General features: G+C 47.8%; 1 protein-coding gene and 2 long non-coding RNA genes across 4 annotated transcripts; 1 reads left to right on the forward strand and 2 right to left on the reverse strand.

Annotated features, from left to right (window-relative positions):
* Positions 1-12176: 12176 nt before the first annotated feature.
* Positions 12177-30401, reverse strand: LOC149357714 (uncharacterized). The gene is made up of 3 exons (XR_016291868.1): positions 30266-30401; positions 14215-14335; positions 12177-13663 (listed from the first exon to the last, which is right to left on the reverse strand). It is a non-coding gene; the product is annotated as an uncharacterized LOC149357714 (long non-coding RNA).
* Positions 30402-35787: 5386 nt separating this feature from the next.
* LOC149357715 (uncharacterized) lies at positions 35788-43594 on the reverse strand. Its single transcript, XR_016291869.1, has 3 exons — positions 43181-43594; positions 36905-37020; positions 35788-36061 (listed from the first exon to the last, which is right to left on the reverse strand). It is a non-coding gene; the product is annotated as an uncharacterized LOC149357715 (long non-coding RNA).
* Positions 43595-43921: 327 nt separating this feature from the next.
* Positions 43922-55505, forward strand: LOC149357716 (uncharacterized). Of its 2 annotated transcripts, none has more exons than XM_089584868.1 (4): positions 43922-44090; positions 44188-44331; positions 44415-44538; positions 54959-55505. In XM_089584868.1, exons 2-4 carry the CDS (start codon positions 44242-44244, stop codon positions 55228-55230), a joined length of 486 nt encoding a protein of 161 aa, XP_089440994.1. In that variant the 5' UTR covers positions 43922-44090; positions 44188-44241; the 3' UTR covers positions 55231-55505. The 2 variants fall into 2 exon arrangements, with proteins under 2 accessions (XP_089440994.1, XP_089440995.1); XM_089584869.1 differs by having other exon boundaries at positions 44445-44538.
* Positions 55506-71427: the final 15922 nt, after the last annotated feature.

Consider the following 71427-nt stretch of genomic DNA (forward strand, 5'->3'; position numbering starts at 1 on the left):
TGCCCTGATACAGCATTCTTTAATGAATATTCTAGGTAAGCACCACTTTTGTGCTTAATATGATAATATTTTGACAGATATCATAATGGATTGCAGCTGGATGTGTCCTTCATTTTCACTACATTCTTTAATGACAGAACTTTGATGTGGGGTGGACTAATATTTTGAATTTCAAGTGCGTATACAATGTGTCTGTTGCATGGTTGAAAATCATTTGGATGAATTTATATTTGAGAACTTCCATTTTTTCGTATTCCATATTCATATTTCCTTCTCCATATTTCCATCTAGAGTGCTTTCGTCGCGTGGGTGCTTGGACTGGACATCTTCGTGTCGTTGACACAGGAAGTTCTCCAGGTGAGGTCGCAAGTTCATTTCCAGAGAAGCACCAGAAATGCTCATTCATTTTATTTCATCATGAAACTTCACAGGAAACACCAGCAAACAACTGTTGGGTCAATAGCAAAAGCATGCGTTGGCACATAAGGTATGCATGCATAAGTGCAGAAGCTTCTAAAACCGGATTGTACAATGGTGTAATCAGTTGGAATGATGGAAAACATAGTTCAATGCAGGAATGATATAATTTGATTACAAAGCATCGGCTCCATGTAGGCACCTTAACTTATTTAACAGTCCTTTGAAAGATTGAACCTTTTTATGAAGAACATCATGTTGAAAGCAGACCTCTATCTGCAGGGTTTCCCTTATTTCGAACCGTGATACTGAAACAGTCATTGGCCATACGTGTTTCCGTTAAGTATTAAATGAACTTTTTTTGTGTCATTTTTAATGTTATGGGTAGGAATCACAAGCATTCCTAACCTGTGGGGACGCACTCGTTTGTCCCCTGTGGTTCGCTGTCCTGCAATGCACTCCAACTGTATGTAGCTCCTCCAAAATGCACTCTTCTCAGTTTGGTTACTTTAACTAACAGGGGGTTACTTTAACTAATTGCCACCTATGTATCCAATATCCTTTCAGTGGCAACTGCTTTTAATCACCTCAGCACTTGAAAATTGCACTTTATAAATTGCTATGACATTTGTATTTTCATTGTTGCCAAATGAGACTACCATCTCATGCAGAAGTGTTCCCACATAAGTAAGTTCTATTTTCAAATGTTCTACCGCACTTCTTGGGACCACACCTGGCTAAACAGTAATTTGAGTAAAGAGCTATCGGTTGCCGCAGGGAAAATATGGCCGATAAAATTCAGTAGACTGACCCTTTAATGCTGTCGCGTTGAAAAGACAACATGCACTTGTGTGAAAAAATTCAACTGCTTATTTCACTACTATGGACTAACTCGTGAGCTCGGGTGTTGCAGTGAGCAGTCATTCAGACCCAAATGTCTAAACTGCAGGGCTTCGCTGGGCTAGTTAGACTGTTTTGCGGTATTCTTTTTTCAGTTGCTTTTGAAAATGTATAGGCGCCGGAACAAGGCAACAGAGGCTGAGGTGAGATACTTCCTCCGCCAGCTTCTCCTTGCCTGCCGATATCTGGGACAGCGTGTCATCCACAGAGACCTCAAGTTCGGAACCTTCTTGACGTCCGCATCAACTTTGAGGGCGAGCGAAAGAAGACCCTCTGCGGAACACCAAACTACATCGCCCCGGAGGTCCTGTCGATAAAGGAGCACTACTTCGAGGTTGACGTCTGGTCAGTCGGATGCATCCTGTAAGTTTCTGCATAACCAGGCCTCCCCACTACTTCGTAATACTGCACAGTACTTTCAGAGAAAAATTTCGAACTAGATTCATTTCCATAGGTAATTTTTAATTGTCCGTTTGCGCAAGTTTGATTGCATTGTAGAAGCCTCAGCGCGTCTTACGTACTTTCACACTGTGTCGGGCATGGAGAGAGTTGGAGCATTATCATTAGATATTTTTGAACAGTTCTTCTGGGTTGTCAAAGGCACTATCACACGAAATTTCGGGAGCATACTTAACCATTCGGCAAAAGTTTCTCACAATATTCTTTCACATTTTCAGCACGTTCACAAAGAAACAGCGCTACTTTAGCCGAAGTAATGCTAATGAGTACACAAGGCTCTATTAAAGCTTACATGTGATCCTGAAACAAGGAGCTTTACTAAACTGGATATCTTGCGAAGAATGTAAACATCTCACAGATAGGTAAACTGTAGCGTCTACGAAATGAAAAAAATTTAGGACGGACTTCGTAGGATAATGAACGGTGATAGAGTGTGTTGCTCACATAGCTCGGATTTTAAAGCCAAAGCAAGCTGAATGCAAAGCTAGTTTGTTGTATACTTGCGCACTCACACCAGTGAAGGGAAGGCGAAGTTAATGAGTGCAAATGTGTTAATTACGCTTGTCGCGGTGGCTTAGTGGTTACAGCGCTCGGTTGCTAGACCGAAAGAGGCGAGTTCGATCCCAGCCGCTGCGGCTGAATTTCGATGGAACCGAAATTCTAGAGGACTGTGTACTGTGCAATGTCAGTGCATGTTAAAGAACCCCCAGGTGGTCGAAATTTCCAGAGCCCTTCACTACGGCGTCCCTCATAGCCTGAGTTGCTTTGGGACGTTAAACCCCAATAACCCAAACCAAATGTGTTAATTAAATGGAAACCTGCATTAGAAACACTGCACTAATCTCCACATCTCAGCACAAGATATACCTCTGCAACTCAATGCGAAAGTAGACCAGTGGAGCCTAGCGGCCAAATAACGACTGTATGTGTTTGCAGCGGAGCTAAGACAACTATGGCCTCTCACGGGCCGCACGGCCAGCCTAAGCTTTGAGTCACGTGGCACAGCCCCAAGGAAGATGAGGATGGCGTGGAGCAGATACGGATGACTCAGACTGCATGCTGACAGCTCTTCGCGCGTTTTCCGCGCAATTGCCGACGGGAACAGAACTAACAATATCAGGCCCTTTCCGCCTCTAAAAGTGTCAGCTCCTTGCGCATGCGAGTGACAGAGCTCCGTTCAGGCTGCGACTGGAGAAAACATTCAATTCGCACTCGGATGAGTGGCAGTCTTAGGCATTATTTTTTGCTAGCGGCCTCGTGCCGAAGTATCTCACTAGGAGTGGTGTAACGGAGATGCAAAGCCGGAACGGGAAGACTGGACGGTAGGGTGATTGAAAGCGGTCTCTAAAGAGATTTACTTCGCAGGGGATGAGCAGAGCAACTGCCTCATTCTGCTGACAGATATTCTACTGGGTGTCTTTGCACAGTAAAAAAAACAATGGCCACGCGCCTAGGGTCGCTCGCGAGACACAATCTTCATATTTCTAACGTCATAAGTTCTTTTTTTTTATACACTGCATTTTGCACGTATAATGCTTGCGTTGAGTGTTTATATTTACTTGTTTTCCTGGCTATCACAGATGTGCTTGCCCCCAAAGAATGACGTGCAGTGTACATGGGCATTGCAAATGAAAGGGAGGGCCGTCACTGGTCACTGCAGTACTTTCCTCTGCAGGTACACATTGCTTGTGGGACACCCTCTTTTCGCGGGTTCCACTGTGGAGGAAACATATTCCCCCATCAAGGGAAAGAGATACAGCGCACCCCCCGAGGATGAGATCCAAAGCACATGCCCTCATCAGGAGCATCCTTCGAACAGAGCCAAAAAGTTACCTAGCATCGAGGCCTCCCTGGAGGATGGTTCTTTTGCATCCAGTACGTATTTCAATGTGCATGCTCATTGCAGGGATAGTTTACGCTAGATTGAGTCACTGCTTCCGTAAAAGTAGAAGTACTAAATATTAGTGTGCTTTAGTGCTTAACAGAGGGTAGGTACATTCTGGAGCCCTGTTTCCAAGATTAACTCAAGCAACAATTATTTCTTGAAGGGTTATAGAGAACTTTCACTGCCAGAGGAAAAAAGCAATGTCAGTGCAGGAGGTGTATGCGGAGCAGCATAGAAATATATTAAAACTCGTGGATTAAATATTTGACTCATCGTATGAGAAACAATATAGAGCAAACTATAACGAATGAGAAGAAAAAGTCAATGTTGAATAAATACAAACACGGGATCACTCCTGTAGGCTATTCCAGGCTACGGCATGAGCATCTTGGAGCTTCGATGATCATGTTGCAGTCTGGCCTCGACGCACCCACTCCCACTATAGCACCTGAGTGGAAATTGGAAGGCGACTTAGTGCTCTACCTTCATGCAATGTATTAATTTATGGCTTCATTTCCTTGAAAGATATTCTAATATGAAGCTGTATGGATTCAAGTGAAAAGAATACATACAGCAGCTCATAATCTCGCTAGTACTACGTGCTATCACGTACGAGCCAGGCTGACACACGTAGAGAAAAAAAAAATTCCGAAAACTCAGCAACCTGAGTCTAGCGAAAATAAGGGTGGATCACCCATCACAATTGAATGGCTCGATATTGTGGCCATTACTATTCGAACAGTGAAAGTAGAAAAACAATGTGCGCGTAACCGGGAAAACAAGGCAGTGCAAAAACGAGCAGCGTCTTGTTGTTGTCCGATAGAGAAGATAGATGGTGGCAATAGCTATGCAATATCTGCACACATGCAATTTCGGCGGGAGACACTCTTTGTTTTATTGTTAGCGAAGGCAGAGTCATAGTCCTGCACCAAAACCTGAATTTTGACGATCGCAGTAGGAATACTGAGCTGTTCGTTGCATTGTTCTTATTCTTACAGGGCTCCTGCCTTCCCAACTTCCAACATCCTGCCTGGTGATACTACCATTGTTGATGCTTTTTATACTACCAGGAGCACTGACGGCTGTCGCTGTTTTTCTTGTTCTTCTGTGTTTTCCTTTGCTCCTTTGATTTTACTTTTGCATTGTATCGCAACTGCTGGCTTGCTGTGTTAATAAATAAATAAATCCATTTAGTTCAGATCTTCCGAAGATCGTTTCATATCCTTCGCAGTCGATGACAAGGCAGCCGTGGGGTAACTGACAGAAGGCTCTCACATGCAGATTTCGCTTTTTGTTATCCCTACTTGAGGAATATCTGGCTCATTCTTGTAGTGACACGAGCTCCCATCGCTACCGTGTTAAAACACAAAGAAGCAGCTAGATAGTTTATGGAACCCTATGCACTCGGGGATCTATGTCGACACTATAATGCGAGGGTACACGTTCCGGAGGACAACAAAGGCTGCGGGAGCTTTCGAGACACTAGACACGTGTCAGGAGGTCATAAACTTGCGGAAGCTGAAACGCAGAGTTTACGCACCCCCCACTCAAACTCAAGCCGATAGCAAGCCACTAGATTTAGGTGCTTACAAACCTATACATACCCAAACACAGCGCTATGCAGCAAGATACAACCCTCACAATGCAATAACAGATGTGCCCTGGGCGGAGCCACAGCTTACCTGTACCACTCAAACTGGGGCCTTTCGTTAGCACCTATCATTCTCAGCCATTTTTTAGAGCAGTGGTAGGTCCTCTGAACGAGCTCAGACCTGCTAGAACAACTTCATCTGGTTGCCGCGAGTAGCTCGAGCACCTTTGATTTGCGACGAGTTGGTTATGCAGTCCAGAGGGTTTTCTCTTTGAAAGACAAACTACTGCCTGAGGGTGCGACAGAGGAAAGAAACTCCTAATGCAGTGGGACGCTGCTGTGGTCGATTAGGGGGACTGACCGGAGGCCATGGAAGTAACGAGCGCTCTCGTGTGAACCAATGCCACAACACTGAGTCCTCGGGTCCGAGCATGGGGAGTCTACACTGCCTCGGCTGGGAACCATCGGATCAGTGAGGGCTTCTGGTGGGTACCAGTGCCGCAACGCTAACTCTGACGGCCCACGGCAAACTAGAGAAAGAGAGGGGTAGGGCCTATGCTTCCTTGTAGCTCGGGGACTACTGGCGGGGGTCTATAGGCAAGATACTTCGATCTGAACTGTGGCGCCAGGTTCGTTTTTATCACGACTGGCTACACGTCGTGTTCCGCAGTGAGTTTCCAGAGTGGCTTGGAGAGAAGAACTACTCTTTCTTCAAGCCGCCCAGCTGACAGATGCCAAGTGGAGGGAGGTTCTAAAAGGTCTGCTTGGTGATGCTGACAAGAAAAAGGGTAACAGGACGAGCAGTGTGGTGGTGTTAGAGAAGGCAAATGACCCCGACAGTTTGTTAGATGTGCTTGAGAGAGGACCAAAGCACGGCATTCAACCGGTTGAGCGTGGCCATGAACTGCTCGCCACGAACAGGAACATTGCTGCGAAAGTAAAAAAAGAAAACGAAGAACTATGTTTGTTTGAAGGAGTGGACGGCCTCAGAAAATCTATGACTGCTGTAACTAGTCAACTGAAATGTGATGTCAGTAGTGTTACCTCTTTTTTTTTAATAGGAATGAGCTGTGTCTCCTTCAGTCCGACAAAGATGGCAGGTTTCTGGTTATGAAAAGAGGCCTCTACAATGAAAAAGCATTGCAAGTGGTAGACAAGAATTTTATTGCCAATAAAAAGGCAGCCGTGAGAGTTAAAACTAAGTTCCGTAACTTTGTAGGGACTGGCATCTCCCGAAGCTGGCTTGTGATATAGCCAAAAGCAAACAGAACTGTCTTTCATTATTTTTTACTGCTAAAACCCACAAACCTGACATACTGTTCCGGACTATAGTGAGCAAAAATGGTTTCTGGCAGCATAATGTTAGCTGGTTCTTGCCAAGCAAGCGTAAGTTTCTTAAATCCAGAAATTAGATTGCTTTTTTTGTAAACATAGAGGATTTGTTTTATTCTGTTCCGCATGCTGAGCTGCTGGCATCTGTTTTTTCGTGCGTGAAGGTACAGGGGAAATTGCGTACCGGGATGCTGCCGGTATGTCTGGAAAATTTTTTGAATTTATTGGAGCAATATCTTAATGTCACTTTTATCATTTTTAATGCGCAACACTACTTACGGAGAAAAGGTACATGTATAGGTTCCTCTGTGACCTGTACTTTATGTGAAATTTTTTTAGCTGCTTTGGACAAGGAACTTGCACAATTGTTTGTAGGAGGACCTGTTTTTAAAATTTTTAGATATGTTGGCGCTTTTTTTATCCTTTTATCCACTGGTTTTGATAATTGTTTTGAAGCTAATGTGTCCAAAATTTTAAGTGTTTTTAACTTCAAAGGGTGTGGCCTAGTTTTTAGACATGAGCTCACAAGGGAGAGGAAACTACAAATGTAGACCTAAGCTTAGCGTTCCGGGAGGACCATTTACGTTGGGGTTATTTTCCTCGTACTAGCAAGGAACTGCTGCCCTTCAATGCGGCGTATCCAAAATTGTGAAGCGCGCCATCACATCTTTATGCATTGAGTCCTCGTTTTCAAAGTCCTGTCTGAACCAAATGCACGATTGCTTAAGAAATCAGATCAGTGCTGACTGCTGTCGCTGAAACCCTCCTCCAGAAAAAACACTACACCATTCCAAAGAATCCTCAAAAAAAAGGGGCCCTGCAGTAAAACCTGAAGTTATGTCTTATGTGCACAAGATGTCGCACAATTTGAAGAACGTGGCTAACTGGCACAACGTGCCACTCGTTTTTTCAGCCCCAAACAAGTTGAACAAACTTATACCCCGGATTTGTGGAGCGTCCTGGGTGCAGTATAAAACATCAGCGTACCTTCATACGCTGTATGAAAGAAGTGGTGTACAAGATACCCCTGACCTGTGGAATGTCCTGTATAGGGAAAACGAGGAGGTGCATGAACAAACACCTTGGGCCATTGCGGCATAGCGGAAAATGAACGTGCTGATGCTGAGGCTTGGCTGGCACATGATGATGGTGCTTTCATTGAAATAGCCTTTTCCAGATCTGACATTGGAGCCTTGCTGCCGCATTTAATCCAAGCCACAATGCAGTTGCACTGGAACGTTTCGAGCCATCAACGCGACCGCGTCTCTATGCTTGACGCCGGCTCATGATTTCATCTGTCATCTAGGGTAATGCGACATCATGGGACTTTATTCCATCCGTTACGGCTTGGCGTTGCCTACACCAAACACTACCTTCACAAGATCGAACTCGAAACAAACTCAAATGGCGTACAGCGCCACACTCCAGAGACTATCGGACACCTTCTTTGCGAGTGCCCGAACTGTACTGATGAGAGGAGAACATTGGAAGCGACCGTGAGACAACTGGACTCTCGCCCTCTCTATGAAGAAATTCTTTTAGGCGCCAGGGCCAAACGCTCTGATAGGTGGTGCTCAAGTTTTTGTGTGAAACAAGCCTGGATACCCCTCTGTCTCCGCCTGTGCACTACCTACACGGTTTGCAGTTTTCATATGTGTTTTCATGGAGCCGGCCTGCTCCAGTAAGTGCCAATGACATGTCGGTGTGTGTGTTCCAGACACGAGTTTCACATGCGTCTACTCACCGCGATGCGAGTGCCAGCCAATGTGTGTGCGTGTGTGTGGACATCACCCATGAAACTGATTGCATTATGCCTTCATCAACCTTAATTCGCACTTTCCCTTTCCTCCCCTTCCCTTTCCCCTGTGTGGCGTAGCAGGCCACGGCCATGTTACCACTGGCCGGCCTCTCCACCTTTTCCTCTCATTAAAATTCCTTTCTCTCTCTCTATGTATAGGTTCAATCACATAGTAGGAACACGGCTCCGCGTGGCCACGTAGCTGCGGAGTGCCATTGCATCTAACCCGTTCATAAATCAATGCAGAGTGGCGCACGAGAAGACGGACCTCGACGTGGTGCTTCCTGTCATCTGCCCCGTTGCACGGGTTTACTACCGACTTGGTCGCAATAGTGCTCCGCGTCTGTGCAGCCATGCGGAGCCGTGTTCCCTCTAAATGTGATTGACCCTGTTCATAATCGCGTATTTCTCGGACTGCGAGCGCTAGGCGCGACTGCATGTATGTATTTGGCTGCTGTCGTCTGCTGGAGCGCAACCGGCGTGTCGTCTGCTACGGAAATAACGTGTGTAAAGAGCGAGCCAGTGAACAGTGGCCTGGCTGGGTTTGCGCTGAAAAATAAACGCTATGTCCTAAGTACCTAGATTCCGTTACAACTTCCAGCGCCGCGGTGGCTCAGTGGTTACGGCACGTAGCTGCTGACTCGAAACACGCGGGATCGATCATGGCTGCGCCGGCCGAATATCGATGGAGGCGAAATTCTACAGAGCCATGTACTGTGCGATGTCAGTGCACGCTAAGGAACCTCAGGTGGTTGAAATTTCCGGAGCCCTTCACTACGGTGTCCCTCATAGCCTGAGTTGCTTTGGGATGTTAAACCCTAATAAACCAAACCAAAGCCTCCCTACTTATCGTCAACGTAATACATCGTAAACAGGTACGACGCTGAATTTCGAAGTAGTAAAATTTATGAATAAAACAAAAAAGTCATCACTAATATAACAGCAGAAGAACTGCAAAATGCGTAAATTTTAGGCCCCTTGAAAATCTACTTTTTTTACTCCCGTGCAGGCAATTTTATTTTCAAACTCAACCAAAACTAGCAAAGCAACACAGGTGACAAATAGGCATTTTTCTTTTCACTGTCAGAAAAACAAAAAAAATGTGATACTGGCAGCTAATATGAGCACTGTAGGGAATATGATGGCAACTCTGCTAGTGTTTAGAAGTGACTGGGCCAGATCTGCAACCAGAGAATAAAGGTATGGAAACCCTGCGCACATCAGTCATTACACACCTTCAGCATACTGCGCACCATTACCGGGAGCCCGCCCACTGGTAATTAGCACGCACTGATTGGTCCCGACGCGCCAGGCGTCGATGCAGCGGCCGGGTACCTGGCACCCATAAGGTGACGTGCACATGTGCATTGACGGCGCCTGAGCTCCAAGTACTCCAGTAATAGTAGTGTGCACGCTATGCTAAAGGTGTCTATCAAGACTTTTTTTGGAACAAAACAAGTTGCTGCACCTAAGAGGTGTGAGGTGTGGTTTACATCCATAGCCAAAAGTTTATCAAAGGCAGTATTGGTGAAATAATTTAATTTAATCAGTGTTCTTCATGCATCCCGAAACAAATATATGCAATCGAACTGTAATTAATTCATTAGCTAGTGACACAGTCATTGACCAAGATTCCTCCTGTACAAAGACGAATTTTTTCCGACAGAGCCACCATTAATAAACGTTTGAGTGGCGTACAAGCATATTATTATTGCCTTGTTTGTAAAGAGGAGTAGCCAACAGTCAGCTTTGCAAAAACTAAAAAATGGCAGCATGTTGTCTGGGATTTTCCTCAAAATCACTGAACAGCATACCCAACTTCCATGAACTAACGTGCAAATGGCTGAGTCAATGAAAGTGGTATTCAACACAGTGCCACTAGGTGGACAGGTGTGCAGTACCTTCCACTGCATGCATACAAAGTTGAAAGCCCAGGTGAAAAAAAAGATCCCATTTCATATTCCATTATAGAGCTGGAAATCATCCAGCTGGAAACAGTTCAGTTCCAGCTGCAAAATGCAGTTTACAGCTTGATTGTTTAAACAAACTGCATCCAGCTGGATGTTTTATAATTTCAGTTACCTACAGCTGAATTAATGTCTAAATGAATGAATTTGCAAGTCTTTTTTCGGGGTACCCATTTCAGCTGAAAAAGTTGGGAATGTGTACCCTTGTGGTTACTATGCCCAGGCCTTGCATTTTCATCTCAGAGATAATGACTTTGAAACAACTGCCTGACTTTTCCTTCAGGAAAAAATGATAGCGGCATAACTATATTAAGCAGTGAAGCAGTAGTCAAAAACAAGCACACAGAGGCAACCAAACACCAATAAGGCAAAGCTACCTTCATTCTGTGGGCACACGTGAAAAAGCATGCTGCATACCTCATATCGCACAAACAGTGCCACACAAGGTGGGCTGCACCCTGAAGAACAGATGTGGTAAATGACTGCAGACACATCGACCATGTCCTTTGTACACTGAGCTTCTTTCACACGTTAAAAAAAAATCTGCCTCTCCCGTAACCGAGAGTAGAGTAAGCATGAAATGTTTACGGGCATAATGCGAAGCGCGCGCGGACACGACGAGACGCAGGCCTGACAAGAATGTATATGCAGCGCGTTCGAAACTGTCCGAAGTGCGTAGAGGCGAAAGCGTTTTCAGCACCACTTTGCGTATGTGACACTGGTGATGTTACCACTGGATTACGTCACACATAATTCATGACGAAGTAATGACAAATTACTGATTAGTGAGTAATGACTGATTAATGACTAAATACTAATAAACTGCTAATTAATGACGCTTAAGCTTCGCCTTTAGGAGTGGAACGCGACAGCATGTTGTAGCGCTGCCAGGCAGTCCGCGGAACGCCACCACCCGTTCGGCGTGATGCCTCGTCCTTTGAACGCGACGCTTTTTGAGGAAAGGAAATTACGCAGTAATTCTCTGCCATCTCGGTGGACACCCGAGCCACACCTTACAGGAAGGTAGGAACGCCACCACCCATTCGGCGCGATGCCTTGCCCTTTGAACGCAACGTTTTTTGAGGACAGGAAATGGAGCAGTAATTCTCTGTCATCGCGGTGGACACCCGAACCGCACCGTAAAGCATTTCATGCTTAAATATTGTGGCATGTATGTGCTTTTTGCACGCGTTATTAGAAATCGTAAATTATAATTCCGTGCATTATCAAACGACAGCTCGACTGATATCTTGATAAACATTGAGAAGCCACTGGCAGCAGTTATTTTTTGTGACTCGTTTGGAGACCAACCGGCGCTTGCATGCCGGTCGCGTAGGAGGGCTTAGAGAGTCTCGTTAAATCTCGTTAAGTCTCGTACGGTGCCCGGATGTTCTCGTTTCAGAGCCCGGATGAGTGGATCTCGGTCTCGGCGTGACGTCACCACACTGCCGACAACGGGAGCTAAAAGCATTTCATGCTTAAAAACTGCTTGCTCTCCACAAGCACCAAAGCGAACAGAGAAGCACAGGGAAGCACATGTGCAATCAGCACTCCAGTGGTAGAAGTAAAACATTTTGGGGCCATCCTGTCTTACGCTGCACTGAGGCAGGAAATAAAATGTGCATTGTGTACAAGCAGAACATGTAGGTTGGAAGAACTTTTGGGCCTGTTGGTGCATGGCTATTGCTAAGAACGAGTTGTGCATGCATGAAAGACGAACACAGGAAATACGTTGAAGACGAAAAGAGTGCAAACCGCGCTCTTTCCGTCTTCATCATGTATGTGCAACTCGTTCTTAACAAGCAGAACACATTTGGAAGCACCACGTCAAGGAAATGCATTTTATTTTATTTATACTGCATCCTGCAGCGCCAAAGCATTACAGCAGGGCAGTGGGCTTCACAATGCAACAGATAACACCAGGCTATACAATACTAACAAATAAAAACAATACAAATGCAAATAGGTCTTATGGGCAGAAAGAAAAGAAAAGATGAACAGCGGAATTACATCTAGATCAGTAACGAAACAAAAGTACTGCTGCTGGAACATGCCACATGCACTGGAAGCACATTCCATTCAGTGATTACCATTTAGTTAATTTTCACAGCTTATCATAGGATGAAAGCACTAGGGACAGACATTTCCTGTCTCAAGAAAAACTGCAGAACCAGAAAAAAATGAACTCCTTTGTCATGCACACTTCTAATAAATTTAAAGCCAAAAATAACGTTAAACAGCAGCAAAATTATTAACACTTAACAGCTTCCTTGTAGTATACTATGAAGCATGAAGCAAGGAAAATATACATAAATTGCTTCTGGCATGGCTACACATTCCCACATGCAGCTCGTCACACACTTCGTCTCTGCCAAGTATAAACTGAATGGTGCTGTGTCCTCCTCTTTGTTGTAGACGTTGGTACTCCTGCCAAAATCACCATTTGCCGGTGGTGTCACAATCCTCCAGTTGAATGTGGATGCATGTGTTGTGTTGTACAATGCAAGCTGTGCTTATTTTTGAAGGGAACCCTTGACAATGCCATACAGCACTCGACACCTTTACAGACACCTCACACAATTGTTGAGGAGCCTGCTGTGGCCACCCAGCCTGCTTACAAGTCGACCTGAGAGGTGAGCGAAGATGAATCTGGCAGCCGGGTTCCCCAGCACATGAGGCCCCATGGTGAGAGTAGTGCACCACTTCTGCACAAGATGCACACCATCATCTGTAAGTTAATCAAGGCTGCGCACTGAAATCTTCGAACAAGCTAGACATTGGGCTTCTGTGGTGGTTCGCCGCGTCTGTCAAAGAAGACACCAAAGGGCTCGTTAGCTATGACACCTTTATATGTTGCTGCGCATCAACACCAAAACCGCGAGGAGTGTACACAGAGGCAGGCGGTGCTCATACGGAACACGACGGCGTTCAAGTCAATGGCCCAAAGCCTGCGCGGCCACAAATGTCCAGTGCTACTCACGATTTGAGGACACGGCAGAGTCGCTAGTCCGGGCGCTGGTCTGCCCGGTGACACTGGTCAGTGGTCGCCCAAGCGAGGCGGTGGTCACGAAGGCGGCGAACCGATGTCGACGCGTCACTGAAGGATGGCCCAGGAGAGATGGCGGCCCGAAGCCGTCACATCACTGCAGCACAGCCTACTCGCACACACGGGTCTTCAGAGCCAACCCAGCCACAACCGCGGCGTTCGAACACACTCACGCGCACTCCACACTCCTCGCCGTCGTCATCTTCACCGCGCCGGCCACTGCAGCAGCGCCACCACCACAGCTTCCAAATATGTGAAATCGTTGAAGCTGCAAGTTCAACAACAGTCTAGTCTTTACATACGAATGTAGAACACACTCACTGCAAAAGCAATCATCAGTAGCAAAATGAACTGTTTCCATAATAGCTATAGGTATATGATGGCAGATTACCCAAACTGATGGGCCCAAATAATTATTAGATTCTTTTTGTACTGTAGTAAAGAAAACAACTACAAGATACATGGCAAGGGAGGGCACAAGGTTAATAATTTATAGCTACCTTGAGTCTCTTAAAGAATATGCATGCTTTTGCATTTTGCACTGATCCAAATGAGGCTGCCACGACACTGGTTAGCAAAAGAAAACCACAGCCACTGAACAACACTGCGTGTCACCCACACATATATCTGCTGTCATCTGAAAACTGCTGACATGTTTAATTTGCACTATTTTGATATGCCGGTTCTATTTACACTGTCATTTCTTGCTCAATAAAGTACAAATAAATGCAATCAGACTTCACTAGGCATATGCAATCTGACTCCATGTAAACACGTTATCCCTTCATGCCTGCCACAGCACACCTAGCACGTACTCACCAGTTTGACAATTTTCATGTGGACCGTAGAGGAGAATGAAGAGGGATTCCACACAAATGGGTCATGGATGGATCCCACACAGATTTCTCGTATGCCGGAATCTTCACTGGCAGGAACAGACCTGTAAAAAAAAATATCACCATCAGCCTGACTACACCCACTGAAGGGCAAAGGCCTCTCTCATGTCTCTCCTATTAACGCTGTCCTTTGCCAGCTGCAGCCATTGTATCCGCACAATAATCTCATCTGCCCCATGCTACGCTTGTCTTCTCTTGGAATCCACTCAATTACCTTTAAGAGGGCTCACCAGCTACAAGGCAACTCAGATTTGAACTTTTTCTGTTGATAGATGGCAGCACCTGAGTACCCCAAAAAGGAAGTAAGTTCTATTCCCCCTCCAGGTGTGTAAACTACACCGCAACACGAAAGTATTCGTTCTTCCACATAAAAAAAGTAGAGCCCAGAACTTTCTGTAGGCATGCGGCCAAAGTTCCAGGGACCGAAGCGCAAAAAAGTTTACCCCTCTCAAGCCATTGAGCAAAGAAGGATGTGGGGGTCAGACAATGAACCATTCCCAGTAACCCACCAATTTAGCGTTTCCGATTTGGGTTGCCTAAGCTCCCCTCCGTTTTTTCTGCGAAAATTCTTTTACAATGGTAGGGTGGGGTTACTGGTTTCACCTGAGCAGACAGGTGTGGTCGGTTCAATTGGCGGAAGAGAGGCTTGTTGCATTCGCAGGAGATAACCCGGAAAAGGTTCCATTGTGTTGAACACCTATGTAGTCAGTCTCCAAATAAAAGGAAAGAAAGGAGCTCCTAGCACAAGGCCTTATGACTGGTTTTCTTCCCTTTCCCATGTAGCCTTCCTTACATAGCTACAGAAGCATGTCCTCGATTGTAGTGACAGCCTTTGCCTAGTCTCGTACGAGCCTTCCCAGCACTGAACACCCATCTTCCGCTTCTCAGCACCAACCAAGCAAATCAAAGTTGGATGAAACTTAAAAAGGACGAGAAGTGTGGTTTGCAAAAGCACCGAGAGCGTCCTGTAGCTATGCATGGTGACTGAACGCAAACATTGGCATTGCATAAGCGAGTCCTTGCTTAGCTCTGTTTACATGAACCAATAACGTCAGGTTGAGTCGGGCGTCGGGCTGAGCGAAGTCAACCCAACTCGACCAACACGTGTTTACATGAACTCGATTTTAGCTAGTCGAGACCAGTTCATCAGCAGCGACATCAAGCACCGAGCACCGCATTGTGAGCGAGCAGTGGTAGCATCCAAGATTGAGGCACACCACCGCTGCTTCGGAGGTGCAACGGCGCAAGTGAAAAACAAGTTTGCATTTATCCTCTCCCTTCTGTTTTTTCGGCTCGACAGCGTTTACAAGCATATCGGGGCAGGGAGGAGTTGAGTCAGCCTACCCCTTGTGGCGGAGTTTACTGGTCCTGACCCCTTGACTCCGAACAAGACTAAGCGCGTTTCCATGCACCCAGTAACCGGTTTTTGACCGGATAACTCGACTCACGTGCATTTTGGTGCGAACAATGCCTGTGTGTGCTGCGGGGGGGGGGGGGGGGGGAGGGGTGAGGTGCTTTTGGGTGTGGCCTTGCATCCCGCTTCCGTTTCGCACCACAAGCTCGAGAAAAAAAGAAAAGCAGAAATCCTTTTGAAATACAGACAAAGCAAGAAAAAAAGGAAAGAAATGAGGTTCGTCCAGGTTCTAAGGAAAAAGTGTGCACACAAACACAGACAAGCAAGAAGTTGGTGGTAGAGTGCAGTAGCAACAAAATATTTTGTCGCCAGGAGGAGCCACGTCGCACTAGTAAAATTTTAACGTGAAATTCAAATCCCCGCAGAAAATACATACACAACTTTCAGAGCCTGTAAAACCCAAACACTAGGTTCGATATGGATAAAAATTGCGGCTTAACAATCAAGAAAGAAAAAGCGAGGAAATGTTGCAGACGAAATTTTGATATTTGGCTTAGTTTTTTCCTGAGATGACATGAAAGTTCGACATATCTAAAAGCACCATTTTTCTGGAACTTTGCATCTAATTGGTAAAAAAATGAAACTGAAACAATAAAATCTGCTGGCAACATTTCCTCTATTCACAAAACAATAAAATGCTGCTACAAACCTCATGAAAATCGAGCCATGTTTAGACACGGTATAGCTTCTGAAAGTTCCCATGTATTTCCTATGGACACTGCCACTGGTGAACCCTGTTAAGGACCAGCGGTTGTCTTGCCTTTGGATTACATGCCCTGCCCAAGCCCATTTATTCCTCTTGGTTTCGACTAGGATGTCATTATCCTGCATTTGTTCTCTCACCCACTCTGCCCTCTTCCAATTTCTTAACGTTACGCCTACCATTTTTCTTTCCACAGCTCGCTGCATTGTCCTGAACTTAAGCTGAACCCTCTTCACTACCCTCCTCGTTTCTGACCCATAGGTAGGTACCGGTAAGATACAGCTGTTGTACACTTTTCTCTTGAGAGATACTGGTAAACTACCACGCACTATCTGAGAAAACCTGCCAGATAAGCTCCACCCCATCCATATTCTTCAAGTTTATTTCTCTCTCATGATCTGGATCAGCAGCGTTTCAGCCGAAGAACGCAGCTTGCTGCAAGCAAAGAAAGCATTTTGCCATTAAGCCCCCCTGCACCGCAGGAATGCAGCTGAGAATGTCATGCGTGAATGCTCAGTGAAGAGAAGAAAATGAGAGAGAAATGTGCCCCACTGAGGATGCTGCCTCTCTGGTGGCTGCCCAAGAGTTTCACAGAATACTGTAAATGTGTGTGCTGTGATGTTCAATGCATGCACGTGTGTGTGCATGCATATGTGTGTCGCGTTTGTGTGCTGGCAAAGTGGCGATATTTTTGCAGCCCATGGTGTTGATGTTTGTGATATATTGGTGTTTGTCGCTGCTCTGAGTGGCATGTTCATGTTGTTGCTTTCAACTGTTTCCATAGCGCAAGCTACGAAAGAGCGGATTTTAGTTCTCAGCCTCGGTGGCTACACTGGCGCTCGCAAATTTTTTTATGTATGTGTTCAGATTGCATTTAGCACCGCGATTTTCCTACACTGCAACGAGATGAATGCTGCAAATGACATACAGAGGGCCAAGCAGCTAATTGGGAACTGGCTCTCAGCAAAACGCTGCAAGAGAGATGTAGACGCTGTTTGCAAGGTTTTAGGAGATGCAGGTGTAGCATTTTATTGTACTCTGTTATTGTGATCGTGCGAGCGACAATGCAACTACTTACATTTTTTCTTGGTTTTGCTGATGCAAGTAGCTTCCTTGTAAACGCAGTGGGGAAGCACTGAAGCTTGCCACACCGTGGAATTTTGTGTCCTCTCCCTCCACTCTTTATAGTCTTACAAAACAATTAGCATTCGGTGGTATGGTGCATAGCAGTGCAGAAAACAACGTACGCTGATCAGTAACAATGAGCCTTTTTTCAAGAGCTATGATGCTTGATCTCCAGGAAGTACCATGGCTGCTTGGTTGTCACGGCTGTTTGTGCAACACAGGTATTCAAGAAGGAAGACAAACATTATCATGACTGGTTTGGTTTATGGGGTTTAACATCCCAAAGCGACTCAGGCTATGAGAGATGCTGTAGAGAAGGGCTCCGGAAATTTCGACCACCTGGGGTTTTTTAACATGCACTGACATCGCACAGTACATGAGCCTCTAGAATTTCTCCTCCAAAGAAATTCAACCGCTGCGGCCGGGATCGTACCCGCGTCTTTCGGGTCAGCAGCCAAGCACCATAACCACTGAGCCACCGCGGCGGCTTATCATGGTTGATTGAAATTGATAGCCTCATCGAGTACCACTGCTGTGTATTTCTCAACATGCTCCAGAAGATGTCGCACCTACGTGATAATCATTTGTGGACTTGCACACCTGTGTATTCAACATTTGTGCCTTTGAATGACACAGTTTAAGGGAGGTCGCTCTTTATGACTAGTATGTGCTGGTGTGTGGGGACTTAATGAGAAGAAGTACTTGCATCTGGGCTTGTTGGTGCGTATTCATGAAAGACATGAGAGTGCAAAATGGCAACATGGACGAGTAAGGGAACAGAACGAGCGAACAGAACAGAACATGAGGTGCAAAGCTGGCATGCATGGCATTTCCTTAGAGCGGATGCTAAGCACTGGGAAGCGATACCCTCTTAACAGTCATAAAATGGTTCAAATGAAAAGGCAACAAATCTTTCTCTGCACATGGACAGTATTGCCAGCAAACATGTGAAGGCTGAAAGGTTAGGGTGAGATCTAAAAACTGTAATTGGTTATTACTGCTATGCAGTTTGTGAGTGAAGGTGAGGCCCATGTTGTTCCGACCAAACGTACCTAAAACATCAGCTACTGCTTCGTCAAAACTAAAATTGCTATCTGCCAAAAGGACCAGGTAATCGTCTACGTATCTAAAAATGTGGACTATACAACCCATGTCAAGTGCTTCACTCAAGGAGCGGTCAATTACAGATAAAACATATTACAAAGTACCGGGGCGACAGATGAGCCAATACAAATGCCCTTTTTTTGTAGATACGTTTGGTGATTAAAGTCAATAAATGTGGCCTTGAGATAAAACTCAAGTAATGACATGGAGGTGTCCACATACAAACCGGTAGCGTTATGAAAAGCCGTGGCTCCACTTCTATCTATGCATTTATGCACTGCAGAAAAGAGAAGTTTTGGAACCAAGTAGAAAAGATCTACATCAATTGAAAAACCAGACCTTATGTACCTATTAGTCTGAAGGAAGGCTATCACATCATCAGAGTTCATAGTTGCAAAGGGGTCCTCTACTTACAGAGTTTTCAGGTGCTTGAGCAAAAATTGACTGATCTGCCATTGCCAAGTTCCCTTTTCGCTTACTATAGTCCGGAAAGGTAATTCCCGCTTGTGTGTTTTCGCGGCAAAAAAAGCGTAAGGCTGTTCTTGTGAGAGAGAGCAAGACAGAAATGAACGGAAAGGCAGGGAGGTTAACCAGGCGATGCCCAGTAGGCTACCCTACACTTGGGGAGGGGAACAAAGGGAAAAAAAAGAAAAAGAGCGGCAATGAAATCAGTTTTCCAAGTGTCCAGCAACCACTATGTCACGGGGATAGAGGGCGCACACTGAAAACTTAAAGATTGTAGACGGGAATACAACCTCGAGTTCCTTAAGAATCTCAGGAGCGCTTTCACCGCTTTCCTTTGTGAGGAAGGTTGTGTCCAAGGCCTCAGAACATTGAGCTCTATTAGAGGACGTGAGTCCAAGTGTCTTGTCAGATTTATTGATGGCCCTGGCTAGTTGATGCAGTTGCAGTTCCTCACAAAATGACACTGCATCTTTTTTCATTTGCGCAGTTTTCACTTTCACGGACCTGAAATTCTTCTTCACTGCTTCTATTGCCTTTTTGATGTAATAACCAGACGGTATTACTATAACGCCGCCTTCTTTGTCTGCCTGCACGAGCTGCAGATCATTCGCTCTAAAAACACTGCCGACGATTCCATTACTTCCTAATGTGAAATTTGAGTGCAGCTCATCAGCTGTTCCAGCTTTTCAACAGATTGAGGCAAAGAATTTGAGCAAGACATGAATGTACAATTGCAGACAACTTATTTTTCCCACATATTCCTTCTGCAAGAAACACTTCACTAACAGTTCTTGATTGTCACAAAGGAAGCTTTGTGGACGGAGAAATAGATGGATATATGCTCGACTTACTGCACCAATGCCTGGTTCTCAAAGATGAAGTCTGCGCAAGTATTTTGCGAGGTTGTCACAGCTGTGGGAGCCGTTACGAGCAAGAGAGGAACGGGATGTTCTCCCGCATAAGTGTTAAGAAATTACCGCTTGTCTTTATATCTATATTAAAGTCGCCACCCACCCTGGCAGGTGGCAGCATTTCTGGCACAACGTTGTCAATGCCAAAGCATGCAGCACATGTCACTACCACCATGTAGCTTAAAGCACGATTGAGGTGTCCACTGTTCCATGAGGGCAGTTATGCGCCTTCCCTCTGATTCAGGTGTCCACTGAGATGAGTGAGACAGATACTGCTCATTTCCTTTCCTCAAAAACCAATTTACAAATTTTACCCTCTGCTTTCCAAGCCCTCGCTCTATTGGTTTCACAGCTGTGGGAGACAGATACTGTGCATTTCTTTTTCTCAAAATTTGTTCACTGAAGCTTAAACGGCGGTTCGGGTGGTCATTGCCCTTCTTATATAGACTCGCTCCACGTCTGTCTGTTCTTCGAGCAAAGGCAGGCGTGCACATATGCACAGTGTCGGCTGTGCAGTCTCCTTCTGCGTGGCAGCGCGTGTTCATTGGTCAGAGGTCAGGAGTGGCTTCGAGGAGCATCTGAAACTTTCTGTCGTGGTGCTGCCACTTGCGCGCGAGTGAAGAGGTGGAGGGCATCTCTTAGCGCACGCAAAGCTACGCCCTCTCCGTCAACACCAGGCAGAAACGACTCAGACAGTCTAGAACAATCGATGGCAACACCCACGCGCACTGCGTTGGCGAGCGGTGAGAGAAGGGGCAGCCACACATGCAAGGCTAGTCACTCTTCAGGAGTTCCTTCTCTCCCGTTTTACAACGCACGCCGGTGAGAGCCGTCCACGCGGCGCTGTTTTTTTTTTCTTTCTTGCTAAGGAGGGGAGGATCTTGTGCTTTTACCCTCTCCTGGTTACAAAGGACAACGGCGATGCCGCGAAATGCAGAAATGGGTGCCTAAGAGCTGCGCTCTAAAACGAAACAACCTTCGCCATGGGATCAGCTCGATAGCTGGGAGGGTTTGGATCCCTGACTGACCTGGACACTGACTGAACAGGTCTGTCAGGGATCCAAAACCTCCCAGCTATCGAGCTGATCCCACGGCAAAGGTCGTTTCGTTTTTTAGAGCGAATGATCTGCAGCTCGTCCAGGCAGACAAAGAAGGCAGTTTTGTTATAATACCGTCCAGTTATTACATCGAAAAGGCAATAGAGGCAGTGAAGAAGAATTCCAGGTGCATGAAAGTGAAAAGGAACTGCAACTGCATCAACTAGCCAGGGCCATCAACAAATCTGAAAGGAACAGCCTTTCGTTTTTTTTCGCCGCGAAAACACACAAGCGGGAAATACTTTTCCGGACTACAGTAAGCGAAAAGGAAACATGGCAACGGCAAATCAGACAATTCTTGCTCAAGCACCTGAAGACTCTCGAAGTAGAGGACCCCTTCACAACTAAGAACTCTGATGACGTGATGGCCTTCCTTCAGACCAATAGGAACATAAGGTCTGGTTATTCAATTGATGCAGATCTTTTCTACTCTGTTCCACATCGACATCTCTTTTCTGCAGTGTATAACTGCATAGATAGAAGTGGGCCCACGCCTTTTCAAAACGCTACCAGTTTGAATGTGGATACCTTCATGTCATTACATGTGTTTTATCTCAAGGTCACTTTTAATGATTTTAATGACCAAACGTATCTACAAAAAAAGGGCATTTGTATTGGCTCATGTGTCGCCCCGGTACTTTGTAATATAGTATGTTTTATCTGTAATTGACCGCTCCTTGAGTGAAGCACTTGACATGGGTTGTATAGTCCACTTTTTTAGATATGTAGACGATTACCTGGTCCTTTTGGCAGATAGCAATTTTAGTTTAGACGAAGCAGTAGCTGATGCTTTAGGTACGTTTGGTCGGAACAACATGGGCCTCACCTTCACTCACAAACTGCCCAGCAGTAATAACCAATTACAGTTTTTAGATCTCACCCTAACCTTTCACCCTCTACACGTTTGCTGGCAATACTGTCTATGTGCAAAGAAAGATTTTCTTTCGAACCATTCTAAGACTGTTAAGAGGGCTATCGCTTCCCAGTGCTTAGCATCTGCACTAAAAAAGTCTTTCCACCATGCCATGCATGCCTGCTTTGCGTCTCAGGTGTCCAGGCTGCAGAAAGCACGCTTCCCGGCTTCCCTGGTTCTCTCCGTGACGCAGTCCTTGCTGAAAAAGCTGAATGGCAGCAAGGAAAAGAATCGACCTCAAGAAAAAAAAAGCTGGCAAGGCCGGAAGTTGTACCTTACGTACTAACCACACCTCTCATAACCTCAAGAAGGTGGCCAATAAGTACGGCATCAATGCGGTATTTTCACTGCCGCGAAAACTTGCCGGAATGTGTTCACGCATTGGGAGAAAAAGTGCAAGAGTACACCACCAGACACCGAACGCCATATGTTGGCTACAAGAAAGGAGTAGTATACGAGTTCCCGCTTACATGCGGCAAGGTGTACGTTGGACAGACCGGACGGTGTCTTAATGAGCGCCTGCTTGAACACAAGAATCCATTAAACAATAAAGACCATCTTCCAGACCACTGCCAAGCCTGCTCGAAAGAGAAGTGTATATAGCCTGCAAGCTTCGACTATCGGATTGTAAAGTGCTATTGAAAAGCCGTGATAGGACAGAGCATGAGCTCGTGAAAGCCTTCTATATAAAAAAGGAAAGTGATAATTGCATCAGTGACACGTCAGTAGTTCTTCGCCAGAGCGAAATGCTGTTTCTTGATGCATATCTGTGAATGTTTGTTAACTGCGATTAAGAACATGGATAAGGGCAGAGGCTATATAAACGTTCTTCTTTGAATAAATCCTGTTGAAAGTACAGCGCTCGCCCTGTTCCCTTACTCGTCTGTGTGGCAATTTTGCACTCTCATGTCCTAATGGGAAAGTTGTGGAACATTACACAGTGTTTTTCATAATTTGTGTTCTAAGAGTTCGATGCCTTTGTCCCTTGGATTGCTGAGACGAGGACATAGAAAGTTTTCACACGGCCTCCTTGTTTTCTTGCTGAAATGTGTGCATAGAGTTCTGGACAGCTTGTTTCAGAGTGCATGTTGTAATGTTGCCTGATTTTCTAGTGGACTTTGTCTTTTTGTTGACTGCATGCATAGGTACGGATAGAGAGAGAAGCTTTTTCATGAGAGGCACAGAATTTAGTCAGCATAGAAACACTGTTGGCAGACTACTCTGCTTTGGGGAGCAGTGTTTTGAGAGTCAGTTACAAAAAGAAGGGTGCAGAAAATGTGAAAACAAAATTTAAAGCTAATAAAATACTGCAGTCATTGCATAACATGTGCAAGAAAGGATCATGAGTAATATAATTTACAGTTAATCAACCAGTACAATGTCCTACAGATGGGCAGAGATAAAGCGAATACTTATCAAGAGGTATGCCAAAATGTTTCACATTGTCATTTTGAGCACTGTCCTACAAGTAAGTAAACAAAATTTCAAAGGTGTGATGCTGCTACGCAGAGCAGGCAGTTCATTGTAAGCAATACTTGTACAAGAGTCTCCATATCATGCTTGTAATACAGAATCGTCTGCATAAGCTGAAATGTTGCACACTTTCAAACGAACTACAGTTGTTGAAGAATGGGCTGATTGACCAAGGACTATTGAAAGCGGTTTGAAAATTGGTTGGATTGATATTAATCGAAATACCTGCAGTCGCATCATCCTTGAGGGGACTGGCTGGTTGTCACAGATATATTATTCTGCTTGCTATTTCATGTTCATACCTTCTATGCTGAAAGCTGTGCAGTGTTGTCTTTATGCTGCTGGTTAATATACAGCAAAGATCATCATCATCATCAACCTCACTACTCCCACTGCAGGGCAAAGGCCTCTCCCATGTCTCTCCAATTAACCCTGTCCTTCGCAAGTTGCGGCCACCGTATCCCCACAAACTTCTTAATCTCATCCGCCCACCTAACTTTCTACCACCCCCTGCTACGTTTGCCTTCTCTTGGAATCCACTCCGTTACCATTAACCCTTTGAAGGTTTTTGCCATATATGTACGGCGGCGGTTTTCTGTCCCGCAAGGTCTTTGCCGTACGGGTACAGTTTCGATCTTCCGTTTGAAACTTTGCGCCAAAAGAACAATGCGTCCTCACTGTGGGGTGCTGCCACCTCTTAGGACTTACAAGAAGTGTTAGAATTTTGTGCTGCCTTCTTACGGAGATAAGCAGAACTTATGTCTAGCTTTAGCGCGGCGGCACAGACTGCGGTTTCGCCGCGTGATCGCAACGAAGTCGCGCGAAATTTGAGTTTTCTTTTTGTCAGCACTATCTTGCAGGGGCTGCCGAAGTTGATTTCTATCTTTATTGGCGCTGCTCTTAGCTTGCTTATCACCGTTGCTCGCGAGGTATTGTCGCTCTCTGCGGCAAAGCGCCTACGCGGTTTTGATTCCACCGCGGGATCACAACGGAGTCGCGCAAAACATGTTTTCTCTTTTTGGGCACTCTCTTGCAGAGGCGGCGGAAGTTGATTTCTATCTTTATTGGTGCTGCTCTTAGCTTGTTTATCACCGTCGCTCGTGAAATTCTATTGAACATTTTCCAGTTGTGAGTGTGATGCTGTCACCAAAGTACTGTTCCTAAGTTTTTTTTTAACTATTTATTCTCGATTATATACATTTTGTAGATTCAAGATCCGCAATAAAGTAATTTGACCACCTGGGATAGTTTTCTTCAAAATAATTCGACCCTCAAAGGGTTAAGGACCACCGGCTATCTTGCCTTTGCATTACACGTCCTGCCCAAGCCCATTTTTTCCCCTTCATTTTGACTAGGATGTCATTAACCTGCATTTATTCCCTCACCCACTTCACCTGCATCCGATCTCTTAACATTACACTTATCATTTGTCTTTCCATAGCTCACTGCGTTGTCCTAAACTTAAGCTGAGCCTTCTTTGTTAGCCTCCACATTTCTGCTCCATAGGTGAGTGCCAGTAAGAGACAGCTGTTGTAGACTTTTCTCTTGAGGAATATTGGCAAATTGCCATTCATGATCTGACAGAACCTGCCATATGTGCTTCACCCTATTTTTATTCTTTTAGCTGTTTCCCTCTCATGACCTCAACCCCTACATATATCCTTCATTGATTACGAGAAAGCATTTGACTCAGTGGAAACCTCAGCTGTCATGTAGGCATTGCAGAATCAAGGTGTAGAGGAGTTTTATGTGAAAATATAGGATGATATTTATAACGATTGCATAGCTACCATAGCGCTCCACAACGTCAGCACTAAAATTCCAATATGGAAAGGTGTCAGGCAGGGAGACACTATCTCACCAATCTATTCACTGCCTGTTTACAGAAGGTATTCCAAAGCCTGAAATGGGAACAGTTGGGGATAAGAGTTAATAGAGAATACCTAAGTAATTTGCAATCCGCCGATGACATTGCTTTGCTAAGTCACTCAGGACATGAAAAGCAAAGCATGATCAATGAGTTAGACAGACAGAGCATAACGGTGGGGTTAAAAATTAACATGCAGAAAACCAAGGTAACGTTCAACAGTCTAGCAAGGGAACAACAGTTCGCAATTCGTAGCGAGGTGCTGGAAGTAGTAAGAGAATATGTCTATCTAGGGCAGGTAGTGACCGCAGCAAAGATTAGGCCAGCAATAAAGCATACTGGTCATGTCTGATACATCAATTTGGCTAAGAATCACCGATACTGCACAGTAGTTGAGAGGTAAAATATGAAAGTTAACAAGCAGGAGTTTCATATTGCACACAATTTGGCCATGCACACTTTGCTGTGCTGGTCTAAAGTTTTTTTGTCTCATTAAGACATTGTAGCTTGAAAGTGTACTTGAACATAGCTCATTTTCTTCAACACATATGATGTTTACTTTTTCATCTCTTCCTGTATCAATCCTTGCGAATGTAGTGATGTTAAGAAAAAAGAAAGGTAACAAGATTTGAACAGCAGTGCTTCTATGAATGACAACACTGAAAGCTTTTGTTCAGAGCACGCTACGCATTGCCTTGTCAAAGAATGGCTTGTGTGCCATTCACATGTGCAGTGCAATGTTGTGCTAATTACTGGTACATAACGCTTTTTGGCTTGGATCACTTCAGTGATGTGCTTGCAGTACATATGCAAACCGCCTTCAATTTTTTTTACCCATTCAGCAACATTGCTTAACACTTGTATCTATACTTCAAGCACAATGTTGTGGCAAGGGCACCTACTAGAGCACTGCACGGGCCTCAATCTCAGGCCTGAACCCAGCCCAAGCCCGAGACCTGAAGCCCGAGCCCGGCCCGGCCCGTGAATCCCAGAGTGAAACCCAGCCCGGCCCATTTCACAGTAACACTTGAGGTATACTGCTCACTCTGAGCAAGTAGACTGCTACTACACCGATAAGGAACTGGCCGACAAAGGTTCTGAAACTGCAGTTTGGCTTGAATAAAGTTGGTTCTTTTTAACCCAGAAGGAAGTCATTAAGAGTAGTGCTTGCCAGGCCCGTCTTTTGGACAGTGATCTCGTGTAGGTGGGCAAATTTAAACTCTGAACTTCCGAGAGCCAAATAAAAAGGGCTGCATACGCGCGTAATAGACTACTTTGCATTCCCCCATGATTCTAATCAGTTACATTTTGCCTCCGCAATGTATAAACATTAAAGCTGCCTAGCAAGCAATGGGATGAGATTTTTTTAGTGAACACGATCTCACAGGTTAAACTCATAGCTGAACTGGTTGCCTTTCAGCAGAAACAAAAAGAAAAAAAAGCTTGAGTATTTCCCGGTATGTGTTTCATGACTATAATTAAGCGTCCTATACTAATATGTTCTTCCCGATTACATTTATAATAGTGCACAGGTATGTTTTAAGATGACGAACAATCAATGGCCAATTAAGACCGGCTGAATTTTGCTCTTACTGGTGGAGCAGAAGATAACGCGCGAGCCACGTGATAACTTACAGTGCAAAACACTTGTCATGACAACCAGGCTGAAGAAGCGAGGAGAGATAGATGTGGTTATGAGATGAGATTTACAAACTCTCGCGAGCTTTTGTGGCTATTTCATTTAGGAGACGTTCCAGTCAGCAGATCAAAAAGAAAACCAAACGCACTTTGGTTTGTGAATTTTCTCACATGAGAAAAATATATCTATAAAATAAAAGCTATGTTTTTGGGGCTTAAGGGCCCAAGGGCAGTCAGGCTGTGAGAGAAACCGAAGCAGAGGGCTCCGGATCATTTCGACCACGTGGAATTTTTCAACGAGCAATGATACTACAAAGTGTACATGTCTGCCATGTTTGCCGTCTCAACAGAAATGCGGCCGCCGAGGCTAGGAGCAAACCTTGGTTCCCTGGCTCAGTAATCACGCGCCTTGACCACTAGGCCACCACGGCATGGAAATAAGCAAATAATTGTCAATGAATAAAGCTTAGGTTTTTCTCAGCGCGTACTATAACCCACAGCTCATCCGTATCGCTGCTCCAGTGCCGCAGGTGTGTACTTCACTCTGCAATAGTGAATGAATAGTCGGACCCCAGCCGTTTCTGTATGAACCCAAGCGCGACTTGGTCCGCAGCTTTAAGCCCGGCCCGGCAAAACAAATCATGTCCCGGCCCGGCCGGGCCTGGGCTTTTGGGCCGGCCTGAGCCTGTGCAGTGCACTAGCACCTACTACACTGCGACAAAATAGGAGGCTTTCCTGTAGGCACTTATGACTGTGCACAGATGAGGGAAGCTTAAACTGAGTGAGGCTGCTATGAAGGCCAATGACTCTGAGAATGCAAAGCAAAGGTGGCACTGCTGGCATTTTGCAGTATCAAATTATAGTGAATGCTTCGCTACTGAGCCCCTTAGAGCAGAAACTGCAGTACATAAGTCACCGATTGATGCCTCCTAAAATTTTAGCAGTTCTATCAATATGCCGTGTGTGTGTCCCCATCCTGTACTCCTTTGTGTACATTGTTTTCCTCTATCCACATTGATGCACCACGTGGCTGTGTGCCTTCTGTCAAACAGTGAGTGTTAATTAAATTACAGCTTTAATGTTTTTATTCCTTGTGTGTGACTGATTACTTTGTGTTGCTGTGTAGGTGATACTGCATTCAGAACCACGTCATTCAGCATGGTGTTTTCTGTGCACCATGTCAGCTTCCAGCATTTTGCCACATCTGCTTGGTAGCTGGAAACAAGTTGCAAACAGTGACTGCAGTGTTGTGCAAACAACACGATAACTAGCACATGATATGCAGCCTACCATTTCATGCTCATTATTCTCAGTCATTATTGGTAAAAAATTAATTCATTCAGCTTCTGAGTAGAACTCTTGATTTCATATGTGCCTTTCATATCCAGCTACGAATAGCCACTGCAACTGTGGCTTGTTTGCAAGAAGTTTCTTCAACATGGAGTGTGAGAGGATACAGTTGCGACCATTGGTATTTATCTTTAACGACTTAATTGGCACGAATCCCCTCTGAGGAATAGCCCTCAGGAACTTTGTTGTATGTGTGGAGACTTGAAAAATAACGGTGTCCTTGGGAGCGCCTCAGAGGACAGCAGCAGAATTAGTTTTGAGGAAAGGAAATCACGCAGTAACTGTCACACATTTCTCGGTGCACACCCTAACTGCACCGCAAGGGAAGAAGTAAAGGAGGGAGTGAAAGAGGGAAGAGGTGCCACAGTGGAGGTCTCTGGATTAATTTTGACCACCTGGGGATATTTAACGTGCACTGACAGCACACAGCATTGGACGCTTTTTGCATTTCGCCGGCAGAAAGGAACACGTGTGCCCGGGCATTATCAGTGATCACTTGTTATTCAGTAAATGTCAAAGAAATGAGCTGTATAGAAAAAATTTTATCTTCCAGGACATCCAGCTGCCACAAACTGTCACCCCATATAAGAGAATGAAGAGCAAGGGTAGCAATTTTTTTTAATTGCCACGTAGGGAGCACCTGCAACAGCAAAGCCCTGTTCTGAAGTCATGAATGAGGGGAGCTGTGGCTTCACTTCAGCTGATGACATTGCGAATGTCAGGGCAGCACACACTAAACACGCAGTGCTGACACCAACAGCACCGCAGCTGCCACAATATTTACCAGTGGGCCAGGCAGAAGAGCCGCAGTTCAAACAGCACGGCATTAGTGGGAGTGTTGCAAAGGTGACCGGCTGATTGTGACTGCCCCTGTGCAGCCCAGTCCTTGGACCCTGACATGAGTGCCGTGGATAGCACACACATTACCAGGAAAGCCTCCAAACATGCCAGGCTCCTCCTCTGGGGGACGAGCAGGTGTAAGCAAGACACAGGTAGTTCAGTAATTGTTATACATTTACGTAGCTCTGGATGGGAACCATACATGTGGCAGTACGTACATGTTAAAACTGCAACAGTATGTATATTCAAGGAAAATTCTGGAGACGCTTAAGTAGCCTTAAGAGTGTAATGCGATAGCATTGCTAACTATGTGGTACGTGGTAGTCGTATGAAGGTTCGAGACTATAGCGCATAAAGCTCATTAGACACACTCTATTAAAAAAAACGGAATAAAGAAAGGAGGCAATGCCTGTCCCAGTATAGCTATTACAGGCTTAAAGCAATTGAAAATAAATGTACAGGGACTAAAAAAAGTCTACCCAAAATGAAATTTGAAATGAATCTATAAAGAAGCTCCTAAACTATTGCACTTAACGAATGGTCCTCAGTGGCTGAAGGGCAGGTCAACCATTTTTCTGCACTTCCGATTCAACCATTTTTGTTTCAGTGCAATTGGTTTTACTTCTTCAGAAGCACTAGGTAACGATTGTGGGATAACGTCCTGACCCTGAATAGCAATGAGGAACTGTGTAGAGATGTCATGTAAGGGTGCGATCAAAATTTGTGCCGCAGTAGGAACAAAAACGACGTACCACTGAAATGCGAGTTAGTGCCCTTACATGTATGCAATCTCAAGTGACGTAATGAGTTTCACCGCTGCAATAATGGCGTCTCGTTCATAACTGGCCTTCCGCGGACAAGGTGCCTCACCTCACGGCAGACTTGCACGCTGTTGGAGGCTTTACCAGCATTATGGACACCATCGACGGCACTAGCGTCTGGATCCAAGCCCCAGAGCTACATGAGGAGGCGTATATAAATTGCCACTTCTACCATTCCATCAATGCGCAGCTTGTGATGGACAGCAAATACCAGATCCTCAACGTGGTCGCCAAGTGGCTGAGAGGTACTCACGACATGCAAGTGGCCACCAACAGCAGCCTTGCCTAGTGCTTCAAGTCGGGAGCCTACACCGGTACTCTGCTTGGCGAAAGCGGGTACCCATGCAGGCCATGGCTCATGACGCCCTTTCAGAGTCCTGAAATGCCTGCGAAAAGGCGGTACAATGCAGCACACAGGATCACCAGGGTTGTGGTTGAAAGGTTTGTTCACAGCTTTCTACGTTCACGATTGCCCGCTTTCTTGGCCACTGACTGTGAGCATGGCTCCGTGTCATTGGCAGAACGTGGCAGTTACAAATGCTATTTTGAATTTATACTGAATGAAATCGGCTGTCGTATATGTACTTACTACAAAACATTCCGTACAACATTCCACTGGTTATGCTTATAAAGTGCATGCCACACAGTTTTAATTCAGTACACATTACTGCAGACATTACTGTTTTGTGCGAGATAGAAAGCAGTTAATTTAGGACACCACAGACCTCGTGAAGTGTCAATGGGGCTTTATTCTAACATCGCAAGCCACATTCTGCATTCCTGCCCATAATTAATGCGCCCAGTAAACCCTGCGTGTGGAGTCGATGCAACTGAAATCACTTGATTTGTGCTCATTAGCATCATAACAGAAGGAGCAGTCAAGAGCTCAGTCACCTTGCTTTTTTTTGGCTGCATCATAGGCCAGTTAAAGTGGCACTTCCCTTGCATGCATACAGAGCAAGCATGATGCCAGACTGCGTAGCGACAAACACAGTTGCATGCTGTGTGCTCCACAACGTGGCCAAGGTGTACGCAAGCAGCATTGACAAGAACCGGGAAGTGCCAGACGAGGTGCCCTTCCTTCCATATCCACACCGTCGCGATGGATTTGCTGTACGCACTGTCTCGTGCAGCACCATTTCTCCCACTGTAAGTACAAGCATGTGCAATACAATCATGGCAAAACTAGTCGCACGATTTAAACGTTTCCAGCGGCTGATGTCGAAGGCTACGTCCAGTGTGAGTGGCTCATTCGTTGACATTTTAAGGCGGAAGCCTTCAATGCCTCATCGTTGTAAGCAGGAGTTGTTGACAGAAATGTCACGCTTTGTAATTGGTCGAAATGGTCATGACGTCACAAGCGCGGATTTCAAATGCGGCAAATTTTACTTTGGCTAGAACCATGATACCAATTAAAGGGATGGTATAGTGATGCTCCAAGTAAGTGGGACTGAGTTAGTCCCACTTATTTCAATTAACCGATTAACCTAATTAACCTTTCTAGTCAGACCAGAAAGATAAATAAAACCAGGTAGGAAATTTCTCGAGTTGCAGAATTGAACTAGGGTCTCCGGAATGCGAGACAAGCATGCTAACCACTCCGCCATGCCAGCACGATGGTTTGGAATGAACAAAGGCGCGTCTAGTGAATACAGAATCTTCGTTCACTCCCATCTTCCTCCCTTCCCTTACGGCGAGGTTCAGGTGTCCACCGAGATATGCGAGACAGCTACATTTCCTTTCCTCAAAAACCAATTTAACGACGAGCAAGGCATAGAGCCGAACAGGCGATGGCGTTCTGTGGACTCCCTGGCAGTATTGCATGACGCTGCCGCGTTCCACTCTTAGAGGCGAAGCTTAACATCTTAACCACACATCAGTGACACAAGCAGCAACATCGGGCTTAAGGCTTCCGCTTCACCATACTTTAGGTCAACAAAGTGACCCCTCAATTTTTTCGTTTTGTGATATGGCCTTCGTTTATTGACCTCTTGAAAGCCGAACAGCATGCAATGAAATACTTGCTTTGCAGTCATTTAACAACGTAGTCTATACACAACACGAAAACAGGCAACACACACTGTATTTAATCGATTCTAAGCACCCCCTTTTTTTCACGATCGCGATGCGCAAAGGGAGGGGGGGTGCTTAGATTCAAAAAATCTAAAATGACACCCCCCCCCCCTGGGCCCCTCTTTTTGCGGCGAAACCTCGATGATACGGGCGCGAGAAAAACATTTTATTTAGCAAACATTCAAAAGAAAAATAGCTTCAGACAGTGAACCCACCGCTTGTATCTGCTATTCGTCATTCTCACTGCCACTCGAGCCCGTCACACCGCTTGAGGAGCCACTCTCAGTATCCCACAGCAGGTCGTCTTCTGTTCCATCGAAGTTATTTCACCCTTTATGTCGATATGTCGGCCCTTGCGCGGTCCCGTTAACTTCTTGCGTGTCACGGCGTCTTTGAAAATCTTATCCCGCTGTTTCCTCCGCCTGATGATGCACGCCCGGTCCACACCGAATTCCGCAGCGGCACTATGGTTGCCATTATCTTCGGCGAACTCGACCACAGTTCGCTTGAACTTCAAGCTGTAGGCAGCCCTCTTTGCACTCATCCCGACTTGCGTTAGGCACGTTAGGCGTTAGGGCTGTCAAGCAACTGACACTAGACAAAGCAACGCACACCCTCAATGCCCGCGAAACCTGCCGAGCGCCGCCGATACCAGGCCCATGTGACAACAGGCTGACCGACCAGACACTACTCAAAAATAAATAAATAAATACTACTACTGACAGAGTTATCGCAGTCGCTTTCGGCGGTTTGTTGGTTAGTTTTTTTTTTGCCTTCCGTGCCACCATCTGTCTTGTAGTGTCGGAATGCAGCAACACAAAAAGTGCCGTGGACGCCACGTAGACCGCGCCACCTCGGGATTCCAACTGCACAGGCTCGACGAAAGAGTGCGCAAGTGTGCTTGGCGGCCTTGGCAACACATTCTTCCTCGCAAAAAGGGGGTGCTTAGATTCGCATGCAAACTTTTTTTCAAAATTTTCTTGCTAAAATAGGGGGGTGCTTAGAATCGCGAAAATACAGTATGTAACCAATGCTTATTTTAATCATAGATACTGAGGTTACACGAGTGCATAAATAGGTTTCCATTTGTTCTTTACAAGCCTTTGTCCATTTCAACCTCTTCCTTGAAGTCCTCCCATGTATTGGGTGCCTTTGGCACAACTGCCATGACCTAGAGGTCATTCGTGCACTCGTCAGTTGTCTGATTGCTGTTGCAGTCTGTGGTCAACAGGTCAGCTATCACTAGCTCTCAGCCTGTTTTATACATGACAGCTGGTGTCTAGCAGCAGCCTTCGCAGTCTTGAAAGTGCTTTGCTTATTCTATTTTTGGCAATGCTTTCAATGAGTTTGTGGTTAGTCTGTATGGTCAATGGTCTCTCTCTCTCACACACACACACGCACGCACGCACGCAGACTATATGATATATGACTATATGATAGCCAGTGCTCTTTTCAGTTTGGACTGCTGCTGGGTCTCAGTTATTGAGGCTGAGGCATAAGCGCTGGGCTCTCCTTGTAGCAGAACCACTTTGAAGCCTTACAACTGGCGTCGACTGAAAGTGTCATAGTCACGCTGACGTTGTAGCATGCCAGCGTTTGTGCAGTTTTCAGGGCTTTCTTGATTCTGGTCAGTGCCTTGCTCTGCTCGTGTCCACAGGTACTCGACATCCTTGGTTATGAGTGTTCTTGCGTTGTGTTTTCTGCTGGGTTCGGCATTAATTTCTGGAGGTACTGGATCCTACCTAGTAGCCTCAGTAGTTAAGATTTGTTGCCTGGTTCTCCAAGCTGGTCAATAGCAGCTACTGTTTCTTGGTCAATCTTGAGCCCATCTGAAGTTATTTCATGCCCTAGAAACTTGGCACCTGGTCCGTGACCTTTTCTGTGTATTTTTGAAGTTGTAGACTGCTGCATACACAAGAATGCCATCCACTAAGCTGACAGTATTCGGAGTGCCTTCAAGGATTCTGGCAATAACTTGCTGAAACACCTTAGATGCTGTAGCAATTCCAAATGGCACTCTCATAAAGTAGTAGTACATACTTCATGGTGTACTGAACGCTAGGTACTGCTTCGTATGATCCGACACCTTCAATTTGCTAGAATCCTTTCTTTAAGTCTAATAGGGTAAACCGCCTGGCCTCTTTGATGCGTGCAATGATTTCTTCCTGTGCCTTTAGTGAATAATTTCTTGGTACCACTTTGTTCATTTCTGGATCAATGCACATTCTTAGCTTACCTTGTTGTTTGACCACAACCATTTCACTGCTGAACGGTGTTGGCTCCTCAATTTTTTCAACGATTGCCTTTTGTTTCATGACTATAAGGTCTTTCTTGACTTCATCCATCAGAGCACAAGGGATCCTTCTTGTGTATTTGCTTACTAAACTTGTGCTAGGTTTTTTTTATGTCCCCATTGCATTAAAAACATCTGATGCATCGAATGCCTTGGAAGATATCTTCCTTCGTACTTGCCTTGACTGCATGCAATCTCTTCAACAGATTAAGTAACTTGCAGGTATCCTGTCTTAGCGCTGGCGTGACATTAGCATCAACAACAAGAAATTTAGGCTTAGTTGGTTGACCGCTTACTTCAGAGGGTTCTCTGCCTTCACTCAACACTTCCATCTTATGGTTGCTGAATATTGAAATTCTTTTGACAGTGGATAAATATATATGAAGTCCCATTTCTTGCACTTTTTTTCAGTGGTAGTTCATTTCACTGTGCACCTGTGTCCAGCTTCGCGGTGGCTGTGGCACATCAAGCATTGTGGGCTTCAACTTCATGTCCTATGCATTTTTTTTTTTTTACAGGATGTGGGTCTGCTGCAAGGCACTGCCCAAGCCACTGTCTTAGCCAGCAGTGAGTTGCATGTGAGTTCGTTCATTAAAACAGACATTAAATTGCATTGTCACGATGCAAAAACTGATAGTGACATTCATAATTGTTACCAAAAATGGATCAACAATTAACAGTGAACATGCTTGAAGAAAATGGATACAGAAAGGCACCATTAGTATGATGATTAAAATTTATTTACTCATGCAAACCCTAATTTCGGGGTCATAACTAAGACAAGAAATTAAAAATGTGTTCTCATATAAATACAGTACAACAGAAAGAAATGTGTACACAAATTTCAGTACTCAATACGGGGTAAAAGATATGGCAGAATACAAAGAAATATTCACACATCAATGTGCAAGGTGGCATGATACACTATGGCACATTGTATACCAGTGTGTAGAACAACACCACTTCACTGCACTACTATGCTATACTGCTATTGATACTTTACACAACTATTTACACTATATTTACACATATTCACACATTCCCTCTTTTTTTGCTGTTGGTGTCGTGCTCTAGCTTTTTGAGCTCCAAAGGCCGGCACCTCCCCTCAAGGTCCAGCACCTTTTCCTCTGAGCACTCCACCTCTTTATGTGCGTACAGCAAATTCTTGGTACCAGCAGCTACATAACCAAGTTGATGTGCTAAGGCAGCATATTTGCCAAGTGTATCAGCAGCAGCTTGCATCACCTTGGCTGTTGCTTCTGCTACTCAAGTTGCTGTAGCCAGATCGGCCTCAGCACCCCTTGGTCTCTTTTTCAAGGTGGCTGCCTTGAGTTCAATGTTTTGACGATTCAACTAGAAGACTTATTGCATTTATAGTGCGTGCTTACATGACCGTGACTGTTGCGAAGAGGCTGGCCACTCCCTGTTGTCATGTGTGGACTGTGACAGCTGCTCCTTGCTTTTTGGCGATTCCAGCTGCCCCACGGGTGAATGTTCAGGCAGCAGCTGCACTGTTCTCGTATGTCACCACGTCAATGTCCTTCAACGTGAACAACACTTCGGCAGGGTCGGCCTCGCTACGATCCTCCAAGTACACATCAGTGGAGCTGCTCACTGGGAGGTTCACCTCTGAGGCCTGGTGAGCGACTCTTGTGTTGGCTCTAAAGCTTGTGTAGCATCACTCTGCAAAGGCACGCGGCACTGATGAGTCACTTGTACCGAGTTAACATCAGGCTGTGTCGTGCAAGATACCTCTGCAGTTGCACCCACAGCAGTGCTTTGATTGAGACTTGACTGCTCGTGTGATCACATTCACGTTTCATGCTATTTCTACCCGTTTCTGCGTGTAGACACTTTTTATTGCCATAAAACATTTGAAATGAGCATTTCAAAATGCCCTCAAAGGCATTGCAGACCGGCTCAAGTGCCATCTGATGCTGCATGTTGCATGAGCACAATGAAAGGCTGTGGCAGCAAAGTACAGCCATGTGCTACTTGCTTTGGCTTTATGCCCATCATTGTGTCTCGCGCTGCGCTTTTGTCAAGGGACACTGAAGAAAATTGATGTTCATCTTCAGTAATCCTTCAACTGCTGGACGATGACAAACATGGCACTAACGCTGAAAACTGAGCTTTTTTTTGCATCTGATGAAGCAGTAAAAACAGCATCAGCAGGTGCTGCCACCACTGGTCCTTCTTGTAAGCATACTGCTGCGGCATGTCGAGACAGTTTGCAGACAGAGGTTCCCAAGCTTGAGCTGCACTGTAATTCACATAGAAGCAGTCATTACGAACTCATGTTTTTTTTTGTACTGACGTCACAAGTTTGCTTTCAGTGTTGGAGAGAGCGATGAATTTTTAATTTGATTTTTCTTGGCGATTACAGCAATTTTTACACAAAACAACCCACATACAGCTTCAAAAAGATGCAAAACCAATTTTTAGTAAGAAATGTTGCACACAGTTGTGCTCAGTATCCCTTTAAGTTGTACGATGACATAGTGCATAGATAAAACCTTTACTTACACTGTTAAATTGATGCCGGCAGGGATGTCTTCAAGCACCCATGGGGTTGTCCTCGCCAAGCCCTTTGTGGACAGCTTTCAGCACAGCATCCAGCTCATTTTCGTTGCGGCCAGCACCTATGTTCAGATATTTATGAAGTTCATGTGATTTTTTTCTCGACAGCAAATGTCATGTAGTCAAATTATGCATTACAAAACTAATCACAGAGCCATACAACTTTGAGATGGCACATCCCAGTAAGGGTGCTTTCGTGGCTGTACTGCTTGCAATAGATGCACTAGCAAAATATGAAGACCAGTTTATACACTGTTCACAAAGGCAGCTGAGATACTGTTGCTGTATCAGGATGACCATTGCTTTGCAGTTGTTTACATTGATGTGCAAGATCCTTCATCCGTACTGACAACAATAAAGCACTTGCACATTTTTTGTGTTATGACGGCCTGTAAGCAGTTCTGCCTGCATACTTGTGCAGCTGCTTGCAAAATAATTTCACTTTATCCAAGCAGCACCTTCCACCTTCCCTAAACATGTTTTTGCTATGTAGTATGTGCTCTTCACTGGTCACCATTGTGTAGTATCAGCTGCAGAACAGAGTATCGCTGTGCCTGCTGTTTACAAGTCTCATTCTGTATGTCTTGATTGGGCACTGTTTTGCTTCCATGAAATAGAACATTTTTTACTGATAGACAATCTTCCTGTTTTCATGTTGCATGGGTACTGTGTACAAAGCAAGTTTGCATTCAAACATGCTGGTCACATGCTTATATTAAACCACTACAAAGCCTACTCGTCGCACTCTTCTGATTTTGGGTGCCGTTGCATTGAAAAGCTCGGTACAGGAGCTTAAAGCATCACGCAGAGGGAGAAATAACAAGGATGCAGGAGAAACGAAAATACAGTATATACTCACATTATTCGTGCACCGCTAAATTATTACCATTTATAAAAAGTTTTACTAGCACATTTTACTCTCCCTGCTGTGCCAGACCATTACCAGCAAGCACGTGGGTGCGCCCAACAGGGGCTTGAAAGCATCAGTGCAGCTGCAGAGCCGAGGGAACGAGCTGCGCGCCGTTTATCAGGCTCGCTCATGCTACCAATCGCTTTCCTAGCTGAAAAGTTGAGAAAGCGCATTGCAGCTACCTCTGGTGCACATCGTAATGTGAAACTACCCAATTTTTGCTGCTTGGTTTCCTGCCAGTCGGATGGGCAGCATGGGAAGGCACTATTCGATCACCTTGTGACTCCATTTGCCTCTTGCTGGCTTCGCAACTATATCGTTTGCACATTTACTGCTTGCACCTGTGCATGCACTGCCAAGCCATTCTGCAGAGAACTGCACAACATGGGGTGGGAAGGAGTACAAGTCCTATACTTCGAGTCAATTTTTTTTTTGGACAGCAAGGAAGGCAAGTTGGGGGAGTGGATGTTTAGGTGGCAGTATACAGTATATATAGTGCGTTGTGACCTTTCTATACTTTTACAGGATGTGTTTGTAGAATATCCGTGCAATTTCTGCACCTATTTTTTCTTGCCTTAATTTAAAAAAAAAGGTGCGCAACTTACACCAGTAGCTACGTTAATTGATGTAGTAATTGAGCTGAGTACATTATGTATACAAAAGGAGAGTGCACATTACTTATGTGTTTTATGAACAGAAAAAAAAAAGGATTTCAATGAAAACTTGTGGAAGTTCCCTCTGACCAGTGAAGCAGGCTAGAAACCATGAAAACATGTGGTGTCTGCTTTCTAAAGCCTGCATTCGATAATTCAATCGGAAAGCACACACGCCGAGAACATTGTCAGCTCCTAGTATGTGGACAATGCAGAATTTACACATTATGTTTGGCGCACTTTGTCCTCGGAACAATTACCGGGCCTTAAAAAGTATGAGCACACAGTTGTAAGACGCCGCCAAATGATTTAAAATGCCCTTCACACGCTAGGCCAGACTCCGAAAACATCGGCCGAGTTGAACTTTCTTTGTTCAACTCAGAGCCCGTGATCTAAACACTGCCCACAAACACAAAGTTTACGCTCATGTATTTCATAGATAAAAATGACGAGTGGATGACATGCCATGCTGCCTAATGCGGGAAACTGTAGGATGGCATGTGGCATCTTTGCACGCTGGTGAAGTAGCGACAGAAACACAGCAAAATTCTGACACTCCTTTCCTGAGTTACTGAACGCTACAACTTCCATCAGCGTTTCGCAATCCAGCTGTCGCTGAATTTTCTATATACGCAACAGTAAATGTGCGATGGTTGTTTTGCTGCTCTGACTGCAGCTTTTGCTGCATCGCTTGTCTGTACTAACTCTGTGCTGTGTCGTCTACACACATCTGGCACTTCAAGTACCCACAGTGCCAATTAAGCGGTTCATAGAAACAATATTCACCAGTTTCACGCTCCTGTTGCCGTGCTTGCTGCAGCGTCAACTTGAGTTGGTGTTTCAAGTTTTGCCATTACTTTCTTAAATCTTTTTCTTGTATTACAGATATGCCGTGAATTTAAAATTTTGACAATTTTGGCCCACACCTCTGATCGTTCCTTTTTGGTGAAGATCTACTTGAATGATGAAAATATAGCTCTCTGCACTCTCGAATAAAATTTATCAGGTCTAATTTTTCACCTTCACCCCTTTTGCCCACTTACTCTCTGGTGGACAGGGTAAAAGGTGATGGCAGTATGAACAACGAATACGAACGCACGGGCTGGCGGCGTGCTGCGTTCCCTGTTCATGCACGAAGATTCCCCAGCTTAGGTACACAGTGTCCCCATCCTAGTGTTGGTTCTGGCTACCAAACAAGTCTAATCTTGTATGCTGTCTACGATAAGACTGGACAGTCAAGTCCATACTTATTTTACACCACAGACTATTTCAGAGTCGAAATAAGATTAGTTGAATTAGATTAGACTATGCCTAGTCTTCTCTTTGCAGCTTTTAGGCTACCTCCATTGTTTAGAGCATGCTCAATTCTCTCCATAATAAACTTCCTCATTTCAGCTACCTTGTGCTTATTTGTCAGCTCTGCCAGTTCTAATGCTCTGGCGTTTCTTAGATCTTTCGTCTCCTGAGATAGCTTCCAGGTATCATGTCGAACCATCCGACTGCCTACTCCTGCGCACTTCGCAATAATATGTGACATTATCATTCATTCTTAGAACATTTAGATCGTCTCCTTCAGTTAAAGCCGAATATCTGTTCTGCATTGATATCTTTAATTCCCCTATTTTCCCTCTTCCTGCTAACTTGTTACTGGGCCTCCGCTTCTTTAGTTTCTTCCGTTCCCTCTTCAAGCCTAAGCTAAGTATACTCCGTTTCATACATAGCAGTCAACGCAGCCAAGGCTGCGGCGCTTGTTCTCGCTCCTTGTCCGCATCGTAATGTAGTGCGTCAAAAGTAAAAATCGCAATGAACTCAAAATTAAAGTAAATGTTGGTTGATATTGCAGTATAATGATAACGGTGTTTTATTTTGCAAAAAGATTGCTTTTTATTTCATGTTCTACAAAACAGAGTGCCTTAGTTTTTTGGGTTTTTTTTCCAGTCCCTCCTGTATCAGGTTTTCGCAGCTAGGCCGGCCGCGCAGGCCGGCCGGTCAAGTCATCTGCTTCAGTGGTTCACCTGAAGCCTTTCCTTCCTCCGAGACCTGGTGCACTGTTCTCTTTTCTGTAAAAATCACCGACCGTACAACCGCTGTAGGCCACTCACATGATAAGCGTAGCAAATGTTATATATACCATTCCATAACCTACAGCACCAGTTTCTACACCCTTGTGAGTTGTGGCAGCAGTGAAAAACAACGATAGTAGATTACGATCGAGCAAATGGACAACTTTAGTTACAAAGATGATATTTACAAAGATTAAAAACACGAGAGCGGATGTCAACAATTAAATGCCAGCCACAACGTTCACTCACGCTGCGCTTACATCTCATTGGTGCGTAAGAAGCCCGAATTTTTACTCATTTATATTGTTACCGCGAGAGGACGATGACGAGCTACTGTGTGGAGAATGAATAGCGAGCTTCGTCAACCTCTTTGTGCGCCCTATTCAGGAGCCAAGGACACCTCGTCGTCGGCTTCTCACAATAACAATGTCAACTGCAGCGGCAAGTGCGCTAATATACGACACCATTTGTTGCATTCGATGACCTGCGCAGCGGAATCTCTGCTCACGGCCCAAATACACAGCTTTCCACAATCCTCATCTCACCGCACTAGCTCACACCCGTAACACACCGAATCCGACATCTAATACAAAACATTACTACGAACGGAAGCACTTCAAAGAATTTTCCTTGTGACAACAGCTCAAAAGTGGAGACTTCCCGAATCAGACGCCGCTCACTTTAAAGCCGCCGAGTACGCCGATCAATGCCGGGTTGTCGCTAGCCGAGGCCGCTCGGAATAATCGACGCCGCACTGAATTCTACCAACACAATTAATGATTCATTGTGTAACGCATGCAAAAGAGTCACTGAACGCCCGAGAACAGCACTTAGCAATCATGTCCATCGCCAATACACTACACTGGTTTTTCCCTTCGAAACAAGTAAGCAGCGCAAGTAAATAGCGCAGTGTTTTTCAGTGTAGACATTAGAGTTTGACAGTTTCGACTTTCTACCTAATTTCCTCAGTAATCGCACGGCCCATCTCTCATTCGGCCCGCATTCCTTAAACGACATCAACATCGGAGCACGAGGCACCCCACAGGGAGCGGTCCTCTCCCCGACTCTGTTTAACATAGTCATGATGGGATTACCTAAATTACTCAAGTCGATACCCAACCTACACTTCAGCTTTTATGCTGATGACATTACACTATGGGCATGCCGAGGTAGCGACGCGGAGATAGAACACTGCTTACAAACAGCACTAAATATCATTTGCACGTACGTCCATGATAGAAGGCTCTCATGCTCCCCCACGAAATCGCAACTTTTCATATACAAACCCCACCGAATGTCTGGCACACCACCGAATATTCAGCTCGTTTTGGGCAAGGAACCGATTCCCACAGTGCCAAAGGTTCGCATACTGGGAATGTTTCTCACTACTTCTGGCTCTCACACTGACACGATCCAAGCGCTACAAACGCACACACAACAAGCCACTAGGCTCATCAAACGTGTGGCACACAGAAAATCGGGCCTACGGGAACCAAACACGCTTCGACTAACACAGGCTTACATCACCAGTAGAATAACATATGCACTACCGTATCTGCCCCTCTTAGCGAAAGATAGAGAACGCCTAGACGGCCTCATTCGGAGCAGTACGCGCACAGCTTTACGCCTTCCCCCATGCACTTCCACAGAGCGCCTTCTTCGACTAGGAATACATAACATTTTCGAGGAACTCTGTGAGGCCACCAAAACGGCACAACTAGCCAGACTCACACGCACCCCCGCAGGACGAGCTCTTCTGCAGTCTCTTCGCATATCGCCTGTCGGTGTTATACCAGGCACTGACACAATCCCCACTCCCATAAGAGCTGCAGTTCAGATACCCCCCCTCCCTAAACACATGCACCCGGAGCGCGATAAAAAGCGCAGAGAGGCCCGGGCCTTAGCACTACACAGAGCTTACGGTGAGGATCCCAATGTAGCATATACTGATGCCTCGCTCTATGCATCAGGCGCACGGGCAGCTATAGTGGCTGTTCGCAGTGACGGCCGCCCCATCACGGCAGGAACCATTCTTACCTCATCCATAACCACGGCAGAGGAAGCGGCTATCGCTCTAGCCATCTCCTCTTCAGCCGCTACCAAAATTATATCCGATTCGCAAACAGCAATCCTAAATTATAGCACTGGTCGTATCTCTCGGCAAGCCAGCAGCATACTCCGACGCTGGAATCCCTACAGAACCGTAACGCTCATCTGGGCGCCAGCACATGCCGGACTACCCGGAAACGAGGTGGCGCATGCCCTCGCCCGAGATCTTACCCTCCGGGCGGGTGAGCACACCGCCTCCTCCGTCGAAGGGGAGTGCCTGTTAAATTTCAGTGACATCCTACAACACTATCGTTCCAACAGACAGATATACGCACCTCCTCACCCTTCGCTATCAACCACGCAATCAACTTTCTGGCGCAGGCTTCAAACTCGCACACTCCCATACCCGACAGTCATGTACGGACGCTTCCCTGACCTATTCTCCTCCTCCTGTCGACTATGTGGCAAACCAGGCGACTTTCTGCATGTTCTGCTCACCTTTTCCACTTACCCGCACCCCCCTCCCCCAGAGGTGGCACTCACTTACTGGGAACAGCTGATGTCCAGTTCAGCACTCCAAGACCAACGACTCGCCATCACCAGTGCCTCTAACAGGCTGGCCCTCCAGGGTCTGGCACACCATTTGTAAGGGAGGAACCCACTGTGTGGGCCACTCCCGCAGGCCATGAGGGGGGCTCTGCTACCCACATGTAATTTGTCATGGCCAATAAAGTTTACACCACCACCACCAAGCGACGTTCACAGTTGGCGACCGCGCCATACAGCTCGACAGTTCGGTACGGCCTCTCGCCACAATACATCCTTGCACAGCACGTCAGGTGACTGCACAGACGACCTGTCTCATCGTGGTGCTCTCGAAAGTCGCTCACCTCTCGCAGTTCGAGGTAACAAAAGACAGACACATGCGACGACTTGCGAAAAGCCGAACAACACCGGCGGCACCGCCATTATCGCGCTGCATGAACCCCACGGATTGATGATTTCTGCTTAGAGAAAGATATAATTTTCTCCATGCGACCCATCTGCGAGCGAAGGAATTGCAGCGGGAGAGTAGTTAGCGCCCCTATGCGGCTAATTCCTAATATAGTGATCGTCACTGCTGCTGCTGCCAAGCATGGAGGAAGGAAAACTCTCTTCTTTCCTTCCTCGATGGCGAACACCAAGAATCGGGCCCTAAGAAAGAGCTCTGCGCAGAGTAGCGAGTTTTGCGATTAATTTCGGCCGGAGCCACACCTTCGGCTATCATCATCATCATGTATCACAGGTAGCACAGGTAGCACAGGTCTGGGCGCGCGGCCGTTGCGCGCGCTGATGTTCTTTTGGAATTCTTTTGAGCCTTGGCTTGGCAGCGCACATTCAGTGCCACCTCTTATGCTTGGCTGAGGAGAACGAACAGAGGCTGACCTGGCAGCAAGGCGTTCCTATCAGCGTGTCAGGTAAACCTCCTTATAGCTACAATATATAGCGACCACAATGTGAGGGCGGCTGCTTAGAATTGTGCCATGATACCTTTTACTATGCCTTGTATTCTAGGTCCACTCAGGCATTTCGATTAGCCTTGTTCCGCTGCTACAGTGAGCTCCGGTTATGACTGCCATAAATCGAGAATGGAGACGAAGGGCAGAGCCCTTCAAGCGGGCGTCCAAGCCGTGCGGTCGGTCTCGTACCACGAGCCAGGTAAGTCGTGAACCCAACGGGCCTTAAGAGCATGATATTCTGGCTGGACGGTTCTGAAAACTGTTGCCACCCATCTTTCTTAGCGTCTGGCGTCGGTCGTCGTCTCCGATCAGGTGGGCTCCAGCTGCGACCCTTCAGCACTCGGTTTCACCGCAAGACATCGATCTACGCCGACTACATGCGCTGCGAGAACTGCATCCCTTAGAGGTAAGTTCGGTTTTTGTTAGTAATGGCACATCATTCGTTTGTACTCGTTTGTAATATTGAGTCTGTCTGGTGGTCGACAGTAGGTGCATGCAAGGAAAGGCGTAGCGCTGGACGACTGTTGCGTAAATCAGAGTAAAGAAAAAAAATTCTCTCGGCTTAACGGCACGTTTGTTCAGGCTCAAATTTCGCACATTGCTTGCATTTGGTGGTCAATATTGTTTTGTGCTATATTTGGGCGGTGTCCTTGCCTGATTCGATGTGAATTATTTGGAAATCCCCACCGTCGCGAACCAAAAACCGAAAGACTTCGCAGCAGTGGTATCCGTGGCGCCATCTCGCACCCACCGGAGAAGCGAGCCCTCTACCGGGGAGGGTGGGGGAGGGTAGCGCGGTTGCTTTGAAATAACTTTCTTGACTACTGTATCAATGTTGGACGCAGTAAACATTGTCTGCGCGAGGTTGCCGCAAGTTCAAAGAGTTCGATTTTTGTCTATCGCAGAAAGCGTTCCAATCTTCATTCTCGTCGTCTGCTTTTGTTTTTCTGCCAATGACTGCGATATGACGATGTCGAACTTTAAATGCAATAAATGTTCATGGCATTTTCAGGTGAGACTAAGAGCAGCTGCTGCGCCACGCCGTCTGCGTTGCTAATGTGTTGTTCTGGGTTATTTGTAGAGGATAAGGGTGCGGAGCAGCGGTGCTGCGCGAGCTGTCGCCAGACAGGACTGGGGTGACCCTGAACAGGCCCGTTTATGGGGCAGTGCTTGAGGCAGTGTTGAGCTCAGCATTCGATGTGGCCGCCGTTTGCTTCAATGCATTTCTCAAAGCGCTTGAAGCATCCGTTGAAAGCGTTCTCCCGCATGGTGTCGTCAGTTCGGGTGAACGCAGCCTCAATGCGCACTTTCACCTCGTGAACAGTGCTGAGTGTCCCTGTGCTGTACACGATGGATTTTACAAAACCCCACACGAAAAAATCGCAGGGTGTCAGGTCAGGTGAGCGTGGACGCCAGGACATATTTGGGGATCCGCGACCCATCCATCATTCCGGAAAATTTGGATCCAGCCAGTCGCGAACCTTCGCCAGATAATGTGCTGGTGCGCCGTCATGTTGAAAAACCCAGATTTATTTCTGCATATGGTTCGCGTTGAGTTCCGCCAGGAACGCGAACCATTGGGTGGGGACGCAGCGTTATGTCTGCCGTAGAGACACTATAACGGCACTGCGTCAGGGATACAGTAGTGGAAGCTGGTCCGGGAAGCACTGGAGGCAGAGCCGAGAAGAGAGGCAGGGCCTCTCTTCTCGGCTCTGCCTCCAGTGCTTCTCGGACCAGTGCCTCTCTTCTCGGCACGCACGCACGCACAGGGAGGAGGAGGTGAAGCTACGAGCACCACGGCTGGGGTCGAAGTGGCCGGCCGGCAATGCACGGAGCGCGGCCCGGCGGCGCGCGAACCCGTTGGAGGCGCAGGCTATGGCGCTCTGGACGATATGAAGGCGGCGCTGAACTTTGCGTGTAGATTGGCGCATCGACAAATGCAACAAGTGCCTGTAGAGCGTTGCCCACTGTAGCTGGTGAGCTCATTGGGAACGAAAGGTGTTCCAGCACCGCACACTCGCACAACGAGAGTCTCTGTGCAGTCACCGTGATGTTTGGCGATGGTGGCGATTCTTTCGGTTTCGCCGTCAAGTTTGGCCACCTCAGTTCACCAGGTGTGTGCAGCCCGAAGTATTTAGCCTGGCTTCGCCAAGGGGACTCCCTCGGGGCAAAGCTGCGGTGTGCGACTACGCGCAGCAGCTGGACGCCGGTGCACGAGAGGGGCCTCGGTTGTGGACGGAGTCAGTTCTAGCCCAATGTTTTTCAAAGGGACAGCGACAGCACCCAAGGCGTCCTGCAGAGCTTTGCGTGCTTTCGAAGTGACGAAAAGCGCGACGTCATTAGCGTATATATGGCGACGCGCGCTTCAGGTGAGGCGGCCAGGCACACTGTGGCAGTCGAGAAAGGGCCATGCTGAAGAGATGAGGGCTGATTGCACTGCCCTGCGGTATACGACGCACTCCACGCCGTGCGGAGCAGAAGTGCTGCAAGGCGAAAGCGTTTCCTGGCGCAGTGTTTGTTTTTATTTATTTTTATATATTTTAGTTTTGTTTTTATTTCATTTTTTATTTTTGTTTCTTTTCGTATTTTTATTTTCCATAATTTATTGCCTTTATTTTGTTCTGTGTTTTTGTTTATTTTCTTATTTTTAGTGCTTTTATTTTTCTTTTATTTTTGTTCCTTCTTTTTGTGAAACCCATGCATTCACTAGATGCGCCTTTATTCATGCTCAAACCTTGAGCCTTCTTGGCGGAGTGGTAGTGTCTCCGCTTCAAATACCAAAGGCCCTGGTTCGATTCCCAGCCTCGACGCAGTTTCTTTTTAAGTAGTGACGCCAAACACGGACAAATCTGCCGACACGGCTGCTAACGACAGTATAAAGGCTTTCGCCTTAATACTCAGAAGCATGTAGTTGGGCTTGTTTTGCATGTCGGAAAACACGGACAAATCTGCCGACACGGCTGCTAACGACAGTATGAAGCATTAATGGCTTTCGCCTTAAAACACCTGACGTATGTCACACACTCCGAGCGCGCACAGGACTTCGATGATGACCTCGCGAGGTAGGCGTGAGGTGAGTTAGCCATGGTTATGGCTGAGTGATTGCTGAGCGGCGAGAGCCGCAGCGCAGAGTTCTCGTGCTGGTGAAGTGGGCGGCAGTGCGTCCATGGGGGCGGTTGGCGAGCGCCGCGATAACGACGTCGCGCTCACCCGGCGGGGGCTGCGCCGCACTGTGCGGCCCTCCACGGCATCTCTGCGTAGAACTTCTTGTTGGGCAAGTTGGTGCATGGCTTTGAAGGAACCAAGTTGCGCTATAAAACAGAGAGCCACAGGAAAAAGCCAAGGAGACAGACAGAGCGCTCTGTCGGTTCAAGGCATCTCTGTATGAGCGGGTGCCGCGCGTTGACTGAGGCACTGGGGCTTCTGTCAGGCTTTCGGAGTTGTGTGCAGCTTCGCGGGGCTGTAGGGTGCCTTCTTGCGGTGGGTTGCTTGCGCCAGACTTCTGTTTTGAGCTTCGAGTGCAGCTCACTGCTGCCTGGACATGTACTTCCCGGAAGTTGCCAGGGTAACGCGATGCGACGCTCTTCTTGCCAGCGAGGGCCGCGAGGCTCGGTGCAGGCGTGTGCACCGCGGCAGTTTACGTAGCCAGCCTTCTCAGCTTCACATCGCGATGCATGGTGGTCATTTCCGCATCGCAGGCAGCGCGGTTTGGTTTTGTAGGCAGCGGTGGCGTGTCCAAATATGCCGCAACTGAAGGCATTGAAGAGGACGGGGAAGGCGAGCCTGTACTTGTCGTCGTAACTTGAACAAAGCCACTTCCTGCGGTGGCCTGGTGCCAGCGAATCGGAGTATGACATCGTTTCCTCTGCGGGAGCACCCGAGAACGGGAACCTTGGTCTCGATTCCGGCAATTGTGTCTTCTTCTGTGAAAGCGCGGTCAACCCTGAATAGGCGGCCGGAGCATGTGTGTCCGCAAGCTTCTAGGGCACGCACCTTTACGTCACAAATAGTGTCGAATGCGAGAAGGTGCGGGGGTTCAGCTGTGGTATTATATTATCCGCAGCAATATATAACATTGCGCTGCTGGTGAACTCGTACAGTTTTGACAGCGGGTTCTTTGCTCAAGACTGCGGCAACAGCATCCCTCGAAATGGACAGGAGGTTGGCCTTGCTGCCCGCAGGGTAGCAGAGGATGGTTGCGATTCTCGATTTTGTTTTGACTTGCTGCGAGCGTGCAGAGAAGCGGGCGGCAGACGGGCCGAGGTCGCTCGTAGCAGACGACGCAGGAGCGGGCGGAGCCGATTGGGCCGCCGCGGACTTGCCGGGAGGAGGGGCTTGCTTTGCGCTTGCTCCGGTTGGGGCATGGGTTGGGGCCGCCTTGTGAGAGGAAGGGGCGCGGCGGCGGGGTTTTGCGCTTGGCTTTTTCTTTGCATAATCACGCGTAGTGCGTGAATAATCAGCTTCCGTGAATGCATCGCTGATAAGCTGGGCAGGGCGATGTGCGGTTTCACTGACGGCAGACTCAGCGATGTCGGGGGTTGCGGGGAGGTGGTCAAATTCATTTCCTGTGCTTGCGGCAGATTCTTCCACAGTTCCAGTTTTGCTGGAGTGCTCGGGAGCGTGCCGCCGGCTGTTGTGGTCAGGGCTGGTTTGTGTAGCACTCTCCATGACAAGTTCAAGCGTGTCTGTGCTCAGTGGGAACGTTTCTTGAACTGCCTCATCAACGCAGGCATCTTGCTCGATGGCTTCGGCGCAGCATGTAGCAGGAAGGTTGGTTGTCAGGGCGTTTCCTGAAGCCAGAGTTGTGTGGTTGTCAGGGGTGCTACTGTCGTAGCGACGTAGGGTAGGCGGCTCTGGTGTAAGAGGCGCTGTGAAGACAGGTTCACTGCTGACAGTGCCATGAGTGTCTGTTGTGAGGTCCAGGGGGCCCTTGGACTCGCAGGCTGACGATTCGTCGCTTGATACGTGTTCTGGCGTTACTCGCTTGAGGTTGTTCTCATCTTGCTCTTTTCCGTGCAGAACGGGCCTTTCGGTGACAGTGATGAGGCGCCTGGCTTCTTCGTGGCTCTTAATGTTTGCGTTTGCTTCTAGCTTGCGCAGTGTGCGGGAACAACCTGCGCTGTTGGCGCGCTGATGTCCGCGGAGGCGAGCGCAGACAGTAGATGCGTCTAGCAGGTGTAGTGCGTCTTCCTCCATCGTCTCGTGGAGACGATTCTAAGAGAGAAAAAAAAAAAGAAATCCTAGATTAGAACAACAAAAAGCCCCATGGCGGGAAGAATTTACGGGAACTGAAGATGGAGGCTCCAAAGATGCGACTTAGAGACGGACAAAACAAAATTGTTTGGACATGAGTGAGAGGTGCAAAATTACGTGCTCCAATTACGAAATCTAGAGCAGGAAATAGCGACCCGCGTGACGACGTGGAGGAGGTGCTGACACCGCCTCCATCGCTGTGCGCGCGGAGACAGCGTCGCAGCTTCACTTCTTCGTGGGGGGCATCGCGTGCAGCGTTGCTCGCAGCATTCGCTGTTTCAAGCGCCTTCCCCCTGCTCTGCAGTGCCGAAAGAGCGGATGGAAAGTGAAGATGGCGACATCTAACGGTCAGCGCGAGAGGCTACCATTTACAACGCGCAGAGTTGTCTAATTGCCGATTCGATCGGCGATCCGGAGGAGGTCTCGGATTCAGCGAAGGAGCGCGATAAAATCGCAGCTGAGGATCTGAATCCAAATCGCTCACTGTGACAGTCTTCGGTTTCACGGAGAAAGACAGCTTGCTCTGGATCGCCGATCGGAATGCGCCGCCGCTGGTTCGAATCCCGCTTCGGGCTGAAGCTTTAATCCTGGGCACCTCCTGCTGAGCTTGTTGGTATAATGCTGATTGCTTGTCTGTTTTCTCGTTTGTAGCCTTCGGGCGTTTTGTTTGCTTCAGGAAGATACGATTCGGATGGAAATTTTCGGATTATTTGGTAACATTTCGGCTTCTGCCGAGTCTTCATGTTCGGCGCCAGCTTCGCTGTTTACGTTAGTTGTTCATGTCGGTTTTCGGAAGATGCTCGCCTTAATTCTCCAACAAAGGAAGACAAGTGATCCTTCCTCAATATTCCATACCACGTGAACATCAGCTGAATCGTTTGGATGTGGATCCTAGAGGCTTCGCAATCTGCTGCCGAGTCCGTGTTTGGCGCGTCCATTAAATGCACGCGATGGTGCTCGTGCCCGTTAAACGTGTTTCCGTTGCAATAATTTCATACACTATTGCTCCGCACCGTACCCATGCCCTGAAGCTTCTCCGTCTGTAGCGACACGAGCAGAGTCTTCCAAGGTTTCGCTGCAGAGACCTTCGATACTCTTGGTTTCTCGACTGGCGCCGCATTCGCTGAACGGGTTTTGTTCTTCTTTTTCTGCTGGCACGAAGCAACGTCTCGCATAGGGCTTCCTCCCGCGAGAGATCTAGGAGAGGGAAAGCGTCGCTGTCCGGTGGGCAGCTCGCCGTTCACAAAGCAGTCGCGCCGAGCGTCCTCTGCAGAGCACATTTGCGGGGCCACGAATGAACACAGCGATGCAGTTTGGTCCGCGCTCGACCCTTTTCAGTGCGAAAGCATTGTACGGCTCATCGGCAACGAAACCCAGCGCCGTCTGGAATAAGCGGCACCCCGAAACTCGGTAACGACATGAGTTCATTATATTGGGCATTGACGGAATGATAACGGTACTAAATAAAGGTGAGGGTCATTAATTACATGACCGCGATAATGGCCTTGAGGGTAAAGGCTTTCAGGTTCAAGGCCGTCAGTTCAAAGCCCTTAATGGTGAAGGCCTTTAAGTGAAAGGCCTTGAGGGTATCGATGGCATCATAGGTCTTTGATGTGAATACTCAATTTACAACCCATGTGACCAAAGGAAGCACGTGTGCAACACGTGGCATATCATATCGCTATAGTGTAATATCGCGTGATGCGACAGGCCTCATGACATGATGGGAAAGGGAAACAGTAAATGGCAAAGGGCTGCAGCAGTTGGCACCCAAACGCGGAGTGGCCAACGAAAACGAGGGGACACAAATCCGCAAGAAAATGCAAAACAATTCGCAACAGAACTCTCTATGAGACGTTATTGCTTTCGCATTCACAGCAAGTAATATAGTCTTAAGTGCCCGCCGTAACTTTTTGTCCTCTTCACCCAAGCAGCGCAGGTAATGTGTCCAGTACTGGAAATGGATGGTTTCACTCTGGTCCTTCGTAGCGCCGGCCTTTGCCGATACGTTTCCAATATCGGGCCGATTACCTCTGCTGCTCGGGGCAGTCAATACAGGCACAACCGCTGTTGCAGCGAGCATGGGAGCGCGTGGCGCTGTGTACAGGCAATGCGGTATTAACCCTGTGGCGACGACGGATTGGCACTCCCAAGCCTCAGAAATGGTGCGGTGGCGATGGGTTCCGCTTTCAGATGAGAGTTTGCACTGGGAAAGGGAAGCCAAGAAAATACGAATAGCGCAGCTAAAGCGAAATCGAATACAAAAGGAACTGTAAAAGAATCGAACACATATCGAATATACGTGTCATTATTCGCTACTTGTGCTAATATTCGTGCAAAACGAACAGCCGCATGAAACAGCGAAGGGCTCTCTGTGATCGTAGCTGTCGAAAGGCTGAGCGCTATCTCCGATAGGGTACACACAGCAGGAAATGCATATTCACTCTATGACCGTCACATTATACGAAGAGGAAAATTACCCTTTTCTACTGAAGACGACAATGAACAATTTGCCGTAAATATGAGTTGATGTGAGTGACCCGAGTTTGAACCATTGCCTCCGATATTGGGCTCTAAGGCAAGGCTTACGAAAGCTAGCTCAGCCCTGTCGCGTCGCCCAATGTGACAGGTATGCGCATTACGGATTCCGCCACACAAATGGCGCTGTGTACCGGCGGGGAAACCTCCTCCCCGCTGGGAGACAATTTCCCACACAGCGAGGCCGAGCTACGTACGACGTCCCAGTGTGCTCGTGTTTTCAAATCCATTGTCGAAAGACACTACTGCGCGCCGTATTCGAATTTCGTGCCTGTTAATTCAAAACTATCCAAGAACTTGAGGAGGCATTAGATTTGTTTCGAATAATACTGAGCTTGTACTACTTCAGTTGTTCACTGTATGCAACAGAGGGCTTTTAGCTCTTCGAAAATTGCTTATATTCCCCCAGCCCTAAGAACAAACAAAAACAAGAAAATGGGACTACTTGACGGGCGGCAGGAATGGCGTTTCCAGACATTTAGGGCCCCTTAGTGAGTACAGTGCCAGCGGGCCTCTCGTGACCCTGACTTATCCGGGTGTCGCTTCCGCGCTGTGTATACGGTGTGGGTGCTTGTATCACAGGCGTTTTGCCCGTCTTTCACTGTCCGTTCAGAGAGCCCGCTGTTCTCTTTTTTGCATACTGTGCACTGCAACCCGGTGCAGTAGATGTGTCATTACTTTTGGCAGAAATGAAGCACATTATGTTGATCTGCTGCAGTCACTGCAGACACCAGCTCGCAGTTTCAACAAGATTGGTAATCAGTGCATGCGTGTCAATTATTTTTTTTTTTGTGTTAGCGTTTAAAAAAAAAAGAGCTCCCCAGAACGCTCACCAACAACGATGCGTAATTGCATTGCCATTCCTACCGAGTGTTTCGGAATGCAAGCCAGCCAGGCCGACTCCCGTAGAACGTGGGGACGCGAGTGCGTGGACTGTTACGGTGTTGCAAGTTAATTGGTCCTGGTTTTCACAGCGATATGCAGCACTTTCGAACGCGCCTATCGTCATTGTCATCAGCTGTGAGGTGCAACCAGCAGTGAATGCAGCAGGCAGGCCAGCGGCAGCGACACAGCCTGTGTGCTTCAATATCGTATAAGAAAGAATGGAAGGTGCATTTTTGGGTTCTGCAAAGGCGAAAGTGCTGGTGTTCAGTCGTAGTCTACATAGCCGCGTAACTACTCGATGCCCTGATTCCTGTGGTCTCGTCTTTTTTGGTGGCACAGGTTGCATGGTGGTGGCCGGCATTTGAGTTGTGCGATGTTCCTTTCCGAAAACGAACAGGAATTTCAATGCCCGATTAATATTGAGGGGAGCAGGTTGGAGGTTCTCAGCGCGCTGATGGTTTGGTGGAACACTTGTTTAAATATATTCAATGGGAAGCGTAGCCTGCTGCAGTAAAGCGGGGTACTTGAAAGGAAAAATATTCATGCCATACAATTCAGCGCTAGTGTCAACTTTGCACATTCGGACACGTGATCTCACTTGGCTGAAGGCGGGCGGCTAGTGCCGGCTAGGTAAAATTCGAAATAATTCCGGAGCCCTCCACTATGGCACCTCTCTTTCTTCTTTCACTCCCGCCTTCCTTCCTTCACTTAAGGCGCTGTTCGGATGCCCACCGAGATGAGGCATTACTGCGCGATTTCCTTTCCTCAAAAACCAATTGCCAGTTTCCGTATATGGGCTGTCCTTTCATTTTTATGGCGATAGTATTTTAACACCGATCTGTGTTCACCAAAGGCACCTTTTGGCGGGCATCGATGCATATTCGACGTAAAGACTCGCGTCGGCGCTCTATGGCATGCACTGTGCGTACGTTCCCGCAGGCTGGAAAACCTGGCGGACATTCGGTGCGGAGCAAGATAGCGTCGTTCTCAGTCGAGTCCTTCTTCGCGATTCTCCCCTGCCTACCTGTTGCTGAAACAGAATGACTAAGTGCTTAAGCAGTGCTTTCGTTATCCACTCATTTTGTTCCCTGCTCGCTGACTCAGAGAAAAAGCATTGCCTAAAAAATTGAAAAGCACCTGACCAAACGTGCGCCGCTATTCCTCCTAAGGAGATTGAACGAACGTACTTCCTGGAGGATACTTTTGGCTGAGAAAAGAAAATGCCTCTTTCGTATGCTAGCCAGCAAATCTTAAGAGTAAAACCACTTTTGGAGAGCCCACTGGCGAATAAAGTGCAGGAAGTGCGCTTGGGTGCGACGCCGACACTAGCCCTCGAAGAGTAATGCTCAGCAATGAAACGAGTTTTACGAAGCATCCATAGTTCGGTGACATCGAGTGAGAGAACCAGACGCGTCATTGCAAACTCGTGTATTGAAAACAGTAGTATAATCGTTATAAGGCCAAGATACGACCACGCAGAACCACTGCGATGCCACCGTTCTAGCCCTCACGGAATGACGGTTCTCTGTATGTGGCCGTTAGTTTTGCTAGTGCTTCCAAAAAAGCCACCCTTCGTACTTACTGTCACCCGACACTCTATACTTTTTGCGTTTTTTAATTTTAAATACCCGCAGCGACACTATAATGTCGTAGCGTGCGGCACAAAGCTTCACGAAACAACTCCACAGTTTTGCGGCAGATCTTCTGGTATAACACGTTCCGGTCGCTATAATGGTACGCCGAAAAAGTGAATGTTCAAACGAGTCTGTGCTGCAGTGGCTTGGTGGAAGCATCGGTTTCGAATCGTTTCCACAGGAAATGCAGTGCGTTTGATCTAAGTAACTTCAAGCACTAATTCTTATCTGATTCTGATAAATACTAAAGAACATTTTTAGGCGTTGATTTAAAGGGTGCCAGAGAAGTCCTCTTTTCATATTAGCAGTACGGAGAAATCTGTAAAACTTGCCATAACAAACAGAGTAGGAGTAGATTGCATGGCCTCAATTGCGTCAATGTGCACATGGTCAAATCGAAATCTAGATCTGAAACGACCAGCTCCCATAGAGCGATAACTTTACCACCCCTGGAAAATCTCTCCAATGTACGCGCAATTTTTATTGAGCAACCTGTACTTTCTCGCCCTGTTCCAGCACCGGGTCTCGAAGGCTGTGTTCCAGAGGAATGGGCCATCGTGAAGGGGAACTTGGGCGACCATGCTGGGCCCGACTGGACCACCTGGAGGCAGCGAGGGGCCCCTTCTGGGGACGAATCATCGACTACTGTGCCCCATGCTTGGCTTCGGAATCCAGTGCATGCCACGTTGCCCTGCAGCTGTCTCTGTGGAAGGAATTCCCCTTCGGTGGGCATCTTGGACGGCAGCTGTTTCCGGGATCAACCGGGCTGCTCAGCCTGTTCCGCATGAAGGCGACGGCGCTCGTCTGTTCGAGTTAAGCCGATCTCGAATGGACCAAGGCGCAACACTGGCTTCTGCGCACACATCGCTGTGTAATGTCACTTGAAGCACAGCCTGTTATTATCGGGATGTACCCCGACATCTTTTCCCGGATCCTGTATTCGTATAATCACGTTCTACGCACAGGCTTCCTTGAAAGCTTACGCTTGGCCATCCCCGAACTGAAATATTTGGAAAAACTCCAATGCAGCTCAAATGAATTTTGCCCTCAAGACGAACGAATATTAAAACTGACGATGATATGCGTAAAGGTGTTGTCTACTTCATTTCTTAATGTACACTTTTTGAGAATAGGCAAATGCCTTCGGCTTTTATAAAAGCCACATGAAAAGAGAAATAAATGCAGTGGAGGCAGGTCGCATTCAAGCGCACTGGTGGCCAATTATGACTACAGACAGCAGAAGATTTCCTCATATACACTACAATAATCAAGGGAAATTACGAAGAAACTGCTTGCAAAACACATTAGGTTCGAACAAAATACAGTTTAAGCATCACGCTGGTGGGGCGATGATAATGAACAGCAAAAGGATGCGCATACACACTGCAAACTTGGAGCTAAAAATCTTCGCTTCGGGATCATCGAAATTATTTTGCTTTGCTGTGTGTGGTTTATTGACACAGATGTATATACACGTGGGCTTTCAGACGACAGGTGAATTTCAGCTGCCGGCATTTCCGTAATATGCACGCGTCGCACAGTGCACCCAAACCAAACCATTTTTTTCTTGTATTTTCTTAATGCGGCCGCCGCGGTCAGCATTACATTCCACGACCTTGGGATCGGAGGCCTAACAGGGAGTAGTAAGCTCTGAGGGAAGTGACTAAAAATTGCAGCCGTTCTATACGCCGAAATTCTGAACAAGAGCACTTTTTAATGGGAAGTTGTTCACGCACCTCCATTGCATTTTGCCCTGCCAAACTGCTCACTACGCTTTTCAAACTTCTTCGCACGACCACTTCGCTGACTAACCTGGATACATCCACCCTCTGCACGCTTGTAGTTTTCTGTTATTTATGGTCAAAAGCGCACCCTATTGGTTTTCTTCGCCAGTCTTAACTACTCGGTGCGAGCGCGGGAAAAATTTTTAAAGAAAAGATTTGCCCCTTGTCACTTAAGAGCTGGTTTCTGGCTCAGCTTTCCACGCTGAGTCGAGGGCATCTCCTTTGAGACCGAGACCACCGCTCCCATACGTCTAAGGGTGTCTGAGAACGCACGCAAAAGTGCGCGAAAAGGTGACACCAATCAACCTAGGGAACCCCGATGTAGCACACCGCCGTACAGGGTGGACATCGGCTTCGCGGCCGCCATCTTGGGGCAAGCGTGGCCGGTATTCTTGTGCAGAGTACGGTAGCAGGCTCAAGATGTTTTGAAGCGAAAGCTTCGCTACGGTACTTAGAGAAGCTTTCGCCGTACGACCGGTTTTTACCTTCAAATGACTTTGAGCATCGAAAGCAAAGGGAAGGCGCATAACTGGCCCCTTGGGACAGTGGACACCTTATAGTCGCGCTTTAATCTACGAAACCAATGGAGCAGGAGCTTGGAAAGCAAATGAAAGGCGCATAGCTGCCCTCTTGAAACAGTGGACACCTCAGTCGTGCGTTAAGCTACGTGGCGTTAGTGACAGATGTGCGCTGCATGCGTTGGCATTGACAACGTTGTGCCAGAAACTCGGCAGTGAAGCCATAGGCTCTCGGCGTCCTCGGCGACCTCGCGATGTGTCGATACACGGGGAATAGAAAGCTGCATTCGGAACGAACTTTAGTACTGCGCAGGCAGCTTGCTTCTTCGCGACCGCTTTCTGAAAAAGACACCGCTGCACCTGCCAGTTCACGAAAGAAGCTTCCTCGCGACTAGTCGAACTGCAAGCCATACACTATGAACGCCTTAATTTTCGCGAGGACCTAACTTTCGTTGCTTTGCTTGCAAATCAAAAAGCTGCCACGAAGAATTTTTCCCGCGAATAAGCCATCCCGGAAAATTGTTCCCGCGAATAATTTGAGGAAAACTAGCTCTAAGGAACGATCATCTGTGCTTCGAGTAATTTAGCAGTCGCTTAAAGACGACTGGCTAAATTACAGGAGGGCTGACTTACCGGATGGATTTTCGCAACCAGAAATCCTTGTTCAAAGACCGCTTCTGACAGACAGGGTGAGAAGTTAACACGAGGTCGAGTATGTTGGAGGAATGATTGCTTTGTCTCGGGTTTGATACGAGCTGGGACAGACCAAAGGTTAGACACGTGTTGACAAAATCGCTTTCTGTTATCTTTAAATGTAGTGGTGGAAAGGTCGGACCAGTTTATTGCAGGAAAGTTAAAGTAGCCGAAAAGAACAATGGGAGTACTCATGATGTAAACAGCGCGAACTACAAGGGACAAGAAAAGAAGGGACACAAGACGAGCGCTGTTTACATCATGAATATCTACCAACTCGCCCAACTGAACGTTTTGCTAAATGGGAGTATGTTGGTGAGCCGCGGTTATCGCGCGAAGTGTTATCGCGCTTTTCTCCAGCGCATTGGGCTGTGTATACTACAGCGAACGCTTACTGACGCACGGCTGCCCTATATAGTTGCGCACCTGAGCTTGGACCCTCTTGCGGTGCGGACGCGCGTGTCTTGCGAGCAGATTTTGCGTGACAGGCGTAAATCCAGACCTGCGCATTGAAATAACGGGTACCTGAGGCACGAATCAAACTGGAACCATCTTCCAGCGGCAGTTGCTGAAAGTGAAATGCGCTCGACTGAGGGCGTACTGGCCGGAAAAAACGGTGAAATAAATTCAGGGGGTGCTTTTTTTTTATTCGTGAAGTCTGCCTTGAGGCATAGGTTGAGAAAAGGGGGAGTGGAATGTAGGTTACAGAAAGTTAAAAGAAGGAGTGTAGACCAGTTTCGGCGAGGTACTCGCATAGGCTGCTGGTGAAGTGATTGTCCATAGTCCACTTCACATAGTCCCCGTCGCGGTTCCACCACAGGCCGACCTCCCTGAGGAGCCGTTTTCTAATAGGGGCCGTCGCTGGGCAAGTCCACAACAGGTGCCGCACATCACAAATGTCCGGTGCAGCGCCGCAGTGAGGGCACCTGTCAGTTGCTGGCAGATATTTATCACCCCACCGATAACGGACAGATGGGGTCAGGGCCGCCCCTGCCCGAATCCGGCGCACTGATACCTCCTCCTGCCGAGTTAGACTACGAGGGAGAGGGTGCGAACACGGTGGAATTAGAGCGCGTGTTCGCTGGCGCAGAGCTTGTGAATCGGAGACATGGGACAGGAACGGATCTGGGGGAAGAGGGGAAGGTGGCGGGTCATCTGATGTGTCAATGTGAGTTATAGCATCTGCTTGAATGTTATGTGGATCGTGAGCATGACCGCGAATCCAGTGTATGCGTACAGGACATGGGCGTATTTTGCGCAGAGTAGGGGAATTGATTGTGTAATCTGGAATGTGCGTCGAACAGCCTTAAGCTGTTTAAGGGCGGCGAGGGAGTCTGTATAAATATGAACTGCATTGAATGTGGGAACGAGCGGAAGGGAAGCAATGGCATTGTAAATGGCTTGAAGTTCCAATGCCAGGGGGGTACATGTATCTGCGGTGTACGTCGCACGAGAGTTGAGATGCGGATGGGAGGGACTATATACAGCAGTAACTCCCCGCTCTGCAGTATGTGATGCATCGGTGTACAATATGCACCCTTCAGGCAGATGCGCGACTGATACCGACGGGGAAACAGTGCGGCGATTGTCTGTGCGCTGACAATACGACCACGGAGGGAGCGTCTTTAAACGATGAAGTTGTAGATACTGTTTGCGAGCTCTGTTTGCCACCCGCTGGTCGATGAGTTCACTGAGAGTATTAATTTGGGCGAACTCCTGAAGCACGGGTATGGGTTTCAAACGAGGCAAAAATGTTATTGCGCGCATAGCCTCACGATTGATAGCTTCAAGGGAGTCCCACTGTCTGCGGGTGAGACGTTGAAATTGTGCCTGATATATTATCCGTGGCTGAAGGATAGAGCGCACAAGCTGGCAGGCCGTATGAGCACGTGCGCCACCAGATCGCATAGCTATGCGACGAATCAGACCTATAGTAGCGTGAGCTGATTTACGTGTGGCTGTCAGCCAAGGGGTGCCAGTCCCAGAGGTATGAAGGAGGAGGCCAAGAATACGAACAGTTTCTACCTGAGGAATCGGAGAACTATCTACTGTAAAGTTTAAAGGGACTGCTTTCCGTAAGCCGGCTTTGTTTCCAATGCGAATGAAACATGACTTAGTAGGCGAGAGGGTTAGACCCAGAGGTGGGAGGCGAGATGTCAAGACATCTAGCGCATGTTGGAGGGCCGACTGATGGATAGACGCATCTGGGTGACACCACCACAAGGTTATGTCATCGGCGTACGCAAGCGCACGGATAGAAGGGATGGTTTCTAGGGCTCTAACAAGAGGAATAAAAGCCACATTGAATAATGTGGGGGCGAGAACGGAGCCCTGGGGCACTCCTCTATTGGAAGTGAAGTTACCAAAGGGCTTTCCATGGACCCGTACACTGAAGGTTCGATTTGTTAAAAAGGTGTGAATGGATAGGAGAAACCGGTGAGGGAGACCAAGAGTTTGAAGGGAGGCAAGAATGGCAGAGTGAAGGATGTTATCATATGCCTTTGTTATGTCTGTCGCGATCACCGTTCGAACGAGGTGACTCTGCGCAGAGTGGTGAAGCACGTCAGTAGCCAAAGTAGCAAGACCATCCTCCGTTCCAATCCAAATTGGGGACGGAAACCTATTTGGGAATCTGGGTAACAATCGTGTGATTCTAGCCACCACGACAAGCGTGCGGCGAGAATGCTTTCGTAAAGCTTGCAGATGGTAGGCGTGAGAGAAATTGGACGAAGGGCCGAAAGAGATACTGGAGGCTGACCTGACTTGGGTATTGGGACCACAATAGAATGATTCCACTGTCCAGGGATGACACCAGAACGCCACACTTGGTTGAAAGTATCCAGTAGGGTTTGCAAAGCAGACCCATCCAAGTTACGGAATAAAACGGCATACGACGGCATACCAAACTCTTTATTCAGGGGGTGCTTTGTTGACCTAAAGTGCTGTGAGGCGAAAGCCTTGAGCGCAGTGTAGCTGCTTGTGTCACTGATGTGTGGTTAAGATGTTAAGCTTCGCCTCTAAGAGTGGAACGTGAGAGCGTCTTGTAGCGCTGCCAGGGAGTCCAATGAACGCCATCGCCAGTTTTTGAGGAAAGGAAATGTATCTGTCCCGCACGTCTCGGTGGACACCTGAACCTCGCCGTAACGGGAAAGGAGGAAGATGGGAGTGACCGAAGACATCGTATTCACTAGACGCGCCTTCGTTCAATCCAAACCAGCGAGCTGGCATGGCTGAGTGGTAATGTACTCGTCTCGCACTCCGGAGACCCTGTTCGATTCCCCAGCTCGACCAATTTCCTACTCGGTTTTATTTATTTATCTGAACTGACTAGAAAGGTTAATTAGACTAATTGGTTAATTAAGTAATTAACTAAACTGAGTTCCATTTACTTGGAGCATCACTATACGATTCCTTAAATTGGTTGCATGGCTACTAGCCAAAGTACAATTGGCCCTGTTTGAAATTCGCGCACTCTGACGTCACGACCAATCGCTGACATTTCTGTCGACAACCGCTGCTTACAACGATGAGGCATTAAAGGCTTCCAGTGTAACCTTTCCAACCACTCCAGCTACGCCGAAGATTTCGGTTTGCAATTTGTACCACCCAGAGCACACCTATAATGGGGAAGTTATTGGAAAGATAACATTATTGAAAGTTTCTCCCATACTCTAGGATACGGTGTGGAACCTCAAACGAGATTTCGGCCGCTTGCGAGCGTAGACAGCACCTGCGACTGAACGAATTTGGGGGCGCCAAGCCAACAGCCAGTGTGTGGGCGCTGCCGGTCACTTCATATTGAAAATGAGCTCATCTCCTGCAACTGTCTCAAATTTCCCGCACTTGGTTCAAAGCACGGGAAACACTTTTGTCATAAAGCAGCAACACTCGCTTTGGACCGTGGTTTCTTCCCACTAGTTAGTTAAGTATTAATTGGCGCATAATTAATTTAAACTGATTGATTACTGCTGCTTGCTGCTGCCCAGGGCCTAAATATTATCAATCCATTTTGTCCTCTACCACTTGTACAACCGCACTCAGTTTGTCGTATTGGAGGCAGAGTGCTTTGGTGAAAAGGGCATGTTCGCAATACCATGACCAACATTCTAGGACAGAAATTTTGTAAGCTGGAAAATTGTGAGATACTCTTCGGAAATATTCAAGTAGCGGTGCATTCTTCTGGGATGTAGCAAAATCTTTCTTTTAAAGCGTTTCCATCTATCGGATTGAACAGTGAAGACTGCCATGAAAACCAATGGGGAATGATTTTGACGATAGCAAAAATGTTAATGGAAAAAATACAAGACTGCCGTTAGGTGTGCTACGGATATATTGCTTGCTATAAGGATATTTTACATTGTATGAAAAAATTGTACTCATGAATGGCTTCCCGCTCAAAAAGACTTTTGTCCAGAATTGTTGAGCATTCTGGCTGATTCTTAAAGGGCCTGTGCCCACCCCAGCGCAGCAGACACTCTCTACCTCTCTTTGAGCGAGCCTCCTCTCCTTCCATTCCCTCCTCGAAATTCTTCTCTCCCGCTCCTCGTCGAGTAGGCTCGGCAAGGCAAAATCACCCCTTCGTTCTCCGGTGTAAGCCGGAGGCGTGGTGTCTGTGGAGTGCGTCACAGGGCGACGTCATGGCCCCGCCTTCAATAGAATTCTTTTCTTGGTTTTTGCATTTTCTCCGCACACTGAACGATCGAGAGGCGCGATCGGCTCGACCACCTAGACTTGTTAGCGAGCGCATCCTTTCATACATCTGTTTGTCATTCCCAGTTAACGGGCCACCTTTTCATTTTCTTGGCCTCCCCACCGTTTCACGAGCGGAGGGGCGGAAGTCGGTTGTGTTCGAAACACACGGCGAAGCGCGGACCCGGCAACCGCCCGTTTGCTTTTCTCCATGCGTGTTTGTGTTCTGTGTGTTTGTGTCTTTTCTCCACTCCAAAGCATATGTCATTCATTGGAGTCAAGGCGTACGCAAGATGCACGAAAGATAAGGGGTGTGTGTGCGGAGCGGTCATGTGGGCGAGCAAGGGAAAGGCTCTGCTGCACTACTAATTAAAACCTTGTTTTGGGGGGCTCGCATAGAAGAAAAGAAACTGAGAAGGGAGCGCGCACGCAGAGCGTCTCGTGACGTGATCACGGCGGGGGGGGGGGGGGGGAGGGGGGGGGGGCGAACCAACTCCCTCAGTTTTACTATTTTTTTACTTTTTATGGCTAGGGTTCAAGGCTGTCGCCGCACGCTCCCTCCGCAGTTTTTTTTTTTGTTCCTTCATGCGGGTTTGTAGGCATGAGCCAGAACAGAAGGCGCTGCGGAAAGCCTTGTGCAGACGACGCAACGCCAAGGCTACGCCCAACCTTCTCCCGTCAGTCAGAACGATGCACCAATGGAGTGCCTTTAGCGAAAGTAGCCCCCCTTGACGTCAGCGGGGTGCAGAGTAGTGGGCCGGGCCCGTTTTTGAAGGAAGGAAAGAACGAACGGGCTTTGATTTGAATTTTCGCAGCTTTTCGGGGCACGCATGGCTCTAATATTTTGCAGAGGTTATCTTCGATGCCTCATCTATGCAGTGGGCTTGTTTTTCAAAAATGTCCGGACACTGGTCCGTGGCCCTTTAAATAACCGCATTGTGTTGAACAGGACGTTTGTAGTAGATTTTATAGTCGTCCTGGATTTCGTGGTTAGGGTGGTTGGTTCTGGTTGTCGCAATCTTCGTCTTCGGGGTGGCAGTACTTGTTGCCGCTGAGGCTGTGGTCAGCGGTTGTCCTGGTTCTGGAGTCATCCCCGCAGTTCTGGTTATGATAGTGGCGGTCCTCTTCAATCTAGTAGTCGCCGCAGTAGTCGCGGTAGATATGGTTGTTTAGGTCGTGGCGGTTGTGCTTATTGTAAAGGTCGTCCTGGTGGTGATGTGGCGGTCATCGGGGAAGTTGTGGTTGTTGTGGTCGCGGTGGTTATACTGGCTCTCTTGATCTTCCTGATCGTTGTGATCGTCCTGCTTGCTGCGGTAGTCGTGTTTAATGGGGTCGTGGCGATTGTCCTGGATGGTGTTGCTGTTCTGGTTGTGACGTCGTTGTTCCCGCTATTATTGTGATCGTGGCGCTTGTCCTTGTTTATGGCATCATTGTCACCGCCGAAGTAGTCGCAGCTGCGGTGGTCGTCCAGGTTGTGTCGTCGCGGTCGTCGTGGTCGACGCTGCATTCGCGGTCATGGTGGTTGCTCTTGTAGTGGTCGCTCAGGTAGTCCGGCCATCATGGTCGTAACTGTATTTATGGTTGTGGTCATGGTGGTTGTCCTGGCTGTTGAGGACTCCCTGGTTTTCATGTTGTCGTGGTTTAGGTGGTAGTTGTGGTTGCCATGGTTGCGACCGAAATCCTAGTTATGGGGCCGTCGTGGTAGTGTCGTCGTAGTTGTGGCCGTGGCGTTTGTCTTGTTTGTAGTGCTATCCTTGTGTCATGTCGTCGTGGTCGCAGTAGCTGTGGTTGAAGTCATGGTAGCTGTCGTCATGGCTGTACTTGCCCTCCATGTGTCGTCGTGGTTCTTGAAGTCGTGGCGGTTGTCATGGTCATTAGTGTAATTCTGGCCGCATTGGTCGTCCTGTTCTTCATAGTCATATGTTCGTCGCGGCTGTTGTGGTTGTCGTGGGAGAGGTGGTCATCATACTTACGGCGCCGTGGTGGACGTGTGGTCGTGGTTGTGGTCGATGCTGCTCTCTTGTTTGTATGGACGTTCTTGTGCCGTGTCGCTGATGACGTCGCAGTAGCTGTGGTTGTGATCGTGATGGTCGTCCTCATGGTTGTAGTTGTAATGCTTACTGCGTAGTTGTAGTTGGGGTAGTGATGGTTTTCATGGCCACTGGTGTCATGCTGGTTCTCGTGGCTGTCCTGTTCTTCGTAGTCTTGTGTTCGTCGTGCTTGTCGTGGTTGTGGTGTTCATCCTAGTGATGCCACCCTGGTGGTCGTTTCGTCGCGGTTGTGGTCGATGCGGTTGTCTTGTTTGTAGTGGTCACCCTGGTGCCGTGTCGTCGTTCTCGCGGTAGCTGAGGTTGCGGTCATGGTGGTTGTCGTCATGATTGTAGTTGTCCTTGTGTCGTCCTCGTTCGTGAGGTCTGAGGGTTGTCATGGTCATTGGTGTCATGTTCGATGTTGTGGTCGTCCTGTTCTTCGTAGTCTTGTGTTCGTCGTGGCTGTCGTGGTTGTGGTGGTCATCTTATTTACGGCGCCCTGGTTGGCGTGTAGTCGTGGTTGTAGTGGTGGCGGTTCTCTTGTCTGTAGTGGTCACCCTGGTGCCGTGTCGTCATTGTCGCGGTAGCTGAAGTTGCGGTCATGGTGGCTGTCGTCATGGTTATTGTTGTCCTTGTGTCATCGTGGTTCTTGAGGTCTTGGCAGTTGTCTTGGTCATTGGTGTAATGCTGGTTGTCATGGTTGCCGTGGTCATCCTTGTTATGGCGCCCTATTGGTCGTGTCGTCGTGCTTGCGGCCGATGCGGTTCTGTAGTTTGTAGTGGTCGTTCTTGGGCAGTGTCGCTGTTGCTGTCGCGGTAGCGGCGGTTGTTGTGAAGGTTGTCCTCATGATTGTAATTGTCCAGCTTGTTGCGCAATTGTAGTTCTTAGGGTAATGGCGGTTGTCATGGTCATTAGTGTCATTATGGTTGTCGTGGCCGTCCTGTTCTTCGGGGTCTTGTGTTCGTCCTGGCAGTCGTGGTTGTGGTGTTCATCCTAGTTATGGCGCTCTGGCGCTCTGGCGGTCCGGCCGTCGTGGATGTAGACGTGGCGGTTCTCTTGTTTGTAGTGGACTTTCTTGTGCCACGTCGTTAATGCTGTCGCGGTAGCTGTGGTTGTGGCCATCATTTGTGCCCACATGACTGTAGTTGTCCTCATTGTTGCGTAGTTGCAGTTGTTGGGCTCGTTGCCGTTGTCATGGTCATTGGTGTCATGCTGGTTGCCGTGGCCGCCCTCTTCTTCGTAGCTGTGTGTCTGTCGTGGCATTCATGGTTGTCGTGGTCACCCTTATTATGGCGCCCTGGTGGTGGTGTGATTGTAGTTGTGGTCGATGCAGTTGTCTGGATTGTAGTGGTCACCTTGGTGCCGTGTCGTCGTTCTCGCGTTAGCTGAGATTGCGGTCATGGTGGGGGTCGTCATGATTGTAGTTGTCTTTGTGTCGTCGTGGTTCGTGAGGTCTGGGGGTTGTCATGGTTATTGCTGTCCTGCTGGTTGTCGTCATCCTGGTGGTCATCCTAGTTATGGCGCCCTGTGGTAGTCGTGTCGTTGTGGTGGTATCGTGGCGGCTCTCTTGTTTGTAGTGGTCACCCTGGTGCCGTGTCGTCGTTTTCGCGGTAGCTGAGGTTGCGGTGATGGTGGTTGTCGTCATGGTTGTAATTGTCATTGTGTCGTCGTGACTCTTGTAGCCGGGGCGGTAGTGTGGTCATTGGTGTCATTGCTGGTTGTCGTGGTCGTCCTGTACTTTGTAGTCTTGTGTTCGTCGTGGCTGTAGTGGTTTTGATGTTCATCCTAGTTATGGCGCCCTGGTGGTCCTTTCCTCGTGGTTGTGGTCGATGTGGTTGTCTTGTTAGTGGTCACTCCGGTGCCGTGTCGTCGTTGTCATGGTAGCTGAGGTTGGGAGTCATGGCGGCTGTCGTCCTAGTTGTAGTTGTCCTTGTGTCATCGTGGTTCTTGAGGTCATGGCAGTTGTCCTGGTCACTGGTGTCATGCTGGTTGTCGTGGTTGTCGTGGTCATCCTGATTATGGCGCCCTGGTGGTCGTGTCGTCGTGCTTGTGGTCGATGCGGTTCTCTTGTAGTTGTCACCCTGGTGCGATGTCGTCATTGTCGCGGTAGCTGATGTTGCGGTCATGGTGGCTTTCGTCAAAGTTGTAACTGCCCATGTGTCGTCTTGGTTCGTGAGGTTTGGGGGTTGTCATCGTCATTGGTGTCATGCTGGTTGTCGTGGTCGTCCTGTTCTTTGTAGCCTTGTGTTCGTCGTGACTGTCGTGGTTGTGGTGGTCTTCCTAGTTATGGTGCCCTGGTGGCCGTGTCGTCATGGTTGTAGTCGTAGCGGTTCTTTTGTTTGTAGTGGTCACCCTGGTGCCGTGTCGTCGTTGTCGATGTAGGTGAGGTTGCGGTCATGGTGGTTGTCGTCAAAGCTGTAATTGCCCTTGTGTGGTCATGGCTCTTGAGGTCATGGCGGTTGTCATGGTCAATGGTGTCATTGCTGGTTGTCGTGGTCGTCCTGTACTTTGTGGTCTTGTGTTCGTCGTGGCTGTAGTGGTTATGGTGGCCATCCTAGTTATGGTGCCCTGGTGGTCGTGTCGTCGTGGTTGTAGTCGTGGCGGTTCTCTTGTTTGCAGTGGTCACCCTGGTGCCATGTCGTCGATGTCGCGGTAGGTAAGGTGCGGTCATGGTGGCTGTCGTCATGGTTGTAGTTGTCCTTGTGTCGTCGTCGTTCTTGAGGCCGTGACGGTTGACATAGTCATTGGTGTCATGCTGGTTGTCGTGGTTGTCCTGTTCTTCATAGTCTTGGGTTCGCCGTGGCAGTCGTGGTTGTATTGTTCATCCTAGTTCTGGCGCCCAGGTCCCCGGTTGTCGTGGTTGTAGACGTGGCGGGTCTCTTGATTGTAGTGGATTTTCTTGTATCATGTCATTGCTGCTGTCGCGGTAGCTGTGGTTGTGGTCATGATTGCTGTCCACATGGCTGTAGTTGTCCTCCTTGTTGCGTAGTTGCAGTTGTTGGGGTCGTCGCCGTTGTCATGGTCATTGGTGTCAAGCTGGTTGCCGTGGCCGCCCTGTTCTTCGTAGTCTTGGGTTCATCGTGGCTGTCATGGTTGTCCTGGTTACGGTGTTCGTCCTAGTTATGGTGCCCTGGCTGGTGGTCGTGTCATCGTGGTTGTGATCGATGTGATTGACTTGTTTGTAGTGGCCACCCTGGTTCCGTGTAGTCGTTGTCGCGGTAGCTGAGGTTGCGGTCATGGTGGTTGTCTTCGTAGTTGTGGTTGTCCTTGTGTGTCGTGGTTGTATCGTTGCGTTTTTTTTGTGGTGGTAACTCTGGAGCCCTGTCGTCGTTGTCGCGGTAGCTGAGGTTGCGGTCATCGTGGCTGTTGTCATGGTTGTAGTTGTCCTTGTGTCATCGTGGTTCTTAAGGTCGTGGCTGTTGTCTTGGTGATTGGTGTCATGCTGGTTGTTGTGGTTGTCGTGGTCATCGTAAATATGGCGCCCTGGTGGTCCTGTCGTCATGCTTGGGGTCGATGCGGTTCTCTTGTTTGTAGTGGTCGTTCTTGTGCAGTGTTGCTTTTGCGGTCGCGGTAGCTGTTGTTGTAATCGTGATGGTTGTCCTCATGGTTGTAGTTGCCCTACTTGTGGCATAATTGTAGTTGGAGTCGTAGCGGTTGTCGTGGTCATTGCTGTCATTATGGTTGTCGTGGCCGTCCTGTTCTTCGCAGCCTTATGTTCGTCGTAGCGTGGTTGTGGTGTTCCTCCTTGTTATGGCGCCCTGGTGGTCGTGTCATCGTGGCTGTGGTCGATGTGGTTGTCTTGTTTGTTGTGGTCACCCTGGTGCCGTGTCGTCGTTGTCGTTGTAGGTGAGGTGGCGGTCATGGTGTTTGTCGTAATGATTCTAGTTGTGCTTGTGTAGTAGTGACTCTTGAAATCGTGGCAGTTGTCATGGTCAATGGTGTCATTGCTGGTGTTCGTGTTCATCCTCTACTTTGTAGTCTTGTGTTCGTCGTGGCTGTAGTCATTGTGGTGTTCATCCTGGTTATGGCGCCCTGGTGGCCGTGTCATTGTGCTTGTGGTCGATGCGGTTTTCTCGTTTGTAGTCGTCGTTCTTCTGCAGTGTCGCTGTTGCTGTCGCGGTAGCTGTGGTTGTTGTCGTGATGGTGGTCCTCATGGTTGTAGTTGTCCTGCTTGTTGCGTAGTTGTAGTTGTTGTGGTCGTAACGGCTGTCATGGTCATTGCTGTCATTATGGTTGTCGTGGCGATCCTGTTCTCTTTAGTATCGTGTTCCTTAAGGCTGTCGTGGTCGTCGTGATTGTGGTGGTCATCCTAATTATGGCGCCCTGGTGGTCGTGTTATCGTGGTTGTGGTCGATGCAATTATCTTGTAGTGGTCACCCTGGTGCCGTGTCTTTGTTGTCGCTGTAGGTGAGGTTGCGGTCATGGTGGTTATCGTCATGGTTGTAGTTGTCCTTGTGTCACCGTGGTTCTTGAGGTCGTGGCAGTTGTCTTGGTCACTGGTGTCATGCTGGTTGTCGTGGTAATCCTAGTTATGGCGCCCTGGTGGTCGTGTCGTCGTGATTGTGGTGGATGCGGTTCTCTTGTTTGTAGTGGTCGTTCTTGTGCTGAGTCGATGTTGCTGTTGCGGTAGCTGTGATTGTTGTCGTAATGGTTGTCCTCATGGTTGTAGTTGTCCTGCTTGTTGCGTAGAAGTAGTTTTTGTGGTCGTAGCTGTTTTCGTGGTTATTGCTGTCATTATGGTTGTCGTGGCTGTCCTGTTCTTCTTAGTCTTGTTTTCCTTGTGGCTGTCGTGGTTGTCGTGGTTGTGGTGTTCATCCTAGTTGTGACGCCGTGGTGGTCGTGTCGTCGTGGTGGTGGTCGATGCGGTTGCCTTGTTTGTGGTGGTCCCCCTGGTGCTGTGTCGTCTTTCGCTGTAGGTGAAGTTGCGGTCGTGGTGGTTGTCGTCATGGCTGTAATTTTCCTTGTGTCGTCGTGGCTCTTGAGGTCGTGGTGGGTGTCATCGCCATTGGTGTCATTGCTGGTTGTCGTGGTCGTCATGTACTCTGGAGTCTTGTGTTCGTCGTGGTTGTGGTTGTGGTGTTCATCCCAGTTATGGCGCCCTGGTGGTCGTGTCGTCGTGGTTGTAGTCATGGCTGTCCTCTTGTTTGTAGTGGACATTCTTGTGCCGTGTCGATGCTGCCGCAGTAGCGGAGGTTGTGGACGTGATTGTTGTCCTCATGGTTGTAGTTGTCCTGCTTGTGTCGTTGTGGTTTTTGGGATGTCGTTGGGGTCGTGGCGGTTGTCTTGGTCATTGGTGTCATGCTGGTTGTCGTGGCCGTCCTGTTCTTTGTAGTCTTGTGTTCGTCGAGGCTGTTGTGGTTGTGGAGGTTGCTGTGCAGGTCATCGTAGTGGTCGGCGTCGTTGTGCTTTCCAATTGTCGTGGTTCCGGTCTTGGTTGTCCCGGATGTGCATGAGTGCACACCGCAATTGTGACGCAGCTGCACGTCCAACGCGTCGTAGAAATCTGTGGGAGAGTCATTGAGGGCTTGAATAAACTGGGACAGCGTCTGGAAGAGGACATAGGAGGCCACCCACATGCTTCTTGTAGCCATGTCTGCTGCATAATCTTGCTTGTGGTTCTCTTTCAGAGTCGAGAATGGCGCATGGCGGATGACCAGCTTCCTATTAGTCTGTACGTGCTCGGAGATAAACTGGCCGCGCGGAATTGAAATCAGCTGCTCATCGGCCGGCAAATTAATGATAACCAGCTCATCCGGCACTCCGAAGGGACACTCACGGTGGTAGTCCTCTGCCGCGTGAAGGCCGTCCATTCTTTGTCCTCTTTCCAAGATGGGCCTGAAATCGACGATCACGGCCTCTTGCAAGAGATTAAGGGCTGCTGGTGACGAGCTGGGAGCGGTGCCAATATATTGGCGTGCGATGACCTCCTGGCTGCCGTGGGCTCACTCCTCCGGCGTTGGAAGACAGGAGCTATAGAAGGAGCCACGGGCACTGCTGAAAGGTCCTACACGTAGTTGCGTCGCTGCGACGCTAAAGGACACGTAGACGAAGCAATAACACAGAGCGCTCGACTCCGCGCACGAGCTAGCGTTGCGCTGTCGTCGTTTTCTTCGCGGTGTGTGAAGTAAGTAGAGGCAGATTCAAAATGAAAGCTGCATACAAATTGGATGTGGGGATAAATCTAGTTGCAGTACATGATAAGTAACACGGCGTGGGAACCGTAATGCAAACCGGCGCTAACGGCGACAGAGTTATTGGCAGTCTCCGTTTAGGGGGTTTGAACGTTTTGGTGCCTGTACTCACAAAATCAAGAATAGTATAATGTTTGACATTGTATTTATCATATTTACATGGCACTGTTCAGACCTGTAAAAAGTGCCTAACGTTTAAGATTTTACAGAGAGCAAAAATGACGCTTGCAACAAAAAGGAAGATGAGGTTCACAAAGCTCTCACAAGGCGCTCTGGTTTCTTTTTCTCGTCTGCCTCTTTGTGTACGGCTTGAAAGTTGCAGGGTGAGCACCAACCTTTTAGCCCGAGGTTCTATAAACCGGTCTCAGGTGGCCTCGGATCAGAGATTCATGAAGGTGTGCATGCACTCATTTAGCGAGCTGACAAGCCCACAGAGCCTCGCGCTAGCTCTGCAGCCCGGCCCACCGCTCCTTAGACAACAAACACGCAACACACTGGTGGAGGCTACAGACACACACACAACCCTTACTCTAGCCCCCTGTCATCCTTCCATCTCCACTCCTGCCTGCGTCCTAAGCCCAGAACCCTTTGTCTTCTTCCCTCCACATCCTCTCCCTCTGCCCGAGAGATCCTCCCCCGCGGGGCCTAGAGAACCTCAAGAGCTAGGAGGACTGGGACACCCCGCTGCGCTCGGAGGACCCGGCCGTGAGACCACCGCAACCGGCCGGGCTGCCAGTGTTATGGACCTTAGGAACTTAAACATTTATGTGCAGTGCGGTCGTGCGGGAACCCAGGGGTGTACCCCGAATTCCTTTGTAATAATAAAGTTTTCTGTTTCTCTGACCATGGGTGCCTTGAAAATTCATTGAACAATTGATCATCCTGCCCTAGCGCGCGTGAACTTTGCTGCACGGTGTTGAAATCCAAGAAGGAAAGTACAATTGCCAAGCGCGGCTGGAAGCAGCCGCGCCTAGCCCAGACGATGCGAAGCGCCGGCCGGCATGAACTCCAAACTGACCACGTGACCAAGAGCAGCCAATGGGCATCCTCTGTGCGATTATATGCGATTAATGCAGCAGC

This window comes from Amblyomma mixtum, chromosome 3 (genome assembly GCF_055824585.1).
Source record: "Amblyomma mixtum isolate Tamu chromosome 3, ASM5582458v1, whole genome shotgun sequence".
NCBI lineage: Eukaryota > Metazoa > Arthropoda > Arachnida > Ixodida > Ixodidae > Amblyomma > Amblyomma mixtum.

Bases quoted from the DNA above. Each gene is read 5' to 3' on its own strand.
- LOC149357716 (XM_089584868.1), top strand. From the start codon at position 44,242: ATGACTGCCATAAATCGAGAATGGAGACGAAGGGCAGAGCCCTTCAAG. The intron at 44,332-44,414 runs GTAAGTCGTGAA...CATCTTTCTTAG, and splicing joins GGTCTCGTACCACGAGCCAG to CGTCTGGCGTCGGTCGTCGT. The intron at 44,539-54,958 runs GTAAGTTCGGTT...GCCCTGTTCCAG, and splicing joins GAGAACTGCATCCCTTAGAG to CACCGGGTCTCGAAGGCTGT.